Below are 72,089 nucleotides of genomic sequence, written 5' to 3' on the forward strand. Positions count from 1 at the left end.
CTCTCTTAAGTCATAATACATTCGACCATACTCATTAAGATCAGAAGCTAGATTATACCTTTTCACAATAGTTGTAATTGAACCAAAGCTCTCTCACTTCAAAGAATAGAGAAAGCGCCAGCGATAATTCTACTTTCTCGCCGTCAGTTGCGTGCGAATACTCTTCAAATAATACCTTGTTCGACTATGTATCTGGGGTGTTTAATTTCGAAGTGCGGTGGAGGTGGAGCAACAAGGTGCTCAGGTGGAGCCCGCACGTCCCGCCACTCACAAGAATTGCCATCCTCCACGAGGAAGCGGGTATCGTCCACGTAAATACGACCATACGCAACAACGCGCGGCGGCTCTATGAGAAAGTGGATGGCTTGCGGGACACTGTCCATGGGTTACGCCACGCTGGGACCACACTTCCACGCCGCTGGCATCGACATCCGGTTCCCCCAATCATCCTAAAGGAAACGGATTCCGACCATGGCTAATACGTCCAATACTTTCCAATCATACCTGCCCATGTTAGGTTAAATTTTTCTGCCTGACTCATGTAGTACTGTCACCGTCAGAGGGTGGTACGGGACTACAAGCCCCACTGCCACACCTCCAAAGTGAATTGCAGTGATGCAGTCACTGCCCTGTGGAAATTTACTGCCTCACCAACACAGTTAGACTGCAATAGACCGGTGATGCTGTAATGTAACATATCACCAAAAAAAAAAACTTGTGGAAATTTACTGCCTCACCAACACAGTTAGACCGCAATAGACCGGTGATGCTGTAATGTAACATATCACCAAAAAAAAAAAAAAACTATGTATATGGTACTCTTCCATGACACGAACCGCTTACACAAATATTAGGGCGGTGGAAACGAATAGGCACCTCGCATGTACTGCAATGCTAGTACAACTGAGACTGGTGACACGTCATCTATGGTAACACAGTGGGGATATGAAGGGGAGAAATAATTTTGAGGGAAGGGGCATTTCTTATGCACATACATCACCCAAACTTTCCCTCACACTCGCTCTTTTTCAGCTTGCCGTAGCCTGCCAGTTTGTTCCTGACAAGTATGATCCTGCAAAGAAAGAATGTGAAGGATTGCTATCTATGGGGGTTATCAGACGTTCTGACAGCACTTGGGTATCTCCCCTACATCAAGTTCGAAAGAAAGACAATTTGTTGTGCTCTTGTGGGGACATCACCCAAACTTTCCCTCACACTCGCTCTTTTTCAGCTTGCCGTAGCCTGCCAGTTTGTTCCTGACAAGTATGATCGTGCAAAGAAAGAATGTGAAGGATTGCTATCTACGGGGGTTATCAGAAGCGGATATCGTCCACGTAAAGATGACCATACGCAACAACGCGCGGCGGCTCTATGAGAAAGTGGATGGCTTGCGGGACACTGTCCATGGGTTACGCCATGCTGGGACCACACTTCCACGCCGCTGACATCGACATCCGGTTCCCCCAATCATCCTAGAGGAAACGGATTCCGACCATGGCTAATACGTCCAATACTTTCCAATCATACCTGCCCATGTTAGGCTAAATTTTTCTGCCTGACTCATGTAGTACTGTCACCGTCAGAGGGTGGTACGGGACTACAAGTCCCACCGCCACACCTCCAAAGTGAATTGCAGTGATGCAGTCACTGCCCTGTGGAAATTTACTGCCTCACCAACACAGTTAGACCGCAGTAGACCGGTGATGCTGTAATGTAACATATCACCAAAAAAAAAAAAAAACTTGTGGAAATTTACTGCCTCACCAACACAGTTAGACCGCAATAGACCGGTGATGCTGTAATGTAACATATCACCAAAAAAAAAAAAAACTATGTATCTGGTACTCTTCCATGACACGAACCGCTTACACAAATATTAGGGCGGTGGAAACGAATAGGCACCTCGCATGTACTGCAATGCTAGTACAACTGAGATTGGTGACACGTCATCTGTGGTAACACAGTGGAGGTATGAAGGGGAGAAATAATTTTGAGGGAATGGGCATTTCTTATGCACATACATCACCCAAACTTTCCCTCACACTCGCTCTTTTTCAGCTTGCCGTATCCTGCCAGTTTGTTCCTGACAAGTATGATCCTGCAAAGAAAGAATGTGAAGGATTGCTATCTATGGGGGTTATCAGACGTTCTGACAGCACTTGGGTATCTCCCCTACATCAAGTTCGAAAGAAAGACAATTCGTTGTGCTCTTGTGGGGACATCACCCAAACTTTCCCTCACACTCGCTCTTTTTCAGCTTGCCGTAGCCTGCCAGTTTGTTCCTGACAAGTATTATCCTGCAAAGAAAGAATGTGAAGGATTGCTCTCTATGGGGGTTATCAGAAGCGGATATCGTCCACGTAAAGACGACCATACGCAACAACGCGCGGCGGCTCTATGAGAAAGTGGATGGCTTGCGGGACACTGTCCATGGGTTACGCCACGCTGGGACCACACTTCCACGCCACCGGCACCGACATCCGGTTCCCCCAACCATCCTAGAGGAAACGGATTCCGACCATGGCTAATACGTCCAATACTTTCCAATCATACCTGCCCATGTTAGGCTAAATTTTTCTGCCTGACTCATGTAGTACTGTCACCGTCAGAGGGTGGTACGGGACTACAAGCCCCACTGCCACACCTCCAAAGTGAATTGCAGTGATGCAGTCACTGCCCTGTGGAAATTTACTGCCTCACCAACACAGTTAGACCGCAATAGACCGGTGATGCTGTAATGTAAGATATCACCAAAAAAAAAAAAACTATGTATCTGGTACTCTTCCATGACATGAACCGCTTACACAAATATTAGGGCGGTGGAAACGAATAGGCACCTCGCGTGTACTGCAATGCTAGTAAAACTGAGATCGGTGACACGTCATCTGTGGTAACACAGTGGAGGTACGAAGGGGAGAAATAATTTTGAGGGAAGGGGCATTTCTTATGCACATACATCACCCAAACTTTCCCTCACACTCGCTTTTTTTCAGCTTGCCGTAGCCTGCCAGTTTGTTCCTGACAAGTATGATCCTGCAAAGAAAGAATGTGAAGGATTGCTATCTATGGGGGTTATCAGACGTTCTGACAGCACTTGGGTATCTCCCCTACATCAAGTTCGAAAGAAAGACAATTCGTTGTGCTCTTGTGGGGACATCACCCAAACTTTCCCTCACACTCGCTCTTTTTCAGCTTGCCGTAGCCTGCCAGTTTGTTCCCGACAAGTATGATCCTGCAAAGAAAGAATGTGAAGGATTGCTATCTATGGGGGTTATCAGACGTTCTGACAGCACTTGGGTATCTCCCCTACATCAAGTTCGAAAGAAAGACAATTCGTTGTGCTCTTGTGGGGACTATTGCCCATTAATGCATTCACGGTTCTGGAATACTATCCTGCGGCCCACTCACGATTTTATGGCCACTCTGGCAGCTCACTGATACTTAGTTTTATTGACATCCAAAAGGCCCATCATCAGATCCAACGACTTGCCATAGAAGATAGGTTAAGGGAGGGCAAAGCTACGTTTTCAGCATGTGTCGACTTAGAGAAAAATTTTGACAACGTTGTCTGGAATACTCTCTTTCAAATTCCAACGGTGGCAGGAGTAAAATGTAGGGAACGAAAAGGTATTTGCAGCTTTCACAGAAACCAGAAACAGTTAAAAGAACAGAGGGGCATGAAAGAGAAGCAGTGGTTGAGAAACAAGTGAGACAGGGTAGTAGACTATCATCGATGTTATTCAATCTGTATATTGAGCTAGCTGTAAAGGAAACAAAAGAAAAATTTGTGGAATGAATTAAAGTCTAGGGAGAATAAATAAAAATTTTGAGGTTCACTGATGACACTGTAATTCTGTCAGAGACAGCAAAGGTCTTGGAAGAGCAGTTGAATGGAATGGACAGTGTCTTGAAAAGAGGATATAAGATGAAGATAAAAAAGCAAAACGAGGGCAATGTAATGTGCTTGAATTAAATCAGATGATGCTGCAGGAATTAAATTAGGAAATGAGGCTAAAAATTTAATACTGAAGGGAAATATGGGGGCTAAAAATCGTAGAGGGAGACCAAGAGATTCAGAAGGGTATAGGTTGCAGTAGTTACTCGGAGATACAGAGACTTGCATAAGATAGACTGCATCAAACCAGTCTTAGGACTGAAGACCACAACAAAAAACAACATTGACTTCCAAAAGGCCTATCATCAAATCTCAGTAGTACCAGATGACATACAAAATACTGCAGTAGTGTAATCATGTCTTTTGCCTTTCTGTAAATGTACAGTTAGCATTCAGCGTTAAGAAGGCCACACAAACACTGCAAAGCTTTGTCGAAGAGGTTCTCCAAGGCCAGAATTTCTGCTTTGCAAATCTCAATGATCTGTTAATTATTTCTGCATCTGCTACTGATTTCTACCATCTGGGAAGCAGAAGTTATTCCTGAGGAATGGAAGGGAGCAATCATATGTCCCATATTCAAGAAGGGAGATGCTACTCATGTATCCAACTACCGAGGGATTTCGTTACTTGAAATTGGCTACAAAGTTTTTACAACACTGCTACTAAACCGCATGAAACCACTGGCTGAAGGAATTGTAGGGACCTATCAATGTGGGTTCGTTGCTGGACGATCGACAATTGATCACATATTTACTCTGAGGCAGTTGATAGAAAAATTCTACGAATTCAATAAGGATCTACACCTCATCTTCATCGATTTTCGACAAGCTTATGACAGCATTGACCGCGCCACGTTATGGGAAACGTTAGAGGAACTTGGCATCCCATCAAAATACATCCGCTTAATTGCTGCTTGCTACTCTCAGTCTACGGCCCAAGTGCGGTTTGGTAATCAACTATCACCATCATTCAGTATACAAAATGGATTGAGACAAGGAGATCCATTGGCGCCAATATTATTCAATTTGGCCCTGGAAAAAGTAAGCCGTGACACTTGTCGAACCAGAGAGATGGAGATGGTGGGAGCAGACACAATCTTGGCATTTGCTGATGATGTTGTGATCCTTGGCGACACTCTAGAGCAAGTACGCAGGGATACTTCCCGATTCCTCCACAATGCAGAGAAAATTGGGCTGGTGGTGAACGAGGAAAAAACTAAATATCTTGTTGTATCACGCCGCCGAGATCTCCCTCCTTCCATTGATGTCGACAGGCATACCTTCGAACGAGTTGAAGAGTTCAAGTACCTGGGCTCCATACTAACAAATAGAAGTGAAGTAACGAAAGAAGTACAGCAACGTATAACAAATGCTAATCGCATGTTCTTTAGCCTGAACAATCTTTTCAGATCTCGGCTGATATCGCAGAAGAACAAGATCCACCTATACACGACACTGGTGAGACCAGTACTTTTATACGGCTGTGAAACTTGGGCAACATCAGCAACAGCAGAAGAAGCAATATGTGCATTTGAAAGGAAGGTACTTCGGAAGATATATGGACCCATCTACAATGCCATGGAAGGTAAATGGGAACGAAGAAAAAAAGAAGATTTATACCAGCGGTATGGAAAGCCACACATTGGACGAATATTGGCGCAGAAGAGACTCCAATGGTTTGGCCACATCCTACGGGCAGACGGATCCCTTCCAAACAGAGTCCTCCACTCTCAACCCACAGGAAAACGCCCTAGAGGACGCCCAAGAACTCGATGGAAGGATAGGATAACAACGATCCTAAAAGAAGTGGAACCAGCAGCCGTGGAGGAGGACGCCAACGACCGGATGAGATGGACTGCCATCTGCAACAGCTCCCTCCTCTCGTGTAATTGACAGACACTGCGTGTGTGTTTTTTTTTTTGTTTTTTTGTTTCTGTAATGTATCCCTCTTGCCTTTTAAACCTTTGATTGAATGCCCTGTTTATTTTTTCGTTTTTCTTTAAGCTGTAATGTACATATGTAACTTTTACTACTGTATAGAGTACTTTTGTAAGTCTTTTTGTCTTTACTTTTCCTTTTGTTCTTCTTGCTGTAGGCCTTAAAGGCCCGATAAGGCAATAAATGATGATGATGATGATGATGATCTGCTACTGAGCATGAAATTCACCTACAGACTATTTTTGAGAGGCTTTCCGAGTATAGATTGAAAATAAAAAGTGACAAGTGCGTGCTTCGCTAACAGACAGTGGACCTTTTGGGACGTCGGGTGACTCCAGCATATATTAAGCCCATACTGTCGAAGGTCGACTTGTTTCAGTCGTTTCTTCTTCTTAAAACTTATCACCAATTACGCCATTTCTTAGGTATGGCTAATTTCTGCTGGCCCACCTACCATGTGCAGTGGTGGTCCAGGTACCACTCACAGCAGCGCTTTCCAGCATCACTTCACGAGGAAAATGCTCAGTCACGTGGAAACCTGATATGTTGTCTGTTTTCCACTAAGTCAGTTCCTTCTTGCTCACTCTCTGCCTTCAGCGCCACTGTCTATGGTCGTAGACGTTAACCAGACTGCTACAGGAACACTGTTGCAACATAAGGTAGAAAGGTCATGGCAGCCCGACTATTTTTCCCATAAGTTGTCTGACACACAGACTAAATGTAATTCCTACGACTGCGAGCAATTAGACACTTCCGACCACAAAAGTTAAGGCACGCCACTTCACTATCTTTACAGACCATAAACCTGTTTCTTTGGCATTTAACAACCTTCGCAGCGCCTGCTCTCCTTGGCAGTTTCGCTAGTTAGATTTCATCTTGCGGTTCACTACCGATTTCCGTCACCTGTGAGGAACTGACAATGTAGTCGCCAACTACTTCTCAAGAATCAACATGCTCTCTGCAAGAGTGGATCCAACCCAGATAGCTGTGGCACAGGAAATGGATGAGGACTTATAACAGTTCCTTACAGAACAGACGACTAGAATGCAGATGAAACAAGTACCCACTGGTAACTTCCTCATCTGGTGTGATGTTTCTCAGAGCCGACAATGACCTTTCATTCCCTTGCATCCTAGGAACGGCTTTTTGATGCAATTTACTACCTCACGCATACTGCAGTCAACACACCTATTCATATGGTGAGGGTAGGTATGTTTGCCTGGGATTGCATCATGATTGTCGTGCTTGTTTCGTCAGTCGGCCAGTCGAACTCGAAGTTCACAAGCCCCTCGGCTCCTTTCACGACCCACATGCCGTTTCTCTCATGTTCACATAAGTCATTATCCCCAGTGCAAGGATTCAAACATATTCTCATGGCTATTGATAGTTCTAGTCGCTGGGTCGAAGCCACGCCTATTATGGATATTTTTGAAGTGACAGTGACATGAGCCTTTTTGACAACGTGGATTGCAAGGTTTGATTGCTTGACGGATGTGATGACAGATCAAAGTCAACAACTGGTGTCTTCTTATTTCAATAAACTAGCTGGTTTATGTGGTTTCACTAATCAGCATTTCACAAGCTACCATCTAGCAAGCAACAGCATGATGTAATGCCGGCAAAGGACACTCAAGTCGGCATTAATACATTACAAATCCTTCTGGTTGACAGCATTGTTATTGGTATTGCTCATGCTGCAGATTTCATCAAAACCAACTTCGGAATTTCAGCAGCACAAGTGGTGTATAGCGAAATCCTGCGACTTATGTCCCACTTTTTCTCCATGCACCAAGAAAATCAACCTGAATATCCTTGCTAATTGGTATTGCAAATGAGGAACTACATTTGAAATTTCCGACCTTCAGTGGTATCTCACCAGATGAATATACCAATTTTCGTTCATGAAAACCTTACCCACACCATGCTCCATACAGATGTTGTTAGAGCACCCTTGCAAACCATCTTATGCCAGCCCCTTCCCAGCTTTAGAAATACACTCACACAATGATGCTCTTAATGATCATCTAGCCAAACAGGGTTTCCACTGAACGAGTAAATCCAGCATAGCCGCTACTGACAAATGACACCGCATAATGGCAGCCTCTCCTTCAGCTGAAAGCTGCTTCTAGACCTTCCACTGCAGACCAGACTTCCTCTCCCTGCTTCATCCACCACCCTGCCGTCATCGCCATTGGAGTCAGCTGCCACAGATGCTCGCTAGTTGATAGGCACTTCTCTACTCAATGAGCCATCTCACTCACTGACACCAGTCCACATGAGAGCAGGCAGAATAATTTGGCACAAGTTTACTTTCATTCTAGGAGTTCCTCTCTACAGGAGAGGGCCTGTGTGGCGATGCAAGCAGTCGAACAACTATTCGGAAGTGTGGACTGTAGTTGCGCCTATGTGATGGACGATCTAACAGCATTCTTCTTTATGTGTTACTCCTTGTTTTGTGAGTTCTCTCCGGTTTTCTCTAGAGTATTTTCTTTCTTGCTTTTTGCATTTGATTAATGAAATAAAGTGTACTGGTTGAACTGTGCAAATGATTTGCTCCCTTTTCTGATCAATCAACAATAGCTAATATAATACTGGAGAAATAAGTAAATGCAAGTATTATTAATAAAATTATGGTGTGGGGTTAATGCGGGGATTAGTACAGTTTTATTAGAGTCAATGAATTTAACATAGATGATGTACTCACCTAAATGAATTACCACTCATTTTGCACCATTAATCAATCCCTGATTAGTGTTAATATTTCTAATAAACATAATAGTAGCATTTTGTAAAACAGTTGAAAAGGTGGTAAACCAAATGGATTTAAAGTGTTCAAGAATTCTGTGTGGTACAACTGAACATTGCCTATTTCTTCTAGTTGGATGGAATCAAAACAGAGGTAAACATTTGCCTCTCCAAGTAACATATTGGAAATAACATATTGTTTAATTGTTGTACAATCACCATTTGTTGATCACAGAATCGCAATAAATAGAATTGTGAAATATTTTGTTGATTGATTTCTGTGGCATTGAATATGGTCTGCGTGTGTGTCCTGTGGCATAATGGAAACACGAAATATGGAAGAAAGAAGTTAGCAGACATATGACAGTTTTTGTTTTATATATAATTACTTATTTGTTAAGATGGATTAATAAGAAATAAATATTCCTGGCAGTAAATATTTCTTTTACCATTGCTGGTGATGTAGACTGAGATTAGCAGAAGTACAAATACAATGTAACGTTGCAAGTGCTATGAAGTAATGAAGAATTGAAAGTTAAATACATTAAGCTAGAAAAGTAAATGGTACTTATTGTGATGGTGAACATTGATGTAATTCAGTTTGTTCATGCAGTATACAACACTTGGTTAAAGAAAGTAATCAACTTTCACTGCTGTTGTGCATTATAGTAAAATTAAATTATCGATAATGACACCTCCTAAATTCTTTACATTGACATGTATGACAGAAGTCGCATGACACACAACGGTTTTGTAAAGAATCGAAAACCTGCAACAGCTGTTGTGCATGTTAGTTAAACAGATTATCAACAGATGGCACCTTCTATATTGCTTTTATAAAAATATTTTCAAATCTGCAATTGTAGAGTCTGCAGTTTCGGCAAGAAACGGTTGATAAAAGAATGCTTTTTTGCTCTTGTAGATAAAATTCGCTTTATCATTATTTTTTTCACCAACTGCGGGATGCACTCCTGAACGGAAGTAAATGCAAAATCTGATGATTCTGAAGAACGTGGGAAAATAAATTACAATTTTAGTAGATTTTTCACCTTGCTGAAGACAAAATACTTGTGTTGTGGTGTAGGCTACATGCAAAATCGAGAACGCCGTTGTAATCGAAAATTAGCTACAATCGATATTAGTGTGACGTTTCATCTACAGTCACATGGAGTTTAGTAGTTGGCTGTTGTTAGTGAAATAGCTTTGTGAGGAAGGTTGTCAAAATTTTTGTGTAGTTGTAGTTCTGTGATAGGAAAGTTGATCGTGAAAGGTTTTGTGATGGCGGGGCAACGCTATTTAAGTAATCAAAATAGCCCTTTTTTCGCCATAGAGGATGATGTTGATGATGAAACGTTTCTACGAAATTCGAGAGTTGGAAAATCAAGTTATAATCAAGATAGGGTAGATTTAGAAGACAGGAGACAACAGTTGCTTGAGAGAAAACGAGAAATAGAAGAAAGAACTTTAGCGTCTTCCAACAGGTCCATTACAATGTTGCGGGATTCGGAACAGATTGGAGTTGCGACAGCAGAAGTAAATTTTATGTGAAAATGTAATTTTGTTAATTTGTGTGCTTAAAATTTTTGGCGTTTAATCATTTTGTAATTGATGCACAGGAACTATTGCGTCAAAGAGAGCAGTTGGAACGTACAGACAAGAGACTGGATGATATTAACGCAACTCTGCGATTCAGCCAAAAACATATTCAGGGCATAAAGGTACGTAGAAGGAATGATTACCGATGCAAATAAGTTCATCTATGCAGGTGACACGAAATTTGCAGGCAAATATCAGTGTTTTTTTAATGAAAGGAATTCGAAATTGTTTTTGACTAAGCTCCACTTCAGTTCGCAAATTACGTTGGTGAATGTTTATTGGGGATCAAAATTGTTTAATACGTTGTTTTGTTGGCAGAGTGTAATGGGCAGTTTGAAGAATTACTTCAGTGGAAAATCTAACGAACAGCCTCCTGCTTCCAAAGAAAAATCTAGTATCGATGCTGATAAGACCAAAAGTCCATTAGTTGACACTATTGATAGAACAAGAAGCGCCCCTGGCTTAGTCTCACCAGTTGATTCTCATCCAGGTTAGTGTAATGAATTTTATGTATTCTGTGTGGTTCTCGCATTATGCATGCAGTCGGAAAGCTAACATTTTACACCCAGGTATGAACCGATTGATTCTTCCTGTGGCTAACTGCTTCCCTTATTTATGTTTGTTCAAAACATTCTGTATACTACTTGGATTGCTTGCCAGTAAATCTATATGTATTTACTTGCGTGTTGAATTCTTCATATTACAGCTAGGTCTAAAGTAAAGAATTCCTGAATTCGTCTGTCTTTAATAAAGTTGGGATCTGGATGTTATGGCTCCTTGCACTCTTCTTGAAATTATTGGAAAACGTGTAGTATATGAACTGTAATGTAACATATTCAACACAAGACTCAAGGCATTTTTATCAGTGTTAATACTTTTTGCAAGAAATTGTGGGAACTGAAACTGCTCATAGAAGTTCTAGATTTGTAATCTGCCAATTCACTGGGCATTACCCAGACATACCCCCTTGTTGACTTTTGTATGTGAAAGTCCTTTGTTGTGTGATCCTTTTAAATTATTACTTGCTGCAGTAAACAGGAACAATTTTGGTGTCTGTCTTCCTTTGTTAAAGGGATCTCCATGGCTTCATCCTTGTAGGCTGCTTCTTTTTCCTTTATAATACGATCCCATGTTACCCTCTTTTTGTAGGATGCTCTACCAGCAATTCATTGCATTGAAACTATAGACTTTTGAATTAAAAATGTTTGCATATGCGTTTGTGTGCGTACCTGAGAGGTAGAGAAAACCTTCAACTGTTCCATTATTCCTCTTTTTCGTTGCTGTTGATTAATTGCTGTTAAAGGTCGAATCATGATCAATAGCATTCTAGTGTTCTGAAACTAATGTTTTGCTTGGCAGTGTTATTGAGATGGTTTTAAATGATTGTGTTCAGAAGACCTTTCAGTAAAAGGGTACCTTCAAGTATGAGACTTTATTAACACAGTAGGCTAGTAGTTTTAATAAACTTAATAATGCAGGCTATATTGCATAAGAAAAAATTCATTATCATTCATGGGGTTTGACTGAATAGAGCACAATATTACTAATTTTTCCTCATAAAGCCAGTTTGCGTGTGTCTGAGTTAGTGCACCCTGTGTTTTCAGGTACTCACTCATCCACATACTAATGGGCCCAACATTACTAAACTTTGGTGATAGAGTGAGAGCCAGTGCATCCAACATAACTAGGTTCTTAGTACCTCATTTCAGTGATTTTAAAACTGAGTCAGGAATAAAGTCATATTTACAAAGCTGGACCCTGTCTGGCCTGGGTGCATGCACTGATTGTCTTGGGAAGGGTGTCATAAAGCCATTGTATCTCTTGCTGAGACAAGCAGGCCCACATGTATTGTAACTGATTCTTGACGTCCTGGATACTGGCATTAAGATGGAGCTGATGTCTCGGCTGGTCCTTCACAAGTCCTGTTAGGGACAGATCTGGGGGGTCTCACTGGCTACGTGACTAAATCATCATCACACGGACAGTTCATATATACACACAATATTTTGAGCATTGTCCTGTTGAAAAGTCATCACAATACTGTTGTGTGGGAAATAACATATGACACAAGATGTTCATGGGGTACTGTTGTGAACAAAATTCTCTTGGTCACTACCAGCTGTGACCTGAAGTTATACCCAATAGCTTCCCAAACCTTGAGACCAGAAGTAACATCGCTGTGCATATCCAAAACATTGGATGGATGGTGCCTCTCACCAGGTCACCACATATTCGGCAACACTGGTCATTCGGGATAATACAGAAACACTGTTCATCGCTGAATGTAATGCGACACCATTCATTGGCAGTCCATGCTCCTGGTCATGACATGACCCAAATGCAACAGTTTGTGTTGTGTTAATGCAACGTATGCTTAGAACAGCAATTCCTTAGTCAGGCAGCCAACAATGTAGGATGACGCAGAATGTTGCAGTTAGTCCATTATTTGTTCTTGGATGGTATGTTCAAATGTTAAGGGGCTACAATATGCTTAGTGCATAATATGCCAATCCTTCTTTCTAGTTGTAATATGTCAACTGGAACCTTGGCAATGAGTGTGCCTGCCCTCACATTCCTGTGCACTCAGACTACAGGCCACTGTCACTTCTGAACGCCCCACAAATCTGGATGTTTGATTCAACCAGGTGGTCAATTCGACCCACAATGAGGCCTCTTTCAGACTCTGTCAGGCACTGGTAATGCTGTCTTGCACAAATATGCAGTACCTGTCTGTGCCCATCAGTGTTCACTCAAATTCCAATGCTGTTCATGCCTCGCGTGCACCCTACCAGGTCTTTTAACACCACTGTCACAGAGATTTGTAACTAATCATTTACATACTGTTTGTACATATATGAATTTATGTTGATATCAGAGTGCATGTTCTGTATGCTTAACTTTTCTTTCAAGCAGTGTATTTAACATTCTCAATTTGTCTTTATTTCTTAGATTATCTTCTCTGAAACATTGCCTAACAGTTCAAATCAATTTTATTGGAGTAGATTGAACTCAAGAAGCAGCTCAGTCTATTGTTAGAATTTTGGTTGGGGGGTTGGATTGATTTGGGGGGAGGAGACCAAACTGAGGTCATTGCTCTCATTGGATAGGGAAGGAAGTTGGCCATGCCCTTTCAAAGGAACCATCCCAGCATTTGCCCGAGGCGATTTAGGGAAATTGCGGAAAACCTAAATCAGGATGGCCTGAAGTTGGATTGAACTGTTGTCCTGAATGTGAGTCCAGTGTGCTAACCACTGCGCTGCCTCGCTCTTGGGAGGACCTAAGCTAGAGTACAATAGGCAGGTGCAAATAGGTGTATGATGTAGCAGTTAGGTAGAGATGAAATGACTTGCACAGGATAGTCTGGTGAAATTAATCATGTTTAGTTTTAGGAGGAAGGCTGAACCAATGAGTGCATTGTTACAATGACTGTAGTTTTTATAGAACCTCTTTTGTTTTCTTGGTTCAGTCATATGGATTTTTTCCTTTTCTCTGTGCCTTAAAAATTTATTTTTGTCATATGTGTTACTGTTTAATTCTTGGTATTTGAAACCTGGTAATTATTTTGAGGGCACTGTAGTGACTGAGCATTATTTTCAAATAACTAGATCTTAACCATAGAAGCCCATTTTTTGGCTTTAAGTTAAGATATTAGTGGCCCATAATCTTTGCAAATGTTATAATTTGTGTATTTACCTTATAGATTATTTTCGTAGAATGAGTTTCACCTTTGATTGTTGATTGTCCAGTTCTAATACTGTATTTTATTATGATAAAATTTGAATTACTGCTGTCACCTGTCTGGTATATCCTATTTTTGGTTAGCAGTTAGGTTCTTTCGAAATTATTAGAACATAGGAAATTTACAAATCCTGTGTCTCAACATATTACTCTCTAAATTTCTGGTACTTGATTCAAAGTAAAACCTTCAGTAGTGTATAGTCTTCCTGATCAAAATCCAATTCCTTATTCTGTGATCAGGCACTCTATTAAACCTGTGTTACATGAGTGAGTTAATGATCATTTGGTCTGTAAACTGACATTCTGCACTCAAAATCTGTGTGTATTGGCAATTATACAGCCCATATGTGCTTCTCAAATCCCAGATTTCCATTTCCATTCGGATAGTAAATGCAAAAGGGATACCATTAAATGTCACAACATTTTACCTACCTCACATTACCCATAGTTTGCCTTGTTTGACACTATAAAGCTCCCCCCCCCCCTCCCGGGGTGGGGGGGGGGGAGCTTGCCACTCTTTGGTGGGTTTGTGATTGGCTCTCACGAGGCTCCAGCCTTTGCAGCATTTTTTCCCTTCCATGCTGCATATTTAACCTCTTGCTATTCTTTTTCCCCTCCCTTGGGGAACATGACTGGGATGTTATTGGGAATGTTCTGCCCTGTCTATCGCTGACCTAATGTCTCACCTTTGTTTTTCACTTCCTTTTCCTTTCTTCATTTCCCTTCTCTCGTTCCTCCTCTTTGACGTTTGAGGTTCGTCTTTTTCTTCCCCCCTGTGCACGCCTGAAGGGCAGTCCACGTGTCCGACGTTTAATAGGTGACTGGGTAACCTGTAATTCCCAGCCATGGGTCGACAGGTAGGGTTCAGGCGTACCCCCTGGTACAGGCCATGCCCAGGGAGGGTTACCAATGTCATTCGACACCCAGTCAAGTGTGTAACCTGCGGTAGGGATGCACATGAGGGCGATTGTCCACCCGCTTCTCCCCGCTGTATCAACTGCGATGGCAGCCATGCCGTCTCTTCTCGGAATTGTCCCATGTATCTTGATGAGCGGGTTGCCCAAGATCTCCAGGTAAAGGAGGAAGTGCCTTGCCCAGTCGACAGCAAGTTACTGGCTGGTCACAAACCCTGTATTCTACCATCTGGCCCTTCTTGTTACCTCTCGCTCCACGAAGTACATGGCCATGCAGACATGCGACCCCAAATTCAGTTCAGAGTATGTGAAATCACCCAGTGTCAAGGTGGCTTCGCCACCCCCCCCCCCCCCCCCCCTGTCCAGCTGTGCAACAAACTGTCAAACTCTCGCCTCAAGGGGCGAAGCCACCAGCAACATAACCGGTAGGACAGGAGGAGTACTCCTGTGTAGACTCCCTCTGTCCCTCCAGCCAAACACCCAAGTCTTCCTGTACCCAGAAAGCCTCGAAGTAGTCCACCAAAGACGAATGGTCTTCTCCTTTGCCAACTCAAAGATCCTCTTCGACAGTTTTGCCACGTGGTATCTTAGACCGGCCAGCCTCTGTCTCGCCGGTGCGCACCACCAACCATTTTTCAGCGTTAGACTCCACAGACCGACAGGACAAGCAAGCCGATGCTTCCGTGGGCCCCAAACTTCTCTGGTCAAGGACCTTGCCAGCTGGTATTCTTCCTTCTAGTGGTACAACTGAATCTTGGCAACAATGCAGAATATGTTTGGGAGTTCTGTGAGAGAGTTACACCCTGGTTAACAAAGAACTACCCTGCTAACTTCATTTGACTTTTCATGACATTTTCATTGAATAATCAGCGATTTTTCACTTATTGTGTGACTTCAGGTTATCAATTTATGATTTTGAGTCCAGGAAAGTCATTCCACGGAATTATAACTAGTCTTGTCTTTCACATTGAGATTTGTCTGTCATAGCTGTCAGGGGGACACTAAGGAAGAGATGAATACTGCAACTCTTCGCTAGCACTGAGGTTACGTGGTCACCAGTAAAATGGCAACTGCTTTGTCTCTAGGTTTCAGTCTCACTTAAAGCTAGATTTTCGTTTTTCCTGTGACAAAGTTGCACACAAGCAGATCAAAAATGTCTAAGGAAGTCTATTGCACAATTGATAATTCCACTTTCCATTTCAGCCTACATAATTTTTAACTGTGAATACACAGTTTTATTTATGAAATGCATTTCCGTTCTACTTGCATATGATGCACAAAGGTAAACAAACAGACAGTTTTGAAGTCCAAAGTGAGTAATGTCTTACTAATTCATGCTGATATAGGCATATTCATGTTATAGATACCTCATGTTTTATTAAAGCAGACTTTCATCATAAGATTATAGTGGTAAGTTATTTCATTTGTACTAATACAGTGCATGTTTTAACAGCATTTACCATTAGTTCGTTGAACGCAACAGTAATCATCAGAGAAAGATCAGGTACCTATTATACATTGTGCCCCATGAGGAATTGTCAGTATTCAGGGTTTTGTCAGGAATGATTATTTGAAGCAAAAAATCCCATTACCAGGGCACTAGAATGGATACTGTAACAGCTATGACCACTTGCTCATCTTTGCTACTGTGAAACACCTACTAAAAAGTGCTCATAGCTCATGAAGGTATGCGCTTTAGAGCCTTTGATTACTAAACTTTTTTGTTTCTAATGATCTTTCCTGTCACATACCTGAATATTGACCATTCTTCATTGGACATGCTGTATTTTCTTTTGCATTATCTGAAACTGTCTGACAATGTTAAGGTACTCCTTGAGGTTTTGGGATTGCAGCTGGGTTATGTAGACTTCCTGCCACGATATTTTGGCTGATAGCCACTCACTAGCTTCATGTGAGTGATAAGCACTGGAGATTACTAGTTCACATTACTAACTTTATACCAAAAATTATCATGGAAATACGTGTGCAAAGTCAGCTGTAAGATGAATGACGTCTGTCAAGTTTCACACCCTTCTTTAATATTGCTCCATCTGTGGCATGCAGGTGCATGTGTAATGGTGCTACTACAGGCATTTGTGGAGTTGAAATTCAGATGTCAAATTTAATCAAATTATCACTAGATGTGGCATTGGTCATAAAATGTTTTCTTTCTGAAGAAATTAAAGAAATGATCTGGTCCCAAACCTTATCCAGTTGAAAGCCACCATGACAATTGATAAAATTTTCTTCTAAACATATATCCTCCGATTCCTTAATAACTGAATCCTAGGAGGATCTCTTAGAGGCAAAGATTTCTGGGGCAGAATAATCCATGGAAGAATGTCATGTCAAGATATGATGCTCAGCTATCACTAACTTACTGGGCTGTACATAACACGAGAGTTGCCATTGTGTTAAACACATCTTGCATACACTGTTTGCACTGTCTATCCAATTTAGGTTTTGCCATATTGGCAAGGTATTCTGTAGAAGCCAGCACTCCACTATCCCAGATCATCCTTTGCTGAAGTAGGAAGAGCACAGTCTTTGTAGGTTGGCGTAATGTTTCCTTATGATTCTGACCAATTTAACAAAATTTTGCTGACATAAAAGTGGAGTGTCCTGAACTTGAAAGTTCCTCCTCCTCTTATTCTTGTAGGTGGTAACGTTTCTTCTCCTTAAGGCTGTTCTGATTTGATGTGGAGAATAATAATTACTTACGAACCCTGATTGTAGGTGTTTCAGCTCCTTTGCAAGGCTGTATCCATCAGATACATGTGCCTGGTGCACAAACATTTGAAAGAAACCCATAGTTAGTGATGGGTGATGGCAGCTAGATGACTGCAAATATAGGTTCGTATGTGTGAGCTTGCAGTAAATGGAATGAACCAGTGATCCATCCACATATTGCCAGAAGACTTTTGGTTTCATTTTGGCCGAATCAATTACATTCTTCTCAGTCTCCCATAAAAAACTTTGCTACCAGAGGGAAGAGGACTACGCATGGTAACACAGCCAAGTTGCCCAAAATGTTCACTGTTGAATAAAAAAGTAGGTTGAGGAACGGACATTATGAAAGTGCTATGTCAGCTTTGAACTTACTGCTGAGTGTCAAAGAATAAACGAGAGGGACCCTAGTGAAGATTGAGACAACATTTGATCTTGCTAATAGGAGGTCTGTTCAGTTGCTGGCAAGCAGCATTTGCATGAGGTAGTGTGTACTGCTCATGATGACTTTTCTTTGCTAGGGAATGACAGAACTGGCGCAATGGTATTGCATCAAATTTTGCCAGAAATTGGGTGACAGTCAGGTGGAAACAATTCAGAAGATGCAGACTGCTTTTGGTGACAGTTCTATGGCTATCACACATAGTAAAGAGTGGTACAGATAGTTTATATCGGTGGGGAGTGAGCCACACTTTGGTTGGCCATCAACATACTGAAATAACCCGGTCATTGCCAAAGTGAATGCTATGGTGATGGAGGAACATTGTGTGACTATCAGAAAAGAGCTGAGCATTGGCACTTTCTTGGCACATTCCATTGTGACTGAAGATTCGGCGCTGAAGAGTGCGTTGGTGAAATCTGTGCCGAAGCAGCTGACGGTGGAATAAAAGCAGCTTTGTGTTGAAGTCTCACGGCATGCGCTTGACTCCACAATGACATGGCATTGTGAACACCAAGTTCTGGATGTACGGGCACAACCTGGGAACCAAATCCCAGTCACTGTGGAAGCATTCCTCATCACAAAGACCAAGGGCCTGCCAAGTGTGCAGCATTGTCAAATTGTTGCTGACTGCTGTCTTCGACTCACATGGTGTAGTACAACATGAGCATGTATCACAGGCTCAAACAACAAGGATGAGTACTACAGGGATGTCCTCCATCACCCACATGATGCTATGTGTTGCGGGAGACTGGACTTGTGGTCAACAGGATATTGGCACAATTGTCATGGCAACTCATACTTGATTCAGACTTTCCTGGTGAAAAAAGATTCTGTGCTTAAACAGGCTCCTTCCTCTCCTACTGTGTCCCTCTGTGACATGTGACAGTTCCGCAAACTTGAGAGGCTATTGAAAAGAATGCGATTTCAGGCAACAGCGGACATTGTGGAAGCAATGACAGCTGAGATGAACTCCATTCCGAAAGAAGCTTTTTCAACACGCTTCCAACAATGGCAGCACTATTGGGAGAGGTGTGTGGAGTCCCCAAGGACTACTTTGAGGGTGATTAGGCATTCAGTGCTTCAGGCAAGCAAGTTTATTATTCCTGGCCATAGGTTGGATACTTCTCTAACAGACCTTGTATGTCCGACTGGTTGAGTCGAAGTGACTGCAGTCTATTAATATACTCACCGGTGTTGCGAATATGATGAGCGCTTCCCCGCAAAAGGTCTCACTAAAGACACAAGATGCCTAGCTAAGTCATATGTTGGAATGCCAGTATTTCTCACAAAAGGACCTTATTTGTGTACCTTTGGAAGACTATAACCATGGTGGAGCAGAGCTATGAAATCGTAATCTTTCGCATCTTCTTGCAGAAGCAAAGAAGAAATCAGCAATGTCATTGTTTCTTTTTTTTGCCCTCACTGTTGGGTCTGTATAAATCTTCCAGTATGTTCATTCACTCAAGAAGGTATAAATCAGCACTAGTACAGAGTGTTTCTCCTGTATGTCGCCAATATTCCGTCAATAATAGGCAGAATTGTAAGGAAACATTATGTCTAAGTAGTCTTCCACCAACAACAAAGACTTGTGCTCTTCCCAGTTCGGCAAAGGATGATCTGGGATTGTGGAGGGCTGGCTTCTACAGTATACCTCGCTAGTATGGCAAAATCTGCATTGGTCACAGTCCACAGTGCGTGAAAGATGTTCCTCCTTTCAACTAGATAAGTAGTAGGGCCAGGTGATTCCTTCAACTTTCTTCAACATGAAAACATTGTATGACCAATGGCACATCTAGCGACAATTAAATTTACTAATTTTGACATCAGAATTTTAACTCTGAGTGTATGTTCCAACAGAATGCACATTTAGTATCACCATTGCACATCCACCTGCTCACCATAAATGGAGCAATACTCGAACAGGGTGTGATACTCCATAGGTCGCTCATGTTGTGGGTGCCTTTGAGCATGCGTCACTGTGCCAGTTTTTGATATAAAGTTAGCGATTTGAACTAGTAGTCTTCTGTGCTTAACACTCACGTGAACATGGCTGAAGGTTTGTCAGCTGATATATTGTGACAAGAAGTGTGCGTAATCCAGCTGCAGTCCCAAAACTTCGTAGAATACACTTTAAAGTGGGAAAATTTCAATAATTGCAATGTTCCTAAAGAATTAGAACATTTGCAATCCGTCTTCAGGGGGAATGGATATTCTACACGCCAAATCCGCACAGCTGTAACAAAGAAGAAATGTAAAGAGAAACAAGAAGAAGAAGACAGAGGTGGTTAGGTCCAGCGTTTCTTCCGTATGTGGGTAACCTCTCCTCTAAAATAGGATTTTAAAGAAGCATTGTGTTAGTGATCTTCCGACCACCTACGAAAATATCGGCTTTGCTTGGCTCTGTGAAGGACGATCTGGGTCTGAGGAAGGCGGGTATTTATAAGATCCCTTGTCAATGTGGCAAACCCTACATTGGCCAAACTACTCGCACAGTATGGGAAAGATATGTGGAGCATGAGCGCCACACACGTCTACTACAGCCCAACAAATCAGCCATAGCAGAACACTGTATTTCGACGGGACACTCCATGGATTATTGTGGAAAAAAAATTTTAGCGACAACTAGATCTTTTTGGGAATCCATTATCAAGGAGTCCGTGGAGATACGATTGGCAGAAGATCTTATTAATCGAGACGGCGGCTTTCAGACGGATACAGCATGGGATCCTGTAATTTCTTTAATCGCTTCACAGGGACATGGGTCTGCATCTAGTGCGACGGCTGACGAAAATTGATTTTATACTTTCGACTATCGCGCCTCAGCTGCGCAAAGGCGCTTTACGACAGATAGCGCCCCCCCTGTGGGTCCAGGGTAAGAATAGGCCCGAGGTATTCCTGCCTGTCGTAAGAGGCGACTAAAAGGAGCTTCAACCGTTTCGGCATTCCATGTGATGGTCCCCCTTGGGGTTTGACCTCCTTTTTTCAAAATTCTACAGAAGTACGAGCCATTTGGGGAAGGACGCCTTACGTGGTGTATCACTGGTCCTCAGTGCACTAAGACCTTGGCACTCAGCATTGTAACGGCGTTGTAACCACACCCACTATTCCTCCAATTGGGCCTAAACGCCTGATGGGTTGCACACGTTACGCCCATAGTGCGTCCCCATCTGCACCTACGATAATGATGGACTGTCCATGGCACCCGAAATCCAGCACGGTAGCCAGCCCGTTGTGGTGGGGTCGTCATGTACCCTCTAGGTTGTAGCCCCCTGACAACACAGGGATCGTACTGCCGATACCTGAGCTGCACCCTCCCCACGTCGGCCAAGGAGTAGATGCCCGTCTCCTTGGGGCATCAGGACTCCCGGCAACGGTCATCCTGCCAGGTGGCCCTTGCTGAGGCTGGGTGGCACCCGTGGGGAGAGCCCCTGGTCGGAGTGGGTGGTATTGGGGCGGACGTTTTGCAGATGAAACGTCAACATGTATCAGGTCGCTCTGTGGCAGAGTCTTTTAAAAAGAAAGGTACTGTCTCTGGTTCTGGATCTCCTGCCCTTTCCCCCTTTGCCACTCCCTGGGAGGAAGGACAGGCCCGCCGGCTTGGGGCGAAGTACTTCCCCCGCTATTTAGTCTGTTCTCGGACCGATGGGGGGACGTTCGCCACCTCCCAGCCCATGTTCTTCGTCCAGCACATCGAGGACATCTTCGGGGAAATTGAGGCTCTCAGTAAAATGGGTGCGGGGTCCGTTCTTATAAAGACCGCCTCCGCCACACAGTCGGCGGCACTCCAGGTGTGTGACCGACTAGGAGACATCCCAGTGTCCATTGTCCCGCATCTGGCACTGAATAGGACGCAGGGGGTTATTTTTCATCGGTACCTCCTTCTGCTATCTGATGAGGAGCTCAGGGCCAACCTGGAGCGCCGTGGCGTGCATTTCGTCCGGCGTGTTCAGCACGGCCCCAAAGACCATCGCATCGACACCGGAGCCTTTATCCTTGCCTTCGAGGGGGACGTTCTCTCGGAGAAGGTAAAGGTGATGTGCTGCCAGTGCGACGTGCGACCTTATGTCCCGCCTCCTATGCGCTGCTTTCGGTGTTTGCGCTTGGGGCACATGTCGTCGCGGTGTGAGGCTGAGCCCCTTTGTGGCGATTGTGGACGTCCTCTTCCTGAGGAACATACATGCACCCCACCACCTCGGTGCGTCAATTGTCCTGGCATCCACTCGCCTAGATCTTTAGACTGCCCCGCGTATCAGAAGGAGAAGAAGATTCAAGAATTAAAAACTTTGGATTCTCTCTTATTCTGAGGCCAGGAAGAAGTATGGCCGCCTCAATCCTGTGACGTTGACAACTTTGTTTGCCTCAGTTGTGTCCACTCCTTCCACAGTATCCTTACCCCTATCCTGTCCCCCTCCACCTCCTCACCCCATCCGGGGTCTATGCCTCCGCCTCCCAAATCCCTCCCTTCCAAATCCTCCTCCCTCGTGGCCCCTGCCCCCTCTGCCCCAGGGGCCACCCTTCCTCCTCCTCCCCCTCCTCTCCCTCCGCCGCCTGAGAAGTGATCCTCTTCTCAGGCATCCATCAGGGAAACGTTCCGGACCCCGGCTTCCGAGGTCCGGCGTTCCAAAACGGACTCTGCGCGTGAGGACCTTCTTAGAGTCCAGCCCACCATCCCCGTGCCTCATCGGACTTCCAAGAAGGCCTCCAAGAAGAAGTCTTTATCCCCCTCTCCACCCCCGGCGCGTTTCGTCTGACGCTCCATCTGCGAGTCGCTGCTCCCGGCCGTCCTCAGTTTCGCCGGGACGCTCTGCTGCCAGGCACTCAGCTGGCCTCTCGTCGGCGGATGATGCTACCCCTCCTATGCAACCTGGGAAAGCGGCCGCAGCTGGCGACGACTCGATGGGACAGGATCCATCTCCCGCCGGTTGTAGCGTTGTTCCCTCGAAACCTAGCCCTCCTTGGCCGTCGAGGTGACCAGCTCTTCACCCGTTTCGTTCCCCCCTTTTTTCTGACTAGCGATGGCTTTGTTACATTGGAACATCAGAGGTATTCGATCTAATCAGGAGGAATTACAACTGCTCCTCCGCCTGCACTGTCCGCTCGTCCTTGGTCTCCAGGAAATCAAGTTACACCCAACTGACCGTATTGCTTTTACCCACTATACCTCGGAGCGGTCTAACCCCACCCCTGCGGACGGTATTCCAGCTCATGATGGGGTCATGTTGCTCATTCGGGATGATGTCTATTACCATCCCATCCCATTGACCACCCCACTCCAAGCAATAGCTGTCCGTATTACTCTTTCTGCCGTTACTTTTTCTGTTTGTACCGTCTACACTCCATCGTCCCCCCTGCGGGTCCGGGGGTTAGAATAGGCCTGAGGTATTCCTGCCTGTTGTAAGAGGCGACTAAAAGGAGTCCATCCCCCTCAAGGGGGTAGTTAGCGCTTGCGTCCGGAGACGGACGGTTCCACGACCTATATTTGTGGTCTTTTTGGTTTTTCCCTTCTCGTTTCTTCCTTCCTTTGGTTGGTTCCTTTCTTTGTTCTTTTCCATCTCACTGTCTTCCTTACTCTTTCCCTTGCCTTCTTCTGCTTGCCTTCTTCTGGTTGCCTTCTTCTGGTTGCCTTCTTCTGGTTGCCTTCTTCTGGTTGCCTTCTTCTGGTTGCCTTCTTCTGGTTGCCTTCTTCTGGTTGCCTTCTTCTGGTTGCCTTCTTCTGGTTGCCTTCTTCTGGTTGCCTTCTTCTGGTTGCCTTCTTCTGGTTGCCTTCTTCTGGTTGCCTTCTTCTGGTTGCCTTCTTCTGGTTGCCTTCTTCTGGTTGCCTTCTTCTGGTTGCCTTCTTCTGGTTGCCTTCTTCTGGTTGCCTTCTTCTGGTTGCCTTCTTCTGGTCTCCGCCTCGGCGTTTGAGACAGTCTGTCCTCTCTGTCTTCCTTTTCCTCTTCTTCCTTCCTCCCTGTGCGCGCCTGAAGGCCGACCCACGCGTTCGCACGCGTAGCCGGTGACGGGGTAACGCGTAATTCCCCGCCCTGGGTAGACAAGTAAGGCACGCACGTACCCCCTGGTAAAAGCCAGGCACGGGGAGGGGTGATTGCCTGAGCTGATACCTTCTGACCATGCCGATTGGTCCCTCTGTCTGTTTCTCGGGAAGTGTGACCTGAGGTGTAAACATTCACCTAAGGTGGGAGTGCCCTCTGAGAGGGTCCCCATAAGGAAGGAGCGCGCCATCGGAGACGCTGGCAATCATGGGGGATTCCTCCGCAATGGATTTTTCTTCTTCTCTCTCGACTTCTGCCCACAAACGGAAACATGACCAGCCACCAGTGACAAAAGTACTACCGCCTGCCCCACAGCTCCTCGTCGTTTCTCGATCTGAGGACGGAAAGGATTTCTCCTCTGTCAACCCTTTCGTTATCCAGAAGGGCGTAGATGCCATAGCCGGATCTATCAAGTCGTGTACCAGGTTGCGTAATGGTACCTTGTTACTAGAAACTGAGAGCGCCTTTCAGGCACAGAAACTGCTTCGAGCCACACTCCTGTACACGTTCTCTGTCCGGGTGGAGGCTCACCGAACTTTGAATTCGTCTCGTGGTGTGGTCTATATTAGATCCCTCGACGGATTGACTGACGAGGAGATTCAGTCTTTCCTTGCTGAGCAGGGCGTGACGGCTGTCCATAGGGTCATGAAAAAGGTCAACAATGACCTTGTACCGACCCGGACACTTTTCTTGACCTTTGATAGTGTTCAGCTGCCATCGCGCATCAAAGCGGGCTACGAGGTTATTTCTGTTCGCCCCTATGTCCCGACACCTACGCGCTGCTACCAGTGTCAGCGTTTTAATCACACTCACCAGTCTTGTTCCAATGCGGCTAAATGTGTCACTTGTGGCAGGGATGCCCATGAGGGTGACTGTCCACCTCCGTCTCCTCGTTGTGTGAACTGTCAGGGTGACCATGCAGCGTCCTCCCGCTACTGTCCCATCTATAAGGAAGAACGCTGTATCCAAGAAATTCGGGTCAAAGAGAAAGTGTCCACCTCGGCTGCTCGCAAGCTGTTTGCTAGTAGGAAGCCCACGCTGCTCCCAGCGGGGAAATACAGTACTGTCCTCACCTCTCTTCGGACTACCAGGGAGGTGGCAACCCAGATATGTGATCTGACCTTCAGAACCACGGTCGTCCGTTCGGCCAGTGCTAAGATCGCGCGGTCGACGTCCCCCCCTCCTCCCATCACCCCACAGACACAAGCCCCTTCATCAGCTTCTGCTAAGACGAAGACCCAGAAGTCAGATGCACGGCCTTCAAGAAGGAACTGTCCCGTGCAGACTTCCTACGTACCTCGACCTCCCAGCCATCGACCAGTACTTCCACCAAACGACCTTCCAAGAACGCTCATAGGAAGCACAGTTCTCCTTCTCCGCCACGGCACATTTCTTCTCCTGCGCCACCCAGCGGCTGCCGCCCCAGGCCGTCATCCGTTTCGCCTGGCCGCACCGCTGGTAGCCGAACATCTGGCCGTTCACCGGCGGAGGAAGCTCCTCCTCCCGGCCATCTTACCAAGATGGCCGATGAACCTATAGAACCAATGGACGATGACTGTCCGCCTACTGATAGTGGCGGCAGTGCTCGCTCGAAGCCAGGCCCTCAGCGGCCTTCGAGGTGACCCCTTCTTTCATCTTCCTTTTCTTCTTACGATGGCACTTATTCACTGGAATATTCGCAGTATTTGCTCCAACCGAGAGGACTTGAAGTTGCTGCTCCGCTTGCACCGTCCGCTCGGCGTAGCCCTCCAGGAAACGAAGCTACGCCCATGCGATCAAATTGCCTTGGCACACTACACCTCTGTGCGTTTTGACCTACCCCCTGTGGTAGGTATTCCGGCTCATGGAGGGGTTATGTTGCTGGTCCGGGATGATGTTTACTACGATCCCATCACATTGCACACCGGCCTGCAGGCAGTTGCCATCCGAATTACTCTCCCCACTTTTACATTTTCCATTTGTACCGTTTACACTCCATCGTCATCTGCCGTTACCAGGGCAGACATGATGCAGCTTATTGCTCAGCTACCTGCCCCATTTTTGTTAACTGGAGACTTCAATGCCCACCATCCCCTTTGGGGCTCTCCAGCATCCTGCCCGAGGGGCTCCCAGTTAGCAGACCTTTTCAACCAGCTCAATCTTGTCTGCCTCAATACTGGCGCCCCTACTTTTCTTTCGGACACATCTCACACCTATTCCCATTTAGACCTCTCTATATGTACTACCCAACTTGCACGCCGGTTTGAGTGGTATGCACATTCTGATACATATTCGAGCGACCACTTCCCGTGTGTTATCCATCTCCTGCAGCATACCCCCTCTCCGTGCTCATCTAGTTGGAACATCTCCAAAGCAGACTGGGGGCCTTTATCTTCCAGGGCGACCTTTCAGGATCAAATCTTCACAAGCTGCGATCGTCAGGTCGCACACCTTACGGAAGTCATTCTCACTGCTGCTGAATATTCCATCCCTCACCCTACTTCTTCTCCACATCGCGTGCCGGTCCTCTGGTGGATCGCAGCATGTAGAGACGCTTTACGTGCTCGTCGACATGCTTTACGCACCTTTAAACGCCACCCTACAGTGGCGAATTGTATCAATTATAAACAATTACGTGCACAGTGTCGTCGTATTATTAAAGAAAGCAAGAAAGCCAGCTGGGCTGCTTTCACAAGCACCTTCAACAGTTTTACTCCTTCTGTTGTCTGGGGTAGCCTGTGCCGGCTATCTGGCACTAAGGTCCACTCACGAGTTTCTGGCTTGATGGTCGCGAATGACGTCCTTGTGGCCCCTGAGGATGTCTCCAATGCCTTCGGCCGCTTTTTCGCAGAGGTTTCGAGCTCCGCTCATTACCACCCTGCCTTCCTCCCCCGCAAACAGGCAGAGGAGGCTAGGCCACCTAACTTCCGCTCCTCGAATCGCGAAAGTTATAATGCCCTATTCACCATGCGGGACCTCGAAAACGCACTTGCCCGGTCATGGTCCTCCACTCCAGGGTCTGATTCTATTCATATTCAGATGCTGAAGAACCTTTCTCCTGCGGGTAAAGGTTTTCTTCTTCGTACTTACAATCGCATCTGGATTGAGGGACATGTTCCCGCATGCTGGCGCGAGTCTATTGTTGTCCCTATTCCTAAGCCGGGGAAGGACAAGCACTTGCCTTCCAGTTATCGACCCATCTCGCTTACCAGCTGTGTCTGTAAGGTGATGGAGCAAATGGTTAACTCTCGTTTGGTTTGGCTGCTCGAATCTCGACGCCTACTTACCAGTGTACAATGTGGATTTCGTAGGCGCCGCTCTGCTGTTGACCATCTGGTTACCTTGTCGACCTTCATTATGAATAACTTCTTGCAGAAGCGCCCGACCGCGGCTGTGTTCTTTGATTTGGAGAAGGCTTAAGACACCTGTTGGAGGGCGGGCATTCTCCGCACCATGCATACATGGGGCCTCCGCGGTCGCCTCCCTCTTTTTATTCGTTCCTTTTTAATGGATCGACAGTTCAGGGTACGTGTGGGTTCTGTCCTGTCAGACACCTTTTGCCAGGAGAATGGGGTGCCACAGGGCTCAGTTTTGAGCGTCGCTCTCTTCGCCATAGCGATCAATCCAATAATGGATTGCCTCCCAGCTGATGTATCAGGCTCCCTTTTCGTGGAAGATTTTACCATCTATTGCAGCGCGCAGCGTACACGTGCCCTGGAGCGCTGTCTTCAGCGTTCTCTTGACCGTCTTTACTCCTGGAGTGTCGCCAATGGCTTCCGTTTTTCTGCCGAGAAGACGGTCTGTATTAACTTCTGGCGCTACAAAGAGTTTCTCCCACCGTCCTTACGACTCGGTCCCGTTGCTCTCCCACTCGTGGAGACAACAAAATTTTTAGGTCTTACATTTGACAGGAAACTTAGCTGGTCTCCACATGTGTCATATTTGGCTGCCCGTTGTACCCGTTCTTTAAATGTCCTCCGTGTTCTCAGTGGTATGTTGTGGGGAGCGGATCGAACCGTCCTACTTCGTCTATATCGGTCGATCGTCCGCTCCAAGCTGGATTATGGGAGCTTCGTATACTCCTCTGCACGGCCATCCATCTTACGCCGCCTCAACTCCATACAACATCGGGGTTTACAACTTGCGATCGGAGTGTTTTATACTAGTTCCATAGAGAGTCTTCATGCTGACGCTGGCGAATTGCCACTCACCTACCAGCGCGATATACTGCTTTGTCGGTGTGCCTGTCGGCTACTGTCAATGCCCGACCACCCGTCTTATCGTTCCTTTTTTGATGACTCTCTCGACCATCAATACGGGTTGTATGTCTCTGCCCTGCTACCCCCTGGAGTTCGCTTTCGTCGACTCCTTCAACACCTTAATTTTTCACTCCCTGCAACCTTTCGAGTGGGCGAGAGCCAGACGCCACCTTGGCTCCAGGCTCAGGTTCGCGTTCACCTTGACCTCAGCTCGCTCCCAAAGGAGGTTACCCCTGGTTCGGTCTACCACTCCCGTTTTTTGGAACTTCATTCGAAGTTCATTAATATGACCTTCATTTATACAGATGGCTCAAAGACCAATGACGTGGTCGGGTGTTCCTTTATTGTCGGGGCACAAAGTTTCAAATACCGGCTCCATGGCCATTGTTCGGTCTTCACAGCTGAGCTCTTTGCCCTCTACCAGGCTGTTCTTTACATCTGCCACCACCGACATTTTGCTTATGTCATCTGCTCCGATTCCCTGAGCGCCATCCAGAGCCTCAGTGATCCGTATCCGGTTCACCCTTTCGTGCACCGGATCCAACGCTCCCTTCAGCAGCTGATGGACGTCGGTTCTCCGGTTAGCTTTATGTGGGTTCCTGGCCATGTCGGTATCCCTGGGAACAAAGCTGCAGATGCCGCAGCCAAGGCTGCGGTTCTCCAGCCTCGGACAGCTTCTTGTTGTGTCCCTTCGTCGGATTGTAGCAGGGTAATTTGTCGCCGCATTTTATCGCTGTGACATGCCGATTGGGCTGCACTTACGGACAACAAGCTTCGGGCCTTGAAACCTCTTCCCGCGCCTTGGACGTCCTCCTCCCGCCCTTCTCGGCGGGAGGAGGTCATTTTGGCCCGGTTACGAATTGGACACTGCCGGTTCAGCCATCGCCATCTGCTAACGGCTGCGCCGGTGCCTTTCTGCCCATGTGGGCAATTGCTGACGGTCCGCCACATTTTAACGTTCTGTCCGGATTTTAACACACTGCGTCTTGATCGTGGCCTGCCATGTACTCTAGATGCCATTTTAGCGGATGACCCACGAGCAGCTGCTCGCGTTCTTTGTTTTATCAACTTAACAAACCTCTCTAAGGACATTTGATTATGCTGTTTTTTTTTAATCCTATGCCTGTCAGTCTGTCTCTTATCGTGTTTTCCCTTTTAGTTGTTTTAAACTTGTGCCTCGCGGTGCATTCTTAACGTAGTCTGGGCGCTAATGACCATTGAAGTTGTGCGCCTTAAAACCACAAAAAAAAACAAAAAAAAAAAACCACTCCATCGTCATCCACAGTTAGTCGGGCTGACATGATGCACCTGATTGTTCAGCTTCCTCCACCGTTTTTATTGTTTGGCGACTTCAATGCCCATCATCCCCTTTGGGTCTCTCCTGCATCCTGTCAGAGAGGCTCCCTCTTGACGGATGTCTTCAACCATCTCAATCTTGTCTGCCTCAATACTCTCGGACTCCACTCATACCTACTCCCACTTGGACCTCCCGATCTGTTCTACCACTCTTGCCCGTCGGTTCGAGTGGTATGTCCTTTCTGACACCTATTCGAGCGACCACTTCCCCTGTGTCGTTCGTCTCCTACACCACACCCCATCCCCACGTCCTTCGAGCTGGAACATACCGAAAGCTGACTGGGGACGTTACTCCTCCCTGGCGACCTTTCCGGACCACGATTTTCTCAGTTGTGACAGTCAGGTCGAATACCTCACGGCTGTTATCATCAATGCTGCCAAACGTTCCATTCCTCGTACTACCTCTTCTTCACGTCGTGTTTCCGTCCCCTGGTGGAATGAGGCTTGTAGAGACGCTATCCGTGCTCGACGACGTGCTTTATGCACCTTTCGCCGCCATCCTACGTTGGCGAATTGTATTGGATACAAACGACTCAGAGCGCAATGCCGTAGAGTCATCAAAGACAGCAAAAAAACTTGTTGGGCCTCTTTCACCAGCTCCTTTAACAGTTTTACTCCCTCTTCTGTTGTATGGGGTGGCCTGCGCCGGCTGTCGGGCATTAAGGGCCACTCCTCGGTACCTGGCCTAACTTCAGGTACTGAGGTCCTTGTTGATCCTGTGGATGTCTCCAACGCCTTTGGCCGCTTTTTCGTGGAGGTTTCAAGCTCCGTCCATTACCACCCTGGCTTCCTTCCCAGGAAAGAGGCAGAAGAGGCTCGGCGACCTTCCTTCCACTCGCTGAATCTGGAAAATTATAATGCCCCCTTTACTATGCGGGAACTCGAACGTGCACTTGCGCTGTCCGGTCCTCTGCTCCGGGGCCAGATGCCATTCACGTTCAGATGCTGGCACACCTTTCTCCGGCAGGCAATAGCTTCCTTCTTCGTACCTACAATCGCGTCTGGACTGAAGGTCAAGTCCCCATGCGTTGACGTGACGCAGTCGTTGTTCCTATACCCAAACCCGGAAAGGATAGACACCTTCCTTCTAGTTACCGCCCCATTTCTCTCACAAGCTGTGTCTGTAAGGTGATGGAATGCATGGTTAACGCTCGGTTAGTTTGGATTCTTGAATCTTGACGGCTACTTACCAATGTTCAATGCGGCTTTCGTCGCCGCCGCTCCGCTGTTGACCACCTTGTGACCTTGTCGAAATTCATCATGAACAACTTTTTGCGAAAGCGCCAAACGGTAGCCGTGTTCTTCGATTTGGAGAAGGCTTATGATACCTGTTGGAGAGGAGGTATCCTCCGCACTATGCACAGGTGGGGTCTACGCGGTTGCCTGCCCCTTTTTATTGATTCCTTTTTAACAGACCGAAAGTTTAGGGTACGTGTGGGTTCCGCCTTGTCCGACGTCTTCCTCCAGGAGAACGGAGTGCTTCAGGGCTCTGTCTTGAGCGTAGCCCTTTTTGCCATAGCGAACAATCCTATTATGGATTGTATTCCACCTAATGTCTCAGGCACTCTTTTTGTCGATGACTTCGCGATCTACTGCAGTGCCCAGAGAACATGCCTCCTGGAGCGCTGCCTTCAGTGTTGTCTAGATAGCCTATACTCATGGAGTGTGGCAAATGGCTTCCGGTTCTCCGAAGAGAAGACGGTTTGCATCAACTTTTGGCGATATAAAGCGTTCCTTCCGCCATCCTTACATGTCGGTCCCGTTGTTCTCCCATTCGTGGAAACAACTAAGTTTCTAGGGCTCATACTGGACAGGAAACTTTGTTGGTCTCCGCACGTCTCTTATTTGGCTGCCCGTTGTACACGTTCCCTTAATGTCCTCACAGTTCTTAGTGGTTCATCTTGGGGAGCGGATCGCACTGTCCTGCTTCGCTTGTATCGGTCCATAGTCCGATCGAAGCTGGATTATGGGAGCCTCTTCTACTCGTCTGCTCGGCCATCCCTCTTACGCCGTCTCAACTCCATCCACCATAGGGGGTTACGTCTTGTGACCGGAGCCTTCTACACTAGTCCCGTCGAGAGTCTTTATGCTGAAGCTGCCGAATTACCATTGACCTACCAGCGCGACGTACTGCTTTGTCGGTATGCCTGCCAGCTGTTGTCAATGCCCGACCACCCCTCTTATCAGTCCTTCTTCGCCGATTCTCTCGACCGTCAGTATGGGTTGTATGTGTCTGCCCTCCTGCCCCCTGGAGTCAGCTTTCATCACCTGCTTCGACAATTGGATTTTGCCCTCCCTACCACCTTCAGAGAGGGTGAGAGCCCAACTCCACCTTGGCTCCAGGCTCCGGTTCATATTTATCTCGACCTCAGCTCGCTCCCGAAGGAGGGTACTCCGGCTGCAGTGTATTGCTCACGGTTTGTCGAACTTCGTGCGCGACTTGCCAGTCACACCTTTATTTACACTGATGGCTCCAAAACTGACGATGGTGTCGGCTGTGGCTTTATTGTCGGGGCCGTCACCTTTAAATACCGGCTCCTTGACCAATGTTCCAGCTTTACGGCTGAGCTTTTTGCTCTCTATCAGGCCGTTCAGTATGCCCGCCGCCACCGCCATTCATCGTATGTACTCTGCTCTGATTCACTCAGTGCTCTTCAGAGCCTAGGAGCTCCATATCCGGTCCATCCCTTGGTGCAACGGATCCAGCAGTCCCTCCATTCTTCTGCTGCTGATGGCTTTCCTGTCAGCTTTCTGTGGGTTCCCGGCCATGTAGGAGTGCCTGGGAATGAGGCTGCTGATGCTGCAGCCAAGGCTGCAGTCCTCCTGCCTCGGCCAGCCTCCCATTGTCCCGTCATCTGATGTTAGTGGGGTTGTTTGTAAGAGGCTTGTGTCATTGTGGTGGGATGCTTGGTCCTCACTTCGAGGAAACAAGCTCCGGGCAGTAAAACCGTTCCCAACTGCTTGGACAACCTCCTCCCGACCATCTCGGCGAGAAGAGGTCCTTCTGACCGGGTTGCGGATTGGGCATTGCCGGTTTAGCCACCGCTACCTGTTCTCCGGTGACCCAGCCCCGCAGTGCCCTTGTGGTCATGTATTAACAGTGCGCCATGTTTTATTGTCGTGTCCCCGTTTTAGTCAATCTCGTGTTGTCCTGTCTCTGCCATCTACTTTACAGGATATTTTAGCTGATGACGCTCGAGCAGCTGCTCGTGTTCTTCGTTTTATTACTTTGACTGGCTTATCCAAAGACATCTAACTCTTTTACTTATTTTATCTGCATCTTTATAAGAACTTTCTGGTGTCCCCCCCCTCCCCCCCTTGAGTTTTACTAGATTCTATGTGCTCTAACAATTGTGATTGGGCGCTAATGATCTCAGTAGTTAAGCGCCCAAAAAAAAAAGACAGACAGCGCAAATGTAGGTACACCACTATGCATGCGCAGCCCGCTTCTGCTGCAGAGCGCGCCAAATTAGGTAGGGGGTGCGGTATTAGCCTTCCCCACTGCGCAGGCGCCGCCGCGCCAATTTTCGGTATATATAGAACGACGCGCACCAGTAATCTTCAGTCTCGTACTCACCTGAAGATGGCTGCATGTTTGTTACCCAAAATATCTTGCCAAGATGTCAACGTGACCCGGCTGCAAGCCCGAAATATGATGGACCAATCAATACGCTGGGAAAACTTAAAGATACACAATGTTTAAGTAGTTTACCAATTCCATGCTTATAGAAAACTGCCGGAGTTAGATATTGTCAAACCAGGTATGAGTTGTATTTTCATCTCGAAAGGCATTTGCTTGACGGTTGTTTGATGAGAAGTGGGAAAGAAAACATTTGAGGGCATAAGTTTAGAAGGATAAGTGTTTTAGGGATGACTTCCCAAACTATCTCGTGGATAGTTTTGTTTGCAACATCAGGAGAGTGTGTTATCTCATAGTAATAACATATTATGCAGTTGCACCTGTCATTTCCCTTACACTCTGACCGAAAGATGTCATAGTTGATGGCAACTAATATCAGCAGCAATGGACACATCCCTGGGAGTGGGTAGAGCACAACACCTGTTTTAAGCCACCAGATGACACATATTATTTTGACACTGCCCTTTGCTCAAGTGTGTCTTTTCTCTTAGGCCCCATTTGTTAATTTCTTCTTAATTGTAGCTTGTCACCAGCAACAATATTGCGTAGGGGTGCTTAATGGGTGAACTGAAGATATTTAAGCAAATATGCTGTAAAATTCACCTTTTTAGTTGTTGCTTCGAATTAGAACATGTGGTACTCCTAAACCTGACAGTTAAATGGTCCCAGTTCATTGCATGTCAGTTATTGAAACTTCCTGAATGATGAAAAGCATTCAAGCCAGAACTGTCTTCCTTGAAACAAGCAAATCCTTTTCTGACATGTTTTGCTCAAAAGCTCTAACCCCATCTACAGTACAAAGTATTTGGGCTATGACTGCTGCCTTCATCTATACCTAACCCAAAGTGTGCAATGTTACAAATGTTAGATTTTTGCCACACTGTTTTACAATGCTTATGCTATGTTCATAAGTAAAGTATGCATAATCCAACACATGGCTAAAAGACACATACTAAAACTTAAGACAAGAAAATGGCAGCTGATGGACACTCAAAGCACCACATCACTTGGTCGTATGGCACTTCATGTGAGGCAGCAAGTGGCTGCTTGTTGGTAGCCACAGTAGCCTGAGGAAACTCGCAAGCATATACTATCCTGATCTTCACACAGCTATGAGCTGTTTTGTGAATTGTTTCCTGAAGTTTTTACTATTAATGGGGTGCAGAAAATGAAGTGAATTATCAGGAGAAATGCAGTTTTAAAAAATAGTAGAGTATGTGGACCTGAACTCAAAACTTCGTGGCTACATTTTGCAGTGTTTACCACTATCATGAGCTCATTCAGCACTCAGCAGCTAGAGTAGGAGACAACACTTCCTCCATACATTTCCACATTCTATAATGTCGTGAAGTCATGCGTATGGTTGGACTGTCTGATGGGCGGTCAGTTTTATTGGCAGCCATAACAGAACAACTTGGGCTTAGTGTGTGTGAGCCAGTCTGTAGCTGGGTTTTATGTCTGAGACTGTACATTAATGACTCGTCTTCTGCATGTGGTGGCTGTATTTAACATTAGAAATGTAAAATTGTTAGATCACAGACCTGATATTCAACAGAAAGACTGATGAAGTTTGCAGCTCAGAAATACAAAATCTTTCTTAAATCATTCTATAAAGATTTTGAGAATCTGTGTGAATTCTTACAATCTGTTATCATCAACAGTTCTGATATGGCAGTGAGAGATGTTTTATTAATATGAAAACCATTCCAAAATGAAGGGTTTCTCAGTGAGCAATGAAGAGACCTATGTTGGGAACTACTAGGCGGTACAGTAAAGGAAACAAACTAATTAGGAAAAGGCTCGAGTGGGAGATCTTAAAGTGGAATGAAAATAAAGTTGTAGTTGGAACTTGTAGATAGACAAATGGAGCTGGTTCAAGATCATTTTTCCATACAAGTGACACATCAATTGCTCCTGACCCCTCCTCCTGAGACGTTTTGAAAATTGAGATAGATTCTGGTAGGTAGGCAAAAACTAATAACAGCATTTTGCTTGTAGTAAACAGGCTGTGAAGGTTTGTATGATGAAGGCTGTACTCTGCACCCGGATTGTTTATTCACTAACACTGATCTGAACAAAACTAAGGCAGTGGGAACAGTATTGAGAAATTGCAAATGTCTAGCTAAGGATTTAGTATACCAGACACTGAAAAGAAAATTAACTTTCATTTCACAGATGAAGACTATTTGTAGTATGTGAAATGGAAAGGCACTAGGGATGTACTTTCTTTGACAATGAAGCACAACATGGCAACATCTAATGTTGATGTCAGAATGGAGTTGGGAGTCATAGAAGAGATGAAACCTGATGTAGTTTAGATTACAATAGGAACAAGATTGGTGTGGATCACAATGACCAGCAAATAGGCTTTTACCATTTTGAGAGGGGGAAAAAAGTGGTGGAAGAAAGTTGTTTTCGCCTTTTCATGATGATGATCTTAAATGTGTGTGTTCTATATGAAGTCGAAGTGTATTAGTAGACATCTTGTTCAATTCATTACTAAATTGGCAGATGCCTTGGCAAACACAGGTGGCCTGGCTGAATAAACTTCCACTTAAAACATTTCACCTGTTAATATTATCGGTGGAAGACATTTTCCTAAGTTCTTCCAGCTTCAGAAAAGTCAAAATTGCTTTGGAGGAGATACAAAGTTAGTGCAGAAAGAAGCAAGCCAAGATCGTGCGAAGTGGCAAGGAGAGATACCAGATACTATTGTGAAGAGTGTGATGTAGGACTTTCGTTTTCAGAGTGTGAAATTTTTCACACTATATCAGATGTAACTAAGTAATAAAGAAAACCACATTTTCAAACAGTTTTATTTCTAGTAACAACAAATTCAGATTGTATCTCTGTTTGGAAAATTAAAGGTGACTGTTGCAAAAACGACACATTTTAATTTCAGTATAATAAAATTATCGTTGACATAGGTCTGTTTCTTTGCAGCATTTCTCAGAAAAAAAGATCCATGTTTCAAATAGAAACTGATCTAAAAAGTTCTGTGCATTAGAACCTGCTACGCAAAATCCAGAAAAACTGAAAATGTGCAGCATCAGTCAGTCAATGGGACTATAGTCGCCCAGCCCTCAGTGTTAAAAATAAATAAAAATGTTGAGACTGTGGAAATGGTTTTTAAATAAATAAAATAAAAAATAATACTACATACAAATTGCTCTGTAAAAGAAATAAATGTTGTCCTTTCATTCCAGTTCTGAATATTAAGATGAAACAATTCATTACCATTTAAAGTAATTTCTGAGATATTTTAAAAGCTTGTAGTGAAAGCAGAAAAAAATGAGACCTATTGTATTGTACTGGCTTAAAATAAAAATATGCTATCTGTTAGACTGAGTGGAAAGGGTGAAAATACAAAGTTTCTGTAATTTTTAGTTTAGTGAAGGAACTCCTTAATTCTGTAAGTCAAGAGTTACTTAACTGTTCATTGGAGAATGGGACAGAAATATAAAAATCGTCATCTAATTTTAAATTAGATGACACTGTTCAACTGCATAAGATGTATGTTGCATGTGAAGGAATAAAATATTAGAAAATTTACCATGAAAGAAATTAAAAATTATCATAAGACAGAAAACTTTACCTTAAGGACTGCTCTATTTTACCTAGATCACTTAAGTTCATATTTCTTCTTCACTCTCTTGGGATAAATTGTCTTTTCTATTTCAAACTCTGAATGAGATTCAGATTTGCAGCAAGCATTTATCCATCCATTATCATACTGTCTCAAGCCCTCTTGCAATGTTATCATCTTTGAAAATACTGCCAGTACTTTAAACTAGATCTGTTGCAATGTATCAGTTTACAGTAACTATTTGGAGAGCTTTGTACACCTGGTTGGGTCCTAAACATAGTTTCATACCATGTCACTGCCCAACAAAGAAATAAGAATTCTTGTGACGTTCTTGCAGTACCAGTGGTACCGTTTCTTCCAAAAGCATCTCCCTTAGAATCTTCGCTAGTTTCATAAAAGGCACCGTACGCTTCCTCAATGTAGTATCTAACAGGCTCCAAGGTATCCATTTGATATTCCCTAGAGGTACCACTGAGAGGTTTTACACCCAGGTAGATAAACCTTTCTTCAGAATCCACCATCAAAAACTTGAGAACTGTACTGAACACATACATGCCTCACCTCATTCCATCCGTGATAGGAATCACCTGAAATATTGGAAGCCATAGATACCTCATTTGGGAGTGCCAGCTTCAATCTGCTCTTCTAATTTTCTAACTTTTCTTTGTGTAATTCATTTCCATTTTTTTGGAGATCTCTTAAACTGTCATGACAGTCTTACTCTGGCTGACTGTATTTCTTATGTTAATATTTGCAAATTAACTTCAACTTATTAACTAGTACATCAAGAAGAAAGTAGAATTTTCATTGATTTCAGTTTTTTTCCCATTAAAATAGTTCTTAAGTGGAGGAATTGAAGTGTTAAAGATATAAGTAATCATTGCATAGAACAAATTAGACATTTTTTATGTATTTCAATTAATAACATCTATTTTGGATTATTCTAACTTTAGTTTTTAATGTAAACCACAACAGATGAACAATCTTAATGATTTTGATTTGTAACAGGTCTACGAACCAGAGGATTAACAACTGATACCTTTGCCTCTGCTGACACTAATGATATGAGTGACATGCAGTTAGCTTTGGACCGTAACTTGGAAGAAATGTGTGGTTCATTGTCACGGCTGAAAGGTTTGGCCGCTGGGCTAGGGGAAGAAATTGACTCTCAGAATGAGCTACTTGATAAAATAACAGACAAAACAGACACAGCAGATACCACTTTGCAGCGCCAAAATAAGGATATGCGTCGCTTGCTGGGCAAGAAATAATGTGTTGGTGACAACATAATAGGACAGTGGGGCCTTATAAAGATGGAAACTTGAGCTGCCATTACCATCTTGTGGTATGAAGAGTTCTATTTGTGTGTTTCTTATGAAGCAGTTTGTTTCCTTCCAGTGAACACTGACATTTTTTTACATGGAAGGTGGAAATTTGTGTCAGTTTTTAAAGTGATTTTTTCCTTATGAAATCTGACACATGTAAAAACAAGCACAGCTTAGTGTAGATGTCATTATGCAATCTCAGTGATATATTAATTTAGCAATCTATGTTAATTTGTTAAATGTTTTGATGAAACCTATTGTTCAGTCTGTGTTGAATGCATCCTTTTTGTGATGGGGTGAGAGAGATTGTAGGTGAGGCTACAAGGCGTGTGTGTGTGTGTGTGTGTGTGTGTGTGTGTGTGTGTGTGTGTGTGTGTGTGTGTGTGTGTGCGTGTGTGTGCGTGTGTGTGCGTGTGTGTGCGTGTGTGTGCGTGTGTGTGCGTGTGTGCGTGTGTGCGTGTGTGCGTGTGTGCGTGTGTGTGTTTTGGGGAGGGGGGTGGTACTGAAGTACTTATTTATCCTATTCCAACAAAAGTCTTGGAAGAGTGTATTAAATTTCTGTAAATAATAGCAACCTTATTTTCATGTTTTTTGAGAAAACATTGATGTGTTTCTGTGTGATAGCATACAGTAAAATTGATATTGTTCAAATGAATGAAGGTTTTATGAATGTTTGCTCAATTTACTTTCCTTTCCTGCCCAGGTAGGATTCCTATCAATTGTGATTTATTAAAACAAGACAAATAAAATGTTCTGCTTCTATGCAGCACTTGTGCTCTACAAATGAAAAAAATTCTGTGGTGCATTTAATATACCTCTGGTGTTCTCATTGTAGTTCACAAAATATTTTGTTTGTAAAATGTTTCATATATAATAAAATTGTTTTTTACTTTATTTAGAACTTTTTAAATTTCATGATACATCTCTTTTTGGTTTGGTTATTCATTGTGGTGAGTTTTTTGTGAATAGGTTGGTTTGCATTGATTCTGTGAATGTGTTGATCTTGCCTAAGGGTGGCTAGATCTCTTGCAAAATGTGGCAGCAACACAATAATGCATTCTCAGTGTGAATACACACAGATTCCATTCTGTTATTTCCTCCTTTCGCATCTGCTGCGGTAACTGTGCACATGTCACTCTGCAGAAGTTCCAGACACTGAAGGATTTATAAAAAACAGTTGGTCTGATAACTACCATGGGTCTGGAGAAAATGATTCTGGAATTCGTAAAGACTGGTTCTTTTTGTGTGCAACCTAGTAGAGGGAGGGAACAAATTGATCCGACATCAGTGGAAGCAGTGGCCACAGCAATGCAGGAGGAGACACAAGTGTGGAAATATGTAGTGCACGGAGAATCGCCCGATCATGGGACATACCCGTGAGTGCGGTGTGTAAAATCGTAAGAAACATTCCTTTTTTTATCCATTCAAAATTACCCATGTGCATGAGTTGCTTCCTGTTGATCCACCAGCAAGAAAGACCTTTGCTTTGGAATTTCTTGCTCACATGTAAGTGGACAATGATTGGCCATGGAAGATTTTGTGGACAGACGAAGCCCACTTCCATCTGACAGGATATGTCAATAGACGGAATTGTCAAATATGGGCAACAGAAAATCCACATGCAAATCAAACAGTACCATTTCATCCTGAAAAGGTCACTGTGTGGTGCGGGTTTATGGCATCTTTTATCATAGGGCCATATTTTTTCAATGAGACAGATGCTTCTGGTCCTGTTACCTGTACAGTCACTGGTAACTGCTAAGTGTCTTACACAACCACGTCATTCCAGCTCTCCAACAGTGTGGATGGGATAATTTTTATGCAAGGTGGCACATATCCACACATTGCAAATCCAGTTAAGCAGCTGCTGAAGCATTATTTCAGAAATGCTAGAATTATCAGGCGCCGTTTCCCTACAGCCTGGCTGTCCCAATCACCTGATCCTAATCCGTGTAACTTCTGGCTGTGGGGCTATCTTAAGGATGTTGTTTTCACTGTTCCGATTGCAAACATAGCTGCTTTGAAGGCACACATTGTGCAACACATTCTGAACCTGACCCTTGAAACACTTCGATCAGATGTGGAACATGCTGTTTCTTGATTTCAACATGTGGAAACTGGTGGACAGCATATTGAACATGTTTCACACCAGTCACATGGAAATTAATAATCTGATTTGATTTTGATTTATGCTTTTATGCAGTTTTTAGCCTCAGGATACTTAAAAACCGATGTTATTGATGTTTATGTGGTTTTTGGCCTCAGGACAGTTAAAAACAGATTTTTCCCATCTGTTGTGATATGACATTTTTGTGGTAAATGGGCTTTCGTAACTAACAGTATCACACCTTGTACACCCATGTACGCTGAGTTGTACTGTTTGTTTAATGCCAGATGTACATCTTAGGCATTGTTGTACAATTCATTTGTAGTTTGTAGTTGACAACTATTAAATTATGGTGCTTACATTGCCATCTATTGCTACATTTTGTAACTATTTTTCTTCTGCCATATGTTTTCCCCCCCACTTTGATAATATTCTGTTGCAATTTGATGTCATTCTGACCAGTGGTGTTACTTCTACAGCAGTTTGAACGTTTAACTTCAATTATAATCACCCTGTGCATCAAACCAGTTATAGTGATTGTCCACGGTGTTGAACATATATATAACTCTTGCAAAAATCTTTGCAGTACGCAGACACTGTAATTTCTTCTGACTGCTAAATCACAGTAGCAGCATCAGTGGAAAAGATTTTTTTCTACTGAATTCTTTGTTTGTCCCCATGGACTAACACCTCAACTTTGGTGCAGAGATTTGTGTGTTTCAGTGATCCACTGAGCTATGCTGGCTGGAGTAATGTACCTGGTAGGGTCATCCATGACAAGACTGGTCATTTGGTGAGTTTCCATACAAATTGTAGACCCCCAAGGGACCCCATTCTTTGGAGTATGGGATTGGCAATCACATGGACAATTAGCTAAGACTTGCATTACTTGCCGTGGCTTGTGAGGCTGCTTCTGTTTCCTTTCCTGTCTCTCCCTCTGGCAACTTTTTCTTTTTTTCTTTTTACCCCTGTGGTGTTAGGTTTTGAGGCCAAAGTGTGCCATGTATTTTTCCTTTTCTAAATGGAACACCACCTGCTGAAGATAACAGGTGCAGCCTGCTTCTTTGTAGGATGAGGGCTCGTCGACTGCTAAGTGACCATCCCTGATGCAAAAGGCAGCCTCCTAACAGGCTGTGAAGGGGGCAGCCTTGCTGATAGTGTGCAGGGTTGGCTTCCCTGCCACATAGAAATATGTAGTCACAAAACTTTAGAACATATGTGCAAAATGGACAATATTTATGATCAAGCAACAACAGGAACTGATCCAAAAGTGGCTGCATGGTATGTACTGTGTCTTCATAAGAGCAGGGTGTTCAGAAACTTGACAGACCAACTGAAAAAGCATTGAATAGGAATAGCAGTGTACCAGATTATTAGGTGGAAGACCTCCCTGTTGTGGATACTGGTGACTGCAAAATGTTTTGCAGGAGCAATGATACAGCCAATCTTGAAACCAGTTGCCTAGTACACAGGACAGACTAGTCAGTGAGATCTAATTCTGAAGCCATTAATTGTAGGATATGCACAGGAAGAATAAAAATGACATCCTTCAGTATTACACTGATGCTCCAACACAAAGTGAATGAGGTGGCCAAAGACTCCTTTTATGAACCGGTTGAAGGTGTATAAGATCTGATAGCATATTTTGTGTAGCTGATTGTAGAAGATATGAATGCCAAGGTGGGAAGAGAAAGTGTTTAGATCAAATGTGGGAAAGTCCGATCTGCCTGAAGAGTGTACTGACAGTGGACTGAGGCTGGTTGATTTTGCTGTAAACAAACAAGTTCACCATAACTGGCACCATATTCCCACAAAGGAATTCTACAAAAGGGGCAGGGAAGTCTCTGAATGGAAACAGTCAACCAAATAGATCATATACCCAGCCAAAGAAGGCATGGCCCAGACATTGAGGAGATTAAGGTGGGGGGAACTGATGCCAATTTGGATTACCATATGGTAGCAGTCAAGTATAAGCAAAAGATATAAACAAGAATCTGTAACCATGTAGAAAAGGACATAAAGTATTACTTGGATCCAATCAACACCAACAAGGGGAAGAGCAGAATTCCAAAGAGAAGTGGACAAAATGATGAAAGTGATTGCCACTGATGAGAGAAAAACCCCCTAGAGCAGTAGCAACCAATGGAAACATCAAAACAGAAGTCAAGCTGGAATCGGAAAAGTAAGATAAAGTGAGTGGTTCAGTGGTATTGAGAAGGCTATTGAGGAATGAAATAGTACAGACGCACTCCAGTGAGGTGCAGTGCAGCAAAAACTATATGCGAAGGAAACAGAATTTGAGAAAAGCCTTGAGGAATGTAAAATGAAAAGACAATGAAAAGAATATGTAAGGGAATAAGAGATAAAACAATAATGGTAGCATCGGACAGTGATATACATTGATATAGACGGAAAGTTGATCAGAGATGAAACTAAAATCATAAAAGGATTGGATGAATATTTTAAAGAACTACTGAAATCTAGGGAAATCCAGGAGTTTGAAGAACAGGTGGAACAAATTGGTAGCAATGATGACAAAGAACCAACATTGGGTGAACTGATGGTAAATGTTAAGGAGATGAGGAACAAGAGTTGTGGGCGAAGATAAGATAGAAAGTGAAATTTTAAAGAGTGGAGGTACAGAGGAATTAAAGAAAATGTGTGAACTGGTTTGGAAAATGTGGAGAAGTAAAAAATGCCAACAAACTGTAACACATCCACCATTATGCCAATACACAAGGGCAATAGAACAAATTGCAATAACCTTAGAGGAATGGCACTGGTGAATTCTGCCTAAAAAAAAAACTAGGATACTGAACAAGAAATTACCACCATATGCAGAAGCTATGGTTGTGGAATATTAGTGCAGGTTCAGGAATGAAAGAGCAACAACAGATCAGATGTTTGCCATTAGATTATTTTAGAAAAGTGTTGAGAGTGCATTATCTATGTGTGGGTTTTAAATCAGTGCGTGACGATGTCAACAGAAATGGTCTTTGAAGTGTTTATGGGAGCTGAGGATACCATCAAAGCAGATAAGACTTGTGAAAATGACCGTAAGCAACACTAACTGCAAAAAAAAGCTAATGGCAAACATTTCGGTACTTTTTGTATCACGGAAGTTAAAAGTTGGCTCTGGTGGCTGTCATCCAAAAACTGAAAAGCAAAACAGATGGTGCTTGGTGCTATTTTCAACAGTGTGACTCAGAATATGGTATTTGCAGATGAGATAGCCTTGCATAGGAGAAGTAGAGAATATTTGCTGGAAAACATGTAGTTTTGCAATACGAAGTGACTGCAGTTAGCTTGGTCATATGGAAAAAAACTGTGTTCAGAAGTTGCAACAAAACAAGGTGGAGAGGTGCTGACAAGTTGGAATAGTTGGAAAGAGTAAATCAGTTTTAGTATTGAGAGGGGGGGGGGGGGGGGGAGATATGATTATGGAAGCAAAGATAAAGGCAAGAATAACTGCAGGTAACAGGTGGTATTAAAATTTCCTTAACATGCTGTGATTTTCCAACACTACAAGATAGCTGAAGATAACAGTTTACAAAATGATTATAAAACCAGTGATGAATGGCTCCAAATGTGGAGAATAACGCGACAGGTTAGAAATGTTCTGGATGCTTGGCAGTGCAGAGTACTGTGCAATATCTATGAGACAGTATTTGAAAATGGTGCTTGGAGAATTAGAACCAATATAGAAACGTACATACTCTCTAAACAATCTACCAGTCAATGTAGCGGTAAATGCACAAATGTTACAGTGGCTGGTGCACATAAAGAGGATGGAAGGACAGTGAGTGCCAAAGAATGGATTAAGTATAAAGCCAGAAGATAGCCACGTCAGTGGGGAGACCAAGATTACAATGGCTGAATCATGTAGACGGATGTGAGAATGTTAGTGGTATGGAACTGGAGAAGGTTGGCAAAGTAGAGAGATGATAGGAGGAGACAGATGGTGGACAAGGCCTGGGCCCTTTGTTGTCTGTAGCACCAGCAAAGAAAAAAGATCTTTTGTTATTGTCACTTGGTTTGTAGGCTTTAGCTAAGTTTGAGTTTTTTGTGCTTTTGTTTTGATTTTGTAGTAAAAATATGCAATGAATAGGAGAAACATTTGAAGCAAGTGGTTTTATGAAGCCTTGGTGTGTCTTTAGTCAATGAAACTGAAGTATTTGATGGTGATTTAGATTACATGTTATCTGAAAGTAGTGGCAAACCTAAATTTGTTTGGTTTTGAGTTGCTGTTATGTTTATAGTTTTATTTTCATGGATCGTGTTGTAATGAATGATGTAGGTGCAGCAGGAAAAGAGTGAGCATGTACCAACTTATACACATATGCCTATTAAAAATAGAAAAAAGGTGTGAAAGTGAATTTGATGGCAACTGTACAGATGTGGATGACATTGTTGACATAATTGTGTGTACAGCCCCTCTTGGATTGATACAGAACAGCCATGTCCACTGTTACGTAACTGGGTATAGTGGGACATGTTGATGCTTACAGCACTCGAAAATGGCCTGCAAGACAGAAATTGGCCAGCCGTGTGTAATTAAATACGCCAAACAACACCTGAGGTGGGACCCGTACACTGTCAAACAAATGAGGTGTGATCAAAAAGTGCCGGTCGAAGTGGCCGTGCGGTTACAGGCGCTGCAGTCTGGAACCGCGAGACTGCTACGGTCGCAGGTTCGAATCCTGCCTCGGGCATGGATGTTTGTGATGTCCTTAGGTTAGTTAGGTTTAACTAGTTCTAAGTTCTAGGGGACTAATGACCTCAGCAGTTGAGTCCCATAGTGCTCAGAGCCATTTGAACCATTTTTTTGATCAAAAAGTAATGGGAATATTTTGTTTTCCTTAAAGAACCTTTAATCGTCATCGTCGTCGTCTTGATCACAAACATCAACCACTACGTTGTCTCTTTCAAAGTAGTCCCCCTCAGATACTCCACACTTGTGCCAGAAATTTTTTCAGGTTTGGGAAGCATTTATGGAACTCACTTTTTGTGATGTTCAGTGATTCCGTTTGTTTCATCAGTTGTGGCAAAAATGTCCTTTCGTGGTTCTCTCCAGCCCCAAGAATAGAAGGAAGTCACAGGGGCTGTGTTCGGCGAATACGGTGTTATGCCAAAAAATCATGAACAAGCATGGAGGTGTGAGTGGGAGCATTATAATTATGCAATTTCTATGAGTGGTTTTGCCACAATCCTGGTCATTTTCTTTGGGTTGCTTCAAACAAATGGCGCATAACTTCTTTATTGATTGTATGAACATGGGGGAGTAACTGGGTGTACTGTTTCATTGTAATTGAAGAAGACAGTGAGAAGAACTTTCGCATGTAATCAAATTTGGCAAATTTTTTTAGGCAGTTTCCATTGGGATGATGGGGCCTTGGTTTTGACGTCATACCCATATACCCATGTTTCATCACCTTTTATAACCTTCTTTAGAAGTTCGGGATTGTCTACTTCATCCAACAATTCCTGAGTGATGTCTATGTGGTGTCATTTTTGGTAGAACATTTGGGAGTAAACATTGCTGCTACATGTTTCATGCCAAAAACATCCAAAAAATTGTTCAGCATGAGCCAGAGGATATGGAAACATCAGCAGCCTCTCTATTGGTGATTTTTCCAGAACCGTCTTCTTTTCTACTTCCACATTTTCGTTAGTAACTGATGTGCTAGAGCATCCCAGGAGGTTGTCGTCTTTAACATCTTCTTGATCCTCTTTGAAATGTTCATACACTTGTAAATTTTTGTCTTAAATATAACAGATTCACCAAAGGCCACAACTGATATTTTGAATGCGGTGCTGCACTTTATTTCATTTATTAAGTAAAATTTAATGCAAATTCTGTGCACTATTTTTTTTGAAAGTAAAAATGTGCCGTGCACTCAAAATATATATAACCTGTTCAGCTGTCAGCAATAAAGTAAATATTCAAAACATGTGAAGAAATAAATATGCATAAGTAACATATGTGCAAACAAGATAAAAATATTGAAAATCAGATTTATAAAGCCTGCGAAATTAAAAAAAAAATTGGCAGCTGTAAAGGAACATGTGAAATGTTATTCAAGGCACAAATCTGCAAAGCTAAGATCAGAGAATAAGTTTCTGCCTAACTTTAGTTTAAAACAATGGAAAACTGTAACAATAGCAAACATTAAAAAGATCGTTGCTTTTCACTGCATACAGCAAATGTGAGAGGCCAGATATGAAGTGTTGGAGTACTGAAACTGCTGTCAGTTGTAATTTTTACCCCAATGGTTTTCCAAGGGATAGATTTCTAAACGTACTATCAAAGTTTCACCTGAATAACAAGAAGCTGCACAAGGATTTGATTTTTTTTATAAAGTTCGACCTCTCCTCAATTGATAGAGTGGAATTCCAAAGTATTTGTTACTCAGAAGCTGTAACTGACGAAGGAATTTCTCTTTAGAGGAAGAGTAAGCTTTGAGGTTTGTGGCCAATAAGCCAAATAAAAATGGTTTGAAGATTTATATCTTAGTGGAATCCAGGACAGGATGTGTGTGGAATTTTGAAGAATAATTGGAGATGAGGCAATAAATTAGTGCTTCTGGCATGATACAATAACTAGTAAGCTGCCTAATGTTGACAGTTTTTAAGCAAGTGTACACTTAACTAAAGCTAATACTTTTATTATTAGGACAGTAACAAACAGGAAAGAACTGCCAAAATCACTAAAAGACATGAAGCTAAAAAGAGGAACAAGTTTTCTGCGACAAAAGGAACTTGTTTGCCTTGACCTGGGAGGAGAATAGAGATTTTTTGATAACCAATACAAGGCACACAGGTGCAATGCAGTGTTATAGCAAAGAGATTAAAAAAAACTCCAGTAGTTGCTGACTATAATCAACACAAGTCTGAGATAGACCTGTTTGACCACTATCATATAGGGGGCACTGGACTACAAAATATTGACATGATGGAGGCTTTTCACTGCATTATAATGGCAGTATCTAATACCTCCATACTGCACAATACAATCAGAAAGAGAAACTCACTCCAATGAAGTTAGTGTAGATGAAATGTACAGGCTTTGTGCTCTCTGCTGGGGAGTCACCATAGTGCTTTTCAGAAGGCCCAAGAAAAGCAGCTTGACTTTCAGAAAAATTCGTACATAACCACACAACCATTGCATAAGGGAAGAAGAAAAAGAGAAAGGAGTTGATGTAGTGAGCAGTGGAAAGTGGAAATCTTTAACAAGGAAGGCTAACTTTGGTATTGTCTCTTTTGAGTTTGTAATGTAAAGTGGCTGGAAAGAAATTCAAAAAGAAAGGTCAAGTGGTTGTGTACATGTGTAAATACTGGAATCCTCCTTCAATTATTTTTTTCTGGAATAAATATTACTACTGAATTAGTGTTGTGTATGTCTAGTTCCTGTACTAGTAACACCAGAATTAGTGTGTTTAAAGTACAAAGTCCCACGAAATTATGAGGGTGGTTTGAAAACTTCTCAGAACAAAATAGGAAAAAAAGTACTTACCACTGAAACTTTATTTTTCAATCTAGTCTCCTTGTAGATGAATGCACTTTGTCCAACAATGTTCCAGTGGCAACAATTCATACCTTAGTTTGTGTGATTTTGCCGTGGCGATGACACGTGTGCAAGTGCACATTTTGTTGATGGAAGGTCACTTTCTCCCTTGTTAACCCTGGCATTTTTTCTCTTATATTGTGTTGCAACTTGTCCAGGAAGTTAGCATAGTATTCTCCAGTAATTGTTTGCCCAGTGGGGAGGAAATCTACAAACAGGATCCCCTTCACATCCCAGAAAAATGATGCCATGACCTTTCCCGCTGAAGGATTTTTCTTTGGTGGCAGAGAATCAGCATGTTTCCACTGCTTTGACTGTTGTTTTGTCTCTGGGGTATAGTACTGCACCCAAGTTTCATCTGTGGTCACAAACCAGCACAAAAAAATCTTGTTCATTTCTCCTAAAATGGGCCAAACATTGTTCCGATATGTCCGTTCTCAAGCATTTTTGATCCAGCGTTAAGAGTCATGGCACGCATCTTGCAGGTAATTTTTTCATTCCTAATTCTCCAGCTAAAACGTGATACACCCTTTCAGATGACATCTGGCAAGCATGAACAGTTTCATGCACTTTCAATCGACGATCCTCCATGACCATTTTGGGCACTTTTGCAATGATTTCTGGAGTAGTGACACATCTTGGCCGACCTCTGCGTGGATCATAATCTCTAAGCTCTCCTGACCAAATTTACATTAATTTGTTCACTTGGCAACAACTGAATATGAAGGAGCAGAGTCCCTTAGCGTATTCTGGAAATGGGCATGAATGTCGTCTGCTTTCATACCTTTCTTTGTGAAGTACTCAATCACTGTTCAAATCGCAACTTTTTTGATTTTTGCAAATCGCTACGTGGGAACAACAGAGCCACATCACCACCACAGCTCTCTTCCAAGAGCACTGACATGGCACGTGTTTACAGGCAACAGTACAATAAATATCACATAAACAACTCGTTCTGCTAGCGCTGACCTCTCGTGGTGATTCTAAGAACTTTTCAAACCACCCTCTTAAAAGTTTTTGAATTCCCAACAACTGTTTCCTGCACACAAATTACATCTTTTTTGTTGTATGAGGTTTCCTTCTGGCAGCATGTGGTAGATCTTTTGCTTTGATCTATTGTTCATACAAATATTTCTTATTTGGCACTCTAATGAGAAACTATCAACTTTGAATGTTTGTATTTGTCAAATTATTTATTGTTAATACAGTTATTTGCACTTAATAGCTGTAGCTTACATATTATGTGAGGTTATAGGCATAGGCTTCAGCTGTCAAACTGCACCTCCCTTACCACATGGTCTTCATTGACAATGGATCCATCACCCTACCCTTGTCCCATCCCCTCCTACACTGTCTGTGCGGGCCAAGTTATTCTCTGCAAATGCTAATGTTAATCTGAGTAAGAAGTTAATGAAAAAAATTGAAGTAGTTCATTCATGAAACAATTAGAACAGACACATTGATAGCTTGGATGGTGTAAAGAATGTTTTTTTGTATGTATATGTAAAATAAGTTTGTGATGAAATTTGCTACTACTGAAGTCTGTCTGAAAAGTACCAGGACAAGTAAGTTTGCCATGTGAGACCAATGTGAGAAATTCATAGTCAGTGATAAACTTGTTTCTTTAGATACAAAAGAAAAACATACATATTTTCAGTGTAGTCATGTTTTATGATAGTGTACTTAATTAATATTTTTCTTGTGGATAGAATGACTGTGTACTAAGAGTATGGAAGGTCTCTCTAATTCCCATCTCCTACTGTCATGAACTATTCATTAAATTAAAATAGTCATGGTACTTAAGACGTGAGAGTAGGTGGAAGTCAGCCTGGATGCTCAAACAATATGTGCTTGAAATCAGCTACTTCTCACTTTTAATGCATCTTTATTGGTGAGGACATTGTCATGATCATTTTTAATTCAACTGACTGCTCATGTGTTTTTTTCACCTGATTTGTTCAGAAAACTTGTGCAATATACATTCATTATTTTAACTTATACGAGGTAACTGATCAAAAGAATCTCTTTTGAATTCAGAAGCACTAGTCATAATATTTGAGACAGTGGGCGTTATAAAACCGTCCACAGCAAGGAACAGTTCAGCAGTGTGTGTGTGTGTGTGTGTGTGTGTGTGTGTGTGTGTGTGTGTGTGTGTGTGTGTGTGAGAGAGAGAGAGAGAGAGAGAGAGAGAGAGAGAGAGAGAGAAAAAGTCACCCTCTTATCTAATGTGAATGTGATGAGCATGTGCAGAAAAATCGTCCACTGAGTGGAATTTGACAACTGCCAGAGCAGCAACAAATAATAGAAGTAACAACTCACTGTGTAGTTTAGGAACTGAATAATCAATATTCACATGAACTAGATTGAAAAGATTCTGAACTTTAGTACAGTGTTCTCCTTCACAGCTAACCAGTATGGCATACTAATATACATACACATATGTGCATCACTACATTGTACCAGCACCTCTGCTTGACCAGGATGACAGGTTGTACCAGTTTATAGTGGGAGGGGGGGGGGGGGGGAGGAAGTAGCAAAAGGGGGTTGGTCGCTTGGAGGGATAGGAGAGGAGGGTGTGGAGTATACGAGTATTGTCAGTAACTTAAGGTCTGCGATGCTTCTTCACATAGTAAACATCACTTTATTGCAAAACCAATTACAGATTCTGAAAGCATGGCCTTTTGATATTTTTCAACAATGGCCCCATCATGATCAATGCATTTGGGAAATCCTCTGGAAGCTTTTTCATACCCTTGTCATACCACTCTCCCATTGACTTATGCAGGAAGTCGGTGGGATGCCTGCGGCCGGCCTCATTGTGCACGTTTGTGCAGCCATATGCGAAATCCCTACACAGCTTACACACATTTTTACGTCCATACACTTTTCTCCATACACATCAGTCAACTGGTGATGGATTTCAATAGTGTTGACCCCTTAACACAGAAAGCTAATCTCACAGTGCAATTCACACTTGGTGGGAGCATTGATTTTCCCTTCCATTGTTAACAGCTGCTACGCTAAGAATGAGTGCTACAGAGAGGTAGCGACTGGCAAGAATAGTGGCGAGGGAAGCAAAGAACGTGGTGCTGTTGTCAGATTTAAGCTTGCTCACATTAGCTTGTTGGAGATCTTACTTTACGGACAGCCCTCATAGTATGAGTGTATTTGGGTTGGGCAAATGGGGGGAGTGGTAGACATGGATGTCGGAGAGGGGCTGATGAAAATCAAAGCCAATAAGATTGTGTGGTATGTTGTAAGGACAGTTCCCACCTGCCCAGTTCAGAAAAACTTGTTGGAGAGGGAAGTGTCCACATGGCATGGGTTGTGAAGCAGCACATTACTACACACCCTCAGTTATGTACACCCTTATTCCAAAGTGAAAACCTTTACCTCAGCACTGGGAAGAACACTCCAGACATAACTTCCAAAAGTTAACCAACTTTGTCATCCTCTCTCTCTCCCACAGAAGTTTCTCCTATACAAAGGCTTAATTTTCATTGCTACATCTCAGTTTAATTACGCTAGACTCATCAAAGATCTAATCTCCTCCTCTCAATATCTACTGTAGATGTGACCACTATGGTGGTGGCTGGATTGCGTGCTGGTAAGTTATGATGTGTGATTCCCCGACATGGACATAGATGCAGTGGTGTCAGTGAGGTAGAGTAGAATGGCGAACTGTCATTAAACATTCCTGGTTAAAATAGTGCTTTATTATGGCAGTTACAGAGGTCGAATCATAGGTGGAAAGGAGGTCAGTACCATCTCTGATGTCGGCAGCCATGGTTGCTGCCATGTGCCAGCACCAGTGCTAGTGTGCCAGTAAGGCAGTATGCTGCGGGTGGCATGTGTTGGTGTCAATGTAGCTGTGGTAAGCTGACACAAGGTGGCATGTTGTAGGTGAAGGGTGATAGAAACAGCTCTGGTTTCTTGGCTGTTTCTGTAGTGACAGTGTACAACACTCTGGGACAGGAGATTTTAATCTGTGGCTTCTGGCATAGCTGAAGATAAGCAACAATGTAGGCCCAGGCTTGAACCCATGGTTCACCAGGGTGATTACCGTGAGCAGAAGGTAGTCACACAGCACGTGACTCGCAGCGCATCGAAGACTGCATGTAGACTTCAGCTCAGACAGAGGCCTGCAGCTGGTGGTAATAAGGGCTGGCAATGGCAGCTGGATGCTTCGTCTTGAATTGCAAGTGGTCCTCTTCCCTTAGTTATTGGCTAGTATTGACCACATCACTGTGCATACTGTGTGCATCTGGTTACCACTCAACACAATCTGAGAAAGAGGGTCTCATTTGGCTGGGATGTATGTGGCTAGTGTTTCTCCAATATACCCCAGAACCCACAGCAGGTTGCTATTGAGGAATGACATAATTTTCTCCAGTTTTCTTGTCTAGTCAGCTCCTTCAGAATCCTTGCCAGAGCTGTAAGACGTCACAGTTTTGGATTTCAGAGATGTTGGCTGATGTCTTTCACTTAGTGTCCTGAATATGTGCTGTTGCTCCATAATGCCTGGTCATTAAGCCATCTTGTGCTTCTATCCCTATGATGCCATTCTGCTGATTGATGCAACAGATCATTGCCCACAGCAAAACTGTGTATTTCAACACTACAGAAAAAACACTATTTTGCAACCAACCCCTCCAACCAAAAGCGAAGATGATACTGAACCTTAAACCTGAAAGTTGATATCTCCATCCACTTCAACCTAACCGCCTCCTGTGTCCCTTCCAGGAGCTCCTGACCTCCAAACTGGCCTCGTCCACTTCTGCTATGTCCCTTCCAAATAACCTGTCCCTTTCAGCAGAGGAAGGAAGAGCCATCCACAATCCTAAGATAAATTGCAATTTGATCATCCTTCTGATCAACAAATGCCTATCCACTGCTGTGATGAAACACAGTGACAACCAGACATATGGTATCTGGCAACTCTCTGACTCTTCCACCTACAAATCCTGCCACAATGATTTTATTGTAGAAGTCCAGCATAACATCCAATACGTATTGAAATTCTCAGACCCACCTCCAGAACCTCTCCACAGAGTTCATCTCCCTTCTCACCCCAGCTGAATTTTGCATTCTCATGTTTCCCAACCTCTAAAAGCCTAACAATGCTGGATGTGGTATTGTAGCAAGATACTGCAGAAATAATTTCAGCTGTTGTTGAGCAACACCTCCAGCCCACTACTCTCATCCTAGCTCCCCATATTAGAGAGATGAAACAATTTCTTTGAAGAGAGAACATGTACGATCATGGCTTACAAGTTGGTGGTGCAGCAGTCCAGTTTTATTGCCACAGCCATGCACTGTGTTCAGGTTGTAGGCTGTGGTGACTTTCATTGTGCGGACATGTTCTTTGTCAATTATACATTAAGAAAAGGAATATACAACCAATTAACAGTATTTTCGAATATCAGAAGTCTGTGCTTTCGTGATCACGTGACTGTAGCAACAGACATTGCACAGTAGATCTGCTTGAACACTGTTCCCAGAGAGAGCACTTTCATCAGTGATCAAGCACGTTGTCTGATTGTGTAACAACGAGAAAATGATGTGTAAGTGGACAAAACTACAACCATCATCCTGATCTGTGGGGCACTGTGTACTTTGCAGTCACAGTGAAACGAGATGGACAGATGGATAGTGCTGACTCTGTAATCCCACGTGCATTGTGGGGAGCTTATGATAAATTCAACCCATGTTCCCTGTGGCAACCAGAATCGGTCTCCGGGAGCACCATGTACATCATTCTGTTGCTCAGCTCACACTGGCATCTGCCCATTTGCATTGCACTGTTGCCAAAACTTGGCTGAACGGTAAACCTGTGAGCACACGTGAATGCTGGGCACTGCTAGCTTGTGCTGATTGTAACTATGGCTCTGGCATTAATCCATTTCTCGGTGTGACTTCCACACAGATCCTCCCTTGGAGAGCAGTTGGAATTGTGAGAAGGCACCAGTGACCAGCTTGTGCCTAAAATGTTTGGAGCTGACGTGCTTTGTGGTGATGTCAGCGTTTGTGTGATGGCAGTGGGCTGGCCCACAGTGATTGGGTGATAGCCAGTGATCTCAGTGCGTGACTGGCAGGGTGCATGGTAGGTGTGTCTGCGCGCAGCCATCTAGTGATGGCAACAGCAGGCTGTGCGCAGTCCACAGCCGTACGTGATTCATCTCGAAGGGAACGAACATGCAAGAACTGTCTGGTTGGCAATTAATATAACATGTCAAAGTACTCACAAGTTTTTTAGTTAACACAAGGAAACAAAATAGTGTTCATGGAGAAACATTGCTGTACATAGTTCACTGACACAACCCAATGTGGAACACAGCATGGCACTCGATTCAGCCTTGACGCTCGATATGCTTGATCCAGGGCAACTGTACAAAGTGTCTTTACCTGCTGCTGGAGCCGACAAGACATAAACTGGTTTGACTTGGTTGCTCAAGACTTTAGTTGGTTGCCGTTGTACTCTATGTCAAATGTTTTTTCTCTGCAAGTAATCACATAATGTGGCCCAGAGTAGGGTGACCAAAGTGGCGGCTGTACTGTGTTGGTGTAAAACATTGTGCATGTACAGTGCATCAGATTGACAAGTACAAATACTTTGCCGGTGCCAAACCGCAACGAGGTGCGGGTGGAGGCCGGCCATATGGGTGCACAGATGTTTTACTAATAGTGTGGTCAAGGCATTGTGTGAAAGTAGTACTTCCTCCATGAAATCCACAGAAATTGTGAGTTGTTGTCCATAGATGATATTGGAAGGTGAAGCACCAATCTATTCCTTCAGTGTTACTCGCAGTCTGAGGAGTACCAGCAAGAGTGCTTCCATCCAGGTGGTGTCATGGCAAGTGAGGGTGGCTTTCAGCATCCTTTGGAACCAGTCCACCATGCTGTTAGATGCTGGTTGGTAGCTAGTGGTTCTGTGCAACTGCATGTAATGCAATCGGACAACATGTGAACAGTGTGCAGTCAATCTGGCATCCTAGATCTGTTACAACATGATTGGGGCATCACAGGAATGCCACCAGGTGTTAACAAGGTTGGTGGTAATTGTTTTGGTGGTGATGTCTGCTATGACTTTTGCCTCTGTCCGACAAATGAAATGGTCCACAATTGTCAGAAGGTACAACTTGCCTTGGGACAAAGGTAGTGGGCCCAAAATGTCCATGTGAACATGTGCAAAGTGGCATGTTGTGTAGGTATAGGTACCGATGAGTCCATGAATGTGCCTCCCAACTTTGGCGTTGCCATGTGGTAGAAATGTGTGCCCATTTATGGCAGTCCTTCTGGAGCATGGCCAGATGAAGTGCTCAGTGATGAGCTACACAGTAGTGTTGACACCCGGATGTGATAGGCAGTGGACATGGTCAAAAGTGCTGCACTGGAATTTCTCTGGGAGAAAGGGGTGGTGTGTGCTTGTAGATATGTCCCACCAAACCTTAAGGGTGGACCTGGGAATGGTCACTAGTTTGAATAGTAGGCTGTTGGAGCTGTCATGGAAAAGGCTGCCCAGTTGTTCATTTCTATCCGTAGGCAATGTCCTCAAAGTTCACAGGAAGAGAAATGGTCTATCTGGTGCATGGGAGTCCTCTTCACGGTGGGGCTGTGAAGACTGCTGTCAGTGAGGGGGATGGCACCAATAAAACTTGAGCATGAGACATAATTCTTCGTGTGTCTGTAGGCATGGCATGTTTAAGATCACTTGTAGCTTGTTACGTAGTGGCACGGATCTGCGTGGCATGATCAAGTGCCCAAGAAACACTATTTCTGTGACCCTGAATATGCAATTCATTGTTTTAATGATAATATTGGCCTCAGTCAGGCACTGAAAGATGGTTGTTAGGTGATGGCATTGAAGCTTGGATGTATTCTGGAAGACTAGGATGCCACTGAGATATGCAAAACATGGTAAACCTTAAAAGATGCCATCCAGCAAACACTGCCAGGTCTGGGCAATGGCAATGGCAATCATCATGCCATTTGGTTGCTTTGAGAGCATATGTACGATGTTTGGTGTACACCAAGCATCATACATATGCTCTCAAAGATATCAAATGGCATGATGACTGTTATTTTTTGAATGTCTACAGGCACTACTGTAATTTGCGTGAATGTCTTCATGCAGTCAAGTTTGCTGAAAATTACTGAAAGGCATGGCTAAAATCCTGAAGGTGCAGTATCAAGTATGAAACTGTCACTGTTCATGAATTCAAGGCATGATAGTCTGCACAAGGGTGCCATGAATTGCCATTTTTAGGGACTAAGTGCAAGGCAGAGGACCACGGGCTGCCTGATGGCAAGATGATGCCTTGTAGCAACATGACCTCAAAATCGGCCTTTGATGCAGTGAGCCTGCTGGGCATAGTTACGATATGGTGAACCGTTGAATGTTCTATGTTTTGTGGAGCAGCAGGTGGGTGAGTGAGCTACAAAAATGTGTCTGTGGTATTGGCGTATGTTATGTTGCACTTGACTAGTTTCACACTGAAGAAAGCAGCCTGCTGCCACTGTCCCACTATCAACAAACTTATGGATGCGTTTGTCAGCTGGACATTTGTAATATAAGCAAGCAGCTTATAGTATCCGATGAAATCTGCACCCAGGATTGGATCTTTGATATCAGGTACACTGAAGGTTTACGTGAATGTGCGATGTAGTTAGAGCAAAATTTCATTGTTGTGTGCCATACATTTTGATGGTTGAATTGTTTGCAGCCGTGAGAGGCAGCACTTTGGCATTCCTGCGGACCCACAGCATGGCTCGTGGAGATATTGAGAACCCAGAAACTGTGCCTACGAGGTATCTGATACTAGTAGCCTACTCTGACACGAAGAGAAACTTCGATATGGCACTGCAGCCAGGTGCGTCTAAGCCTGGTTGCAGCTGGCATTTGGGAGTGAGCAGGGTGGCCGGCACTTTTTCACATCATTGCCATGACTAGCAGATGATGTTCGGCAGCTGATCTGATGTCAGCATCATACAACTAGAATAGCTTTTGCTGTGTTGTTAATTGTGTGAGCCATTTCAGCTCCCACTGTGGCACCTGGCACCCTTCTTTCTGAGAGTGTGGCAATTGGTCCACTTACGTGCTGAGAACTGCCACCTATGTGGCCAAGTTCTGAACTAGGTGATGCAGAATGGCATCCAGGACAGTAGCTACAGGAGGTGTGTCTCCCCACAGAGGTGAAGGAATGGTGTCACAGGCTACCATGGTTGTGGTACTAGGCCCTGCTGCCAGCAGTTTGTGCACACAATCGACCAAGTCTGCAATAGAGTCCAACTGCATGTCTGTCTATGTCACCATTACTGCTTACATGTGTGCTGGGAGCCTGCATGCCCAGTTAGCACACAGCAGCAAGTCCAGAATTATGTCAGACTGTATGAGGCTCTGCATATGGAACATGTAGCATGATGGCTTCCTGTTGCTGTATTCATGATAGCATAGTAACTGATGCTCTCATTGCTCTTGGAACAATAAAATCTGACAGATCAACTCCTCCTTCAACCAATTATATGAGGATAGCGCCAGCAGAGTGGTAAACATGTGCTGAACCACGGCAGTGTAGTTGTGGTTTAGCTGGCTCACTACGTGCTCGAATTTGATGAGATCCCATTTTATATTCTTACTCAGGAAGACCACCTGCATTTAGCTGAACCATATGAAAGGGTTGTGGGGTGAAAAGGGAGGCAGCCTGACTGACACATGTCCCGTGTTTACCGCTGCACCAGCAACAGTAGGGGCTTCGGTGCAGAGCCCGAGGCTGAAAAACATTTGATAATGCCTGACCTCTAGGCTGCCCTGCAAATTTGACATGTTGTGTAGGGTAGTGTCTGGGTATGTATATGGATAGGAATGGCTGAGCACAGAGAGGGGGAGGAGGAGATGGACAGACAGGAGGAAGGAGGTAGTGGACAGAGATAGAGGGGAAGAGGAGACGGGCAGAGAGAGATGGAGGAGGAGGAGATAGAGAACTGTGGGGAAAAAGCAGTTGGAAAAAGAAAGGGAGGAGGAGGAGGAAATGGACAGAGAGAGGGAGAAGGAGAAGGCATGTGCAATATATGTGCCATACACCTACACAGATGAAGTTGTGGATGAATAGCACAAATGAATCTGTAGTATGAAAATTTTTTGCCAGACCAGTGCCTGAAGCCACAGTTTAACTCCTCAGAACCCATTTCGTGTGATATTTTCATTAGATTGCAGGTTCAGCATTTCTGAGCAGTTTTCACTGATATATCCTGTCATTCCTTCATCACTGACTTCAGTTCCCATTAACTCCAATTATTTCACATTAATTAATTTAACTATTTGATGAACAGTAGAAATGCACTAATTTGTTCTGAATGAAATACTAGCTGATTTTCTGGTTCTATGAGGGATACTAGTTAATAAGGGTTGGTGTTTATGATGGTACAGATAAATGAAAGTTTCATTATTTAGAATACTTGTATTCGCACCTCATCATTACTTTATATATGCCTTGTAGGTGAATACAGCAAACATGAAAAACACACCAGAATATCAATATAACAACACAACCACTTAATCTGGTGACAATTTCAAGTTATGATTTAGGTCTTGTATTGCTCTGAGCAAGTTCAGTATCAGCAGGCATTTTCTTTGACTGCAAGTATTTAACAACAATGTCACTGCATTTCACACATTTGCTCCTAAAATGTCATTTAGCACAAACACGTTTCCGTATAGAATGCAGTACAGGATTTTGACAGTCTAATGGACTTTTGGTTCTCATTAAAAATTATTACACAATTATTTAACAGTTCCCCTGCCATTTGTACACTGACTCTTTGGCTGCAGAATTTAAAGTTGCATGTTCAGCTTGAGTAATTGATATGGCAGCCATCACCAGTTTCCAATTCTTGCAAGAAATTATATTTTTCCCCCATAGAAAAGCACTTTTGCACTGACACAACCCATTGGTTAAATCTTTTACAAAATTTGAGGCAATAAAACCAGTTTATTGCTGATCTTTAAAATCCCCATTGTTAATACATTGACTGTCATGAGGCAGGTGGCAGCCATAGCAAAGCCTCTTTCTTGATGCTGTGTGCTTTCCGCTGACCACAGCAGAACCTTATTCATCCCTGATGCCACCTGGCCTGGCAGTGAAACATCCATCACTATGCATGCAGCAGTCAACATGTTAAACACAATATCATAATTCATGGCACACTTGTGATGACTGAGGATTCTCCCTTGGTCTGTTCCAATGTGCCCTAGTAAACTTTCAATTATGTTGGCTTAAAGCAATTGCATTTGTACTATATACAGAAATGTCCCACAACTTATCGCCCTGCAATTCCCAAAGCGATAATCAATCTTCCATTGGTGTTCATATGGGAGTACAGTCAGACATATTAACATTTTTCAGTACAGCCGGTCAAGTTTCAAATTACCTTCTTCCCAACGCAGTTATGCAATGGCTAGACAAGACTTTACTTGTTCTAGATCCTTAACTTTGGAATGCTCAGAGAATCCCAGGTACAGCTCATCATTCTTCACATTGTTATTACAAGAGACATAAAAAGCAACATAGAAAGCAACAACTGCAAGATTTGTATTTGACCTTTTAGTACATACCATCTTTATCAGTATTCACGGCATAACCTACAATTAAAAGTATACTTTTTACTTTTTATTCCAATGTCTGGCTGACAAACCATAAATGGCCATATATACTTTGTAAACTCTACCCTCATGAGCTTTTGATACAGAACCATGTGGTTGTCATGAGAGTAGTTGCCTTTAATTCTTCACATAGAAAAACAGTTTTAAAATCTGAATGATTAATCATAAGATCAAGGTGTATAGATAAACTGATAAGAGCTGTAAGAATACTACAGCTCACAACTGGTGAAAAGGTTTCATCCAGATTTATATTGAACTTTTGAGTTCATCCCTTACCAACAACACTAGCTACACAGTATGATGCACCATCTGCATCACTTTACAATTTTAATACCCACTTATTAAATGTGACACTTATACTCTTTGGGTGATATGCAAACTCCCAAACACCAGTTCTCTGGACACTCTTTGTTTACACTTTTATAGCCTTTATCCACTCTTCTCTGTCACTCCTTGACAGGGCAACCACCAGGTTCACAGGACTTTTCCCAAATTGGAAAAATCACATACAAAACAGATGACATAATTGTGATACTTCTTGTGCTTGGGTGCATGGGATGACCTTCTGACTTCCTCTGCATTGCCCTGTTTTACCACACTGTTCACTTAGCCAGAACACACATTAATCATCACTTGCAGCTGGGTCCTTGGTACATCAGTCATGCAGTCATTCTTTAGGGAAACAACACTCCTGCCTTTCACTTTTTTCTTGGGATTTTGTGGATCAAGTAGTCCATAACCTTTAGTATTTTCATTGTAACCTACAAAAATATTTTCTGAAGCCTTGGCATGCCAAGCTGTTACCTTTTAAATAGAAGATACCTTAGTCTTTTGTAACTTCTGTGGGGCCTCTCCATTAATCACTCTATGAAGAACACAGTTCTTTACATAAACATCCATACTGCATACCTCTGCACAGTTCTTCTTACATACTCAAGAATCAAATAACAGGCGCCATGCCATCTCACAGATTGATCAGTTAGTGTTTTCCACATCATCATTCTGTTCTGAACTATAGAGCTCATTGATTTGATCTCTCCTCATACAGATATCATGCCACGCAAAGTGATGATAGCAAAAACCTTGAACCATTGTTATTCTTCATTCAGTGACAGCAATAGAAAAAATGTCTGTTTGTGAGTTGACATCAAAATTTTTTCACTAGATTCACAATGCCTATTATTTTAATTAATTATGCTTCCCAGTTTGAGATAAAAATTTTCAAGTAACTGACAGATTGTCAAGATCCTCAAAACAAATTATGCAAGGTACCATGTACGTGAGATTCTTTTGTATAAATTTAAACATAACAGAAGTAATGACCACTTGGTCATCAATAATATATTGTTCTTCACTAATTACAACAATATTCCAACAATGGGGTAACTTTTTGATTCCTTTTGAGGCAAAGAACTCATCAAGTCATGTTCGGAGCACATTTTCATACAGAAAGGAAGTTCCTTGTAGACTGTTCAACAAAGCATGGAAAAAGTGAAAGTCTGAGAGTGCAAGCTTTGGTAATAAGATGGGTATTGAATGATTTTCCAACCCAACTCCTGTATAGCTTTTTCTGTTAGTCAAGCAGAATGCGGGCAGGCTTTATCATTGTTCTTTGCCTGTGTCTGCACAACATATCAATGTTAGCAATGATGGCTACACCTGAGGGGAGCAATTCTTAGTACACTACACTGTCACTGTTCCACCAGATGCTTAACATTATCTTCTGTGGATGTGTGCAAGACTTTTTCTTATGTTAGCATAAAAACACCATTTCTCATCACCAGTAATGATACAGGATAGGAATGGTTGAAATTGTTCATGAGTCAACTGATGACAAGCAAGCAGTGATGTGCATATGCTAACCCACTGGTTTCTTTGCCTGGAGTATGCATTACCAACATGCCTGATTTTTGAACCTTCCCCATTGCATGCAAGTGTTTTATGATGGTGGAATGATTACAGTTTATCACATTAACCAGATCTTGAGTAAACTGACGTGGGTCATTGTGGATCAGTGTGTTTAAATGATCTTCATCAAACCCTGAAGGTCTAACTGAACATGGAGAGTCATTAATGTCGAAATGCTCTTTCTTAAAATGAGAAAACCGTTGTCTTGCCATGCTCTGTCAAATGACATTATCCTCATAAATGATGCAAATGTTTCTGGCTGCTTCTGCTGCTGTCACCCCCTACTGAACTCAAACAGAAGAATATGTTGGAAATGTTATGATTTCTTCACTTGGCACTCCATTTTATAGCCTCCTCAGTTCCATTCACTATCTCCAAATTACAAAATAACAATACATAAACTCAAATAGCAACAGCAAACAGCAAACTACAAATGAAAACTGAGGGTCGGTAAATAAAACCGTAGAAACTGGAATAATGATGTGAAAAACAAAAACGTCACAAACTCTTGCACCAGCCTAGTACAATAGAATTGGAGCATATAGCTCAGGGCAGGTGTTTTCAGAAAGTAGTGTTTTATGCAATAATCATTAAGAACCATATTAGTGATGAGGTGGGGTGCCAATATATGTACTTATTCATTCCCTGCATTGTTCTATTTGTGGTAGCTCATGTGATTACTTGTTCTTTTCCCCTATCCAACAATATTTTAACCATTTCATTATCTGAGGGTCACATCTGTACTTCTGCTCATCCAAAGCATGTCAATAAATTGTAGTATCTCAACCTCAATGGTTGATATGGCTTATACATTAAGTTTTATCTCCATTCCAGCACTTAAGGAGAAATTAATAAATTGTGGCCCGCACTCCCATTAAGGATAACAGCAGACATGTGAGCACTTTTGAATCTCAAAACTATTCTTTTAATGTCAATGCAAAACAAGAAAAATTTTGCCTTCGTGACAATGTACAGCTTCAACTAGCAGTGACATGAAAGAGTGTGACACCACTAAAACTCTTGCCATCATCTGAAATGACCATTTTCCATCTTTCTAACTCCAGAACATTTCTTGAAGGTTCAACACCACCCCGCCACCCCCCCCCCCCCACCCCCCTTCCTCACCACCACCACCACCTCTTATCATTTCACTTTGTCATTGCGCTTGTCCTTGTGAGCAGGTGCACTGTAAAACATGATCTAAGCACCTTTACCATACCACAAACTCCACCAAAACCCTCAGAAAAATTGAGATTATAAAGAGAAGTGCAACCTGTAGCAAAATAAAAAAAAAAAAAAAAAAAAAAAAAAAACACCACACACACGAAACTTGGTAACCTACTACTAAGTTGACTCAAAATATAACATGATATAATTAGTACCAAGGTGGCAGATCAGATGTTCCCAGATTACAGCAAAGATAGTCTGAAAGCAGTACTTGTCCACAACAGGAACAGGTTTCCGTTTTCTGATAGCTCATGCAATTAATCTGAAGGAGACATGTGAGAACTTTAAACTGCTGCTCATACGTATCCAGTATGAGGGAACGTGAATGATATGCAGGAGGTAACTGCATTCCATCTTGGTGTGCAGCTCAGGCAGACAAAGCAATGCTGCTCTCTATGCAGGTGGGACAGCGGAGACAGTGGTTTGCATTGTTGCAGTGTGAAATGCTGCCTGGAGAGAAGAATGTGGAGAAACACTCCTTTTATTTAACCCAAAAAATACACTGAGGTAACAAAAATTATAGGACACCCCCTGGTGTAGTGCAGTGACTCAATGTGGCATGGGCTAAACAAATTGTTGCAAGTACCCTGCAGTAACATTGAGTCAAGCTGCCTCTATAGTTGTCCATGATTGGAAAAATGTTGCCAGTGCAGGATTTTGTGCATGAGCTGGTCTCTTGATTATGACTCATAAATGCTCAATCAGATTTATGATGGGCAAGCTGGGTGGCCAAATCATTCACTCCAATTGTCCAGAATGTTCTTTAAACCAACTGTGAAAAATATTGTGGCCCAGTGATATGGTGCATTGTCATCCATACAAATTCCACCATTGTTTTGCTGCAATTTGTTTCCCAGTAGCTGAACATAACCATTTCAAGTCAATGATCAGTTCAGTTTGGCCAGAGGACCCAGTCCATTCCATGTAAACACAGCCCACGCCATTATGGAGCCACCACCAGCCTGCAAAGTGCCTTGTTGACAACTTGCATCAATGGCTTTGTAGGGTCTGTACCACATTCATATCCTACCAACAGCTCTTACCAACTGAAATGGGACTCATCTGACCAGGCCATGGTTTTACATTTATCTAGGATCCAACCGATAGGGTCACGTGCCCAGGGGGGGACCCGCAGGTGATGTTATGCTGTTAGCAAAAGCACTCGCATCCATTGTCTGCTGACATAGTCCATTAATGCCACATTCTGCTGTACAGTTCTAATGAATATATTCATCGTATGTCCCACATTTATTTGTATGGTTATTTAATGTAGTGTTGCTTGTCTGTTAGCACTTCCAACTCTACACAAATGCTGCTGCTTTCAGTCTCTAAGTGAAGGCTGTTGGCCCCTGTTTTGTCCATGCTGAGAGGTAATGCCTGAAATTTGGTGTCCTTGGCAAACTCTTGACACTGTGGATCTTGGAATATTGAATTCCCTAACGATTTCTGGAATGGAATGCCCCATGCATCTATGTCTACTTATTATCCCACATTCAAAGTCTGTTAATTCTCGTTGTGTGGGCATAATCACATCAGAAACATTTTCAAATGAATCACCTGAGTACAAATGACAGCTCCACCAATGCACTGTCCTTTTACAGCCTGTGTATATGACACTATCACCATCTGTATATGTGCATAGTGCGATCCCATGACTTTTGTCACCTCAGTGTATGTTTTTACCTCTACTGTATGTGAAACTTTATGAAAGTCACAGACAAAACTTCATGTGGGTTCATGTAGTTGCTAAAAATTTCCAAGAATCAGGGTAGCAAAAATAATAAACCTGTAAATTAGGGAATTAGTGTCTGGTGAACATTTCCTTGATTTGTTGGGTGATGTGATTTGTAGAGTGATGTTGGAAGAATGGGATTGTTGTTTTCACAAGTGTCTGAAAGAACATTTAAGCAACCATAAGGCAGGCAGGTATTGTACAAGAATTACTGAGATCACATCACATTTGGCATTATGGGATGTAATGTGTCACTTAAATTATATTTCTTGAATGGTCATTTGCAATTTTTCTCAGACTTTGGCAAGAATGGTTTCATTAGGACATTTCTCAAATGGAAAAACATTATCTAGGCAAGTGGAGTACCACAATCCTGTCCAACTACCACTGGTCCACAAGAAGTGACATTCCTGCATGAAACTGAGCAGGTAATATTTTTAGGTATGAGTCCTTAGATTTCTTTACTGTTGTGTTACTCATTTCTTTGATTCCTCTGTGAACTGAAAGATAATTCTGCTGTTTGCATCTGGAAATCTTAATGTGAGAGTGTGTCATTATGGCAGAGACATACAAAACATAGAGTGCTACAAGCATTTAGTACAAAAACCGTTAGTACATGCAGAAATCCTGAAATTAGATCTTGATTCAGGAACAAATTATCTTGCAGCAACAATGTATATCTATACAAATGAAGATACGCTACTGCTCTGTGAGACTTTCTTTAATGTTATAAAAATGATATTAGGATACACCTCCAAAGCAAATTTCCATGAAACTATTTACATATTTTGAAAATTTGTTAAACAATTTGATTACCATATGATATGGACTGTTGTCTGCACCTTTTGTCTTACACTTTGCCAGGTAATCATCACTATCCTTCCTAGTGTAATAAATACCCTGGTGGAAGTGGAAAGTGTTACACAACACAGCACCAGTTCAATATCTGTTAAACTTTGTGGGGATGTTTATAACATAATAGATACTGAATGATTAAACTTTCATTCCATTTAGAAATTATGTCCATTATCACATAAGTATGAAGTGCAACCCCCATGGACATAAACACACTATAGTATTCATTGTGACATTGAAACAAACAGCCTCTGAATGTCAGCTTGAGGAATTTCTTACCATGCATGAAATGTATGGTGTGTCGTTTCATCAAGATTGCTGGCTGGAGGCTTGTATGAAAGTATACATCTTTACATTACATCCTAGACATGTTGCATGGGTAACAAACCAGGGGACCAGAGAGGCCAACCAATGATCTGTATACTGCTAGAGGCATTTATGGTGTGAGTTGCAGGATGGGATAGCTCACCATGGCAAAGTCCTGCTTCTGGGACATCAGAGGTACATCAGCCCCAAACTGAATCTGCCTTATGGATTAATGACGGGGAGCATATGTGCTGGACAGCCTGTAAGTGGTTTTTAGGTGGTTTTCCATATCCCCTTTTAAGAATATCAGGCTGGTCCCCAGGACCTAAGCTGACAGTAGCTTTAAAATGCCTATGGGAGTGGTAACACTATCATTATAATAGCCTATAATAGGGTATGATTGGGCCTCTTTAAAATTGGAGATGACTCATACCAGACCCAACTAGGTAGGCTGGATAAAGGGCATCAGGAAGGAAGGATGGTGCAGGGTGTGGTGTTATACTGCTGGAATATGCCATTTGGTACCCTGCTTGTAAAGGGTATGGACAGTTTTTACCTTTCTCTTCATCTAATGGTGATTACTCAGCCTCCCTTCAACAGTCACCAAACTAATCCTGATGTCTCATGTCCAATAGCTCCACAAACCATGATATGATTAACTGGAGAGGTAGGCATATCGAGAACCACCACTTCCTGTGTCCTTGCACCATGTCTTCTATGAACACAATGTTGTCCATTTGACCATCACAAACAAAATGAGACTCACTGCTTAGCACCACAGAATGTCATTCAGTATCTCAGTTGACTCTGACTCTACACCACGCAAGTCACTGTTGGTTGTGGTGTGGTGTCATCATTAAATGACACAAGGAAGCTCAAGATCTCAACTGAGCTGGCAGTAATCGGTTCCCCATGTACTGTGATGATGATCTGCCTGGATTTCAGCTGTTGTCATCTGTCTGTTCATCAGAGCAAGTCAAACAATGCTATGATATTCCTTTGGTACAAGCTGACCTGCCACGCTGAAAAGACCAACGCTCACGCCGACTCCTTCGAGAAGCGTTTCAAGCGACAGACCCCCAGGATGATTCACAGGAAGAGGTAGTCCTTCGTCAACTGGCTGTCTTCCTCAATGCTGAGGAGGACCCAGAGGACGAATCCCCACTTTTCGCCCCCGCAGATGTGGCGAAAGTGGTTAGGTTCAAATGGTTCAAATGGCTCTGAGCACTATGGGACTTAACTCCTGAGGTCATCAGTCCCCTAGAACTTAGAACTGCTTAAACCTAACTAACCTAAGGACATCACACACATCCATGACGGAGGCAGGATTCGAACCTGCGACCGTAGCGGTCGCGCGGTTCCAGACTGTAGCACCTAGAACCGCTTGGCCACTCCGGCCGGCAGTAATTAGGTCCCTCCCTACAAAAAAGGCGCCAGGACATGGCAGTGTCAACAACCAGCTAGTTAAAAACCTTCCGCCCTTGGCTATCGAACTCCTCGCGAATGTCTTCAAAGAGATTACTTACACACGCGAGTTCCCAGCTTACTGGAAACACGCAGAAGTGGTCGCGATACACAAATCAGGGAAAGACCCTTTATTCCCGGAGCACTACAGTCCGATTAGCTTCTTGCCAAGTCTCAGCAAGACCTATGAGCGCCTCCTGCTAATACTCATACGAGATCACATCACCGACGAGCGACTTCTACCGAATTTCCAGTTCGGTATCCGACAGAAGCAATCCACCCACAACAGATCATGAGACTGGTGGAAGCAGCCACAGTGGGCTTCTACCACAGAGGCTACTGTGGAATAGTGCTACTTGATGTAGCCAAAGCCTTCGACTCAGTATGTCACGAAGGGCTATTAAACAAGTTATACACACAGGGGTTCTCCAGGAATATAGTAAAGTTTAACCAAAGCTATCTCACGAACAGAACTTTTTCTGTCAAGGTAGAAACAGTCACCTCTACCAGAAGGCGTATTCATGCCGGGGTGCCACAGGGATTGGTCCTGGGGCCCGTCTTGTACAGGGTCTGTATTCTGCGTACTGCCAAACACCAATATTGTAACTCTAAGAGTAACCTCCAGAACGGGAGCCAAACTGCAACAAATAGCACTCGGCCACCACTTCAAAACACGGGGTCCAGCCGAGCCCAAAATATGGAGGTAGACGCATAAGACATAGCACTAACTAGGAGGATCACAGGGTTTGTGGCCACAAGGACAATCAACAGAATGTCCTCTGACCACAACCCAATGATTCTAGAGGTCGATGTGGCAGAATGGGGAGTACTTCCACGGTACCAGACATCTTACAAATGTACAGACTGGGAGCGATACCGAGAAACTGTCACTTCTGACATCGCTCGTGCTCTGTCACCTACTGCTGAAACAATAGAAAAAGCGCAACAAGACCTAACAGGTACCATCTTGCAGGCAGCGGAGATGCCACTCCCCCACAAAGCCACAGCTCGCCCCCAATAGTACAACTCCCAGAACAATTGCTGGCCCAAATCCGACACAAGAACAGAGGGGCAAAAGAGTGGAAGATCACCAGAAATCAGGCCACCAAGAGGCTGCTCAGTCGTCTACAGAGAGAGCTGAAGGTAGCGCTCAGTGATCACAGAAACCAGCGATGGCAAAACCGCCTCACAGCTCTCAAAGTAGACGATCACACACTATGGCAAGCAACCAAGCAATTCACCAAAAGACGTGCTAGGCTGCCATCACTACACGGTGAGCGGGGTATGGCCTAAAGCCATACTGAAAAGGCCAACGTGCTTGCCTACTCCTTCGAGAAGCAGATTCAAGCAGCTGAACCCCAGGATGATGTATATGAATAGGTTGTCCATTGTCAACTGGCTGTCTTCCTCAGTGCTGAGGAGGACCCAGAGGATGAACAACCACTTTTGCCCTCTAAGAAGTGGCAATAGTAATTAGATCCCTCCCTACAAAACAGGCGCCAGGAAATGAGAGTGTCACCAGCCAGCTAGTTAAAAACCTCCCACCCTCGGCTATCGAACACCTCGAGAATGGCTTCAACGAGATTACTCGTACCCGCTGGTTTCCAGCTTACTGGAAACACGCGCAAGTGATCGCGATACACAAACCAGGGAAAGACCTTTTATTCCCACAGCACTACAGGCCTATTAGCCTCTTGCCAACATTCATCAAGATCACATTACCAACGAGCGCCTCCTGCCGGTTTTCCAATTCGGATTCCGACAGAAGCACTCTGCCCCACAACAGATCATGAGACTAGTGGAAGCAGCCACAGAGCTCATCAACCACAGAGGCCACTGCGAGATAGTGCTGCTTGATGTAGCCAAAACCTTCGACTTAGTATGGCACAATGGGCTATTATACAAGTTATACACACAGGGATTCCCCGGGAGGATAGTCTGGTTAATCGAAAGCTATCTCATAAACACCAAAAGGCATATTCGCGCTGGAGTGCCACAGGGATCAATCCTGGGGCCCGTCTTGTACAGTCTGCACACTGTGTACACCCCCACAGCCCCCCTGGTGCACACCGTGCAGTATACTGACGACACAGCCTTTTACACTCATAATGCGAATAAGGACCTGGTCATTCGTAGGCTACAAAGGGTTTTAGATGACACAGAAACCTGGACCCGTCACTGGCACATCATCAACCCTGAAAAGACACAGGCTATGCTGATCACCCGGAGGTTCGGGAGATGCGGACCCCCTCAACGCCCCCTCCCCCCCCCCCCCCCCTTTCACCTACACCAGCATTGCTACCGACTCCCCTGGCGCAGATCAGCCAAGTATCGCAGCATAACCTTGGACTCGAGACTAATGTGGAAGCCCCACATAGACGAGGTCCATAGGAAGGCCTGTGCAAGAGTGTCCATCTTATACCCAATCCTCAACACAACCAGCTCCCTCTCCTGCTCGATAGGGGTGAATGTACACCAATCACTCATACAACCAGTAATGGAATATGCGTGTCCTGTCTAGGGAATGTCGCGAAGCAGCACCTGGACAAGTTCCAGGGGCTGCAGTTCCTCGCTATCAGGAGGGCTCTGCACCTACCCGGTGGGTTCCCAACAGACGACTTGCGCGCCGCTGTTGAAATCCTCCCTCCCCTCAAAGAAAGATTCCAAGATCTGGCAAGGGCTTTCTGTGAGAGCTCTTTCAGAAATGGAAATAACGTCATCCACTCCCTAGGTCGATATCACATGTCCCACGATAAGCACAAACGCCCCATGTCGATCTTCGACGACTACGTCGAAGAGAAAAATCTCAAAATTTCCAAGTCCTAATATCAATCATTAATCCTTAAAATACCCAACATCTCGCCAACCTCAGGCATGTACAAGACACAACCAGAACACCATCACAATACACAGACAGCCAAAACTATCCAAGATAATCACAAACACACAAGTACACAATGTGGAGTAAAAGCCAACAGGCTACAAACTCCTCCATACATTTCCGCAAGGAGGGGAAAGTAAAAGGTGAGAGAGAGAGGGAGACAGAACCACCTGATGATGGCGGAAAGGTTATTCGCCGAATTATCGTGGGACTTCAACGTCGCATCTGACTGGACACCCGAGAGCCCTGGAAACAACACATATACCGGGAAAGCCTCTGATCATATATCAAATTTTTCCTTTCTCCCCCAGTCGATAATGACCTTGTCTAATCCTACAATATTAATAGCAAAGTTTCCAAAGGAATGAAAAATAGAAATGACATTTATCATTTTTGATAAGTATTTTACCGAGAAAGGGGAAGTGAAAATTTTGCCTGTGTTCTTATGTCTATGTACTGTAATATTAGGATACTTTCTTCGTATTTGTATAAGGTGGAATGTAAAACTATGAAGAAATATTGCACTTCCCCAAGAAGTGGATAATCCATTTATGTAATTAATACTTGTTTCTCTTTTGTTTACTTTTGTCATAATAGTAGAAAGCAATATTTAAAGTTAAGTTATGAACAAAGAGGTTCCCATCATAATTAATTAAACATATCACCGGATGTTCATAGAGAACAGACTAAGACAACAAAAGGCCGAAAAATAAAGTCTCTACCCGTATGGCCTTACTAATGATGACACCCTGCCTCCCCCTTTATATTTGTGTATGTAAATTTTTGGTGATAACCAGAATCTTTATGTAAAGTCGAACACACAGTGGCAGTAATTTTTAAGTCCATTAAAAGACGCGCTCTCTGAGCACTAGATTGGGATGCCATCTGTGACAACGATGAAATAGCGAGGCCAGAGATGATTATTAAAGAGCAATCCAGCGCGCACTAATTAATTAGTAGTTGTCTGTCTGTATTTAGATCTCTTAAGAGACTAGACGCATGTATACGCCCGCCAAGTATGGGTAACATTGTGACTGTATTACTTAAAGGTCGTGTGTGCAAATATATTCTGGACTGTTATCAAAAAGTTGTTTGAGTATTTATCAGTCCACCAAAATCCACCGTAACAATTTTGGAAGATCGTGGAGGGAAACACCAACGTGTCACCACAGGGTTGAAGACGTAGAATGTACATCAGCACATTTTTAACTTTTGTGTCTATGTATTCTTAACGAAATGTTCAACCTTTTCTTCATTTCCTATGGTGAGTGTTCGTATTGTCGAAATATCTCTCTTGTCCGATAATGTATTCCAGAATAACCTTAAAAAAGTCATTTACCCTTTTAAATAACATTTCTCAGGTCCTTTTCAAATCATTTTTCCACAAATAATACCCTGCACTGCGCAACCTCTAGACCCGACTTCAACTTTCATCGTAACTGTTGTTTCGCTTCGAAAAGGACTCAAAAGAAGAAAAAAGAATCGTGTGGCATTGTTCCATGGGAGACCTCAAGGGATTGTTCAGCAGCATAATGAGAAAGGATTTTCTTCCTCTGCGCACAATAGCACATTCCTACACTCTTTGTGACAGTTGTGTCTTCAGTGGATCTATTTGGTTAAATGGCCATAGGATGCCGAAGCACAAATAAATAAATAAGATGTAATAAGTGAGCGTAAATGACTGCAGTAGGATCGTTTTATAGTGTGCTGTCATGTTTATGTTGTAGGGTGATGGGATGATCGAGACGATGCATTTCGGTGCTAGCACACAGCCTACTCCTCTGGAATAATGTCAAGAGGACCGTTCAATGAACTTATCACTATGAACAATATACAAAAAAAAGTAATGTCGAATATCATTATTGTCTGGGAGACCCCTGAAGGGGCAGATACAGCCGCCTAATCAGAAAGGTTTTTCCTATCCTTTGCACACAACGGCACCTTTCCTTCGCAAAGTGTGAGATTGCATCTGGTAAGTGTAGGTAACTCTAATGGGTGCGTGATATCATGTCTGATGATGAGGGAAGGGAGAGGGTGAAGCCCAGTTCAGTAGCATAGCTTACCACGCCGAGTTTAAAGGGACCCAGTTATGAACGTTTTTCCTATGGTTGACCATAAACTTTTATTCAAATGAGGCCATATCTTCTTCAGAGTGTATTGCTTAAATGGCAGTAGCTTTGCTACCACAGTAGAAATTCCCAAAAAAGTATGTGAC

The 72,089-nt window shown here is 43.4% G+C and overlaps 1 protein-coding gene across 1 annotated transcript; it reads left to right on the forward strand.

Annotated features, from left to right (window-relative positions):
* Positions 1–9,736: 9,736 nt before the first annotated feature.
* LOC124711502 (synaptosomal-associated protein 29) lies at positions 9,737–38,534 on the forward strand. The gene is made up of 4 exons (XM_047241615.1): positions 9,737–10,110; positions 10,194–10,295; positions 10,492–10,663; positions 37,855–38,534. Exons 1-4 carry the CDS (start codon positions 9,856–9,858, stop codon positions 38,115–38,117), a joined length of 792 nt encoding a protein of 263 aa, XP_047097571.1. The 5' UTR covers positions 9,737–9,855; the 3' UTR covers positions 38,118–38,534.
* The last annotated feature ends 33,555 nt before the right edge of the window (positions 38,535–72,089 follow it).

Source organism: Schistocerca piceifrons, chromosome 8 (assembly GCF_021461385.2).
Source record: "Schistocerca piceifrons isolate TAMUIC-IGC-003096 chromosome 8, iqSchPice1.1, whole genome shotgun sequence".
Classification (NCBI taxonomy): Eukaryota; Metazoa; Arthropoda; class Insecta; order Orthoptera; family Acrididae; genus Schistocerca; species Schistocerca piceifrons.

Excerpts from the sequence above, each read along its gene's own strand:
- LOC124711502 (XM_047241615.1), top strand. The coding sequence starts at position 9,856 with ATGGCGGGGCAACGCTATTTAAGTAATCAAAATAGCCCTTTTTTCGCC. Across the intron at positions 10,111-10,193 it reads TTGGAGTTGCGACAGCAGAA|GAACTATTGCGTCAAAGAGA; the intron begins GTAAATTTTATG and ends ATTGATGCACAG. Across the intron at positions 10,664-37,854 it reads ACCAGTTGATTCTCATCCAG|GTCTACGAACCAGAGGATTA; the intron begins GTTAGTGTAATG and ends GATTTGTAACAG.